The sequence below is a fragment of the Coregonus clupeaformis genome, chromosome 5 (assembly GCF_020615455.1).
Source record: "Coregonus clupeaformis isolate EN_2021a chromosome 5, ASM2061545v1, whole genome shotgun sequence".
NCBI classification, from domain to species: domain Eukaryota; kingdom Metazoa; phylum Chordata; class Actinopteri; order Salmoniformes; family Salmonidae; genus Coregonus; species Coregonus clupeaformis.
Genome location: NC_059196.1, coordinates 26,995,315 through 27,056,262, shown reverse-complemented (window position 1 = coordinate 27,056,262; position 60,948 = coordinate 26,995,315). Strand labels below are relative to the sequence as shown.

At 43.7% G+C, this 60,948-nt stretch overlaps 3 protein-coding genes across 4 annotated transcripts; all 3 read left to right on the top strand.

Moving 5' to 3' along the window:
* The first annotated feature begins 354 nt into the window (after window positions 1–354).
* On the top strand, window positions 355–8,620 carry aifm4 (apoptosis inducing factor mitochondria associated 4). 2 transcript variants are annotated; one of them, XM_041876478.2, is made up of 19 exons: window positions 355–740; window positions 996–1,089; window positions 1,379–1,488; window positions 2,043–2,152; window positions 2,280–2,324; window positions 2,444–2,525; window positions 2,611–2,723; window positions 2,855–2,941; window positions 3,154–3,245; window positions 3,932–4,062; window positions 4,261–4,376; window positions 4,517–4,588; window positions 4,713–4,776; window positions 5,101–5,177; window positions 5,281–5,398; window positions 5,702–5,800; window positions 7,556–7,631; window positions 7,860–7,964; window positions 8,085–8,620. In XM_041876478.2, exons 1-19 carry the CDS (start codon window positions 626–628, stop codon window positions 8,113–8,115), a joined length of 1,737 nt encoding a protein of 578 aa, XP_041732412.2. In that variant the 5' UTR covers window positions 355–625; the 3' UTR covers window positions 8,116–8,620. The 2 variants fall into 2 exon arrangements, with proteins under 2 accessions (XP_041732412.2, XP_041732421.2); XM_041876487.2 differs by lacking the exon at window positions 8,085–8,620 and having other exon boundaries at window positions 7,782–7,860.
* A 3,727-nt stretch (window positions 8,621–12,347) lies between these two features.
* On the top strand, window positions 12,348–47,880 carry LOC121566453 (vacuolar protein sorting-associated protein 53 homolog). Its single transcript, XM_041876492.2, has 22 exons — window positions 12,348–12,478; window positions 12,821–12,901; window positions 20,084–20,133; window positions 20,224–20,290; window positions 25,287–25,373; window positions 26,151–26,266; window positions 26,662–26,781; window positions 28,672–28,750; window positions 28,909–29,052; window positions 31,774–31,916; window positions 32,200–32,341; window positions 32,423–32,518; window positions 32,756–32,850; window positions 33,987–34,229; window positions 35,496–35,643; window positions 35,728–35,810; window positions 35,940–36,018; window positions 36,118–36,266; window positions 36,439–36,508; window positions 36,656–36,793; window positions 46,306–46,410; window positions 46,612–47,880. Exons 1-22 carry the CDS (start codon window positions 12,389–12,391, stop codon window positions 46,780–46,782), a joined length of 2,496 nt encoding a protein of 831 aa, XP_041732426.1. The 5' UTR covers window positions 12,348–12,388; the 3' UTR covers window positions 46,783–47,880.
* Window positions 47,881–50,740: 2,860 nt separating this feature from the next.
* On the top strand, window positions 50,741–55,103 carry LOC121566464 (refilin-B-like). The gene is made up of 3 exons (XM_041876499.2): window positions 50,741–52,847; window positions 53,115–53,209; window positions 53,512–55,103. The coding sequence occupies exons 1-3, from the start codon at window positions 52,650–52,652 to the stop codon at window positions 53,828–53,830; spliced, it is 612 nt and encodes a 203-aa protein (XP_041732433.1). The 5' UTR covers window positions 50,741–52,649; the 3' UTR covers window positions 53,831–55,103.
* Window positions 55,104–60,948: the final 5,845 nt, after the last annotated feature.

Below are 60,948 nucleotides of genomic sequence, written 5' to 3'. Positions count from 1 at the left end.
TGCCTCCCGGGCATGAGCCGGTTGCCCCGTTTTAAAGTCGGTTCAAAGGTGATGTAGGTTAAGCACTTGGAGTAATGAGTAGGATTTTGTGTTTGTGCACATGCAAACGCGATTGCTTTTGATAAAAACGCTTTATCTGCCTTCACAATGAAAACTAGTTTGAACATTCGAACATATTTTCTATGGAAAAGATATGTTGTAGGCTGCATTACGCTGCCTTGTTGACAACATGACCGAGCGGCGCAGATTAGGCTACTACTGTTCGCTTTGAGAGGACGCTCCTCCCTCACTGCTTTTGCCCGTACCTATCACGGGCCATAGCCCAGTGCACCTAATCGAACTCCCTTACTGTGGTTATGGGAATTAGAGAAGTTCGCTGGCGCCGCCACTATCACATTTCTGCTTAGTCACTCTCACTGAACGTTTTGTTTGCACAAGTGGTGACTGTATGGGTTATATAGTTATGTTATTTTATCGCAACCATACTACACCCTTAGGTAAGACGAATTTAGCTTGTTTTGGTTCTTGGTGCTGCTGTGGGTAGAAGACGTCGCCGACGTCTTGGGACCATCTGCGAAGTGACAGATTGCAACATCACCGTAATACCGCGTGACAGTGGCTTGGGATGCTAGCGCGAACGACTCTTTGGTTAAAAAATAAGGCGACCAGCAGTTTTGTACAGAGATACGTTCAACGTTTCCTTTTCTCGGGGACCAGTGCATTGTCTGGCAGGAAAACAGGTGAGCAAAGTTGGTTATTTAGCAAATGAATGGGCTGTTCTAGGAAACTATGTTCGTAATTTTGACAGCGACCGTATAGCCATCAGTTGGAAAACACAGAAGCCCTCGGAGAGAATGGTTCCCCATTTGACAGCATTTAATTTAAAAAAGTGCTTCTTTAACCCATCCTCTTTGCATTATCTTCTTTATGGGAAAAAACTACAGATAACCTTCCTTTTACATTTTCCCTGCGCAATATGATTTTATTCCTTGCAGATATGAGTCAAGGCCAGGGTCAAGCTCCTACAGGTCAGGACCAGGATCAGGTCACTGGGATGGTGTGTCTGGAGTCTGACCTGCAAGATGGACAGTAAGATCTTATCACACACCCATCACACAATCAGATAGCTTATTCATATTATAGTACTTTTGCTGCAAATGTAAGATACAAAATATATTATTCCATAGTAGGCCTAAAGGTAGAGTATTACACACCGACATGCAAGTATTCAAATAACATTGTATTACATTCATGTCATTACCCATGACTGGACCTTAGAGGCAATATGTAAAATACAGTAATACAACTTGAGTTGATCCTTTCCATGTTCTTCTTATATTTGTCAGGTATCTAAATGTGACTCTTTGCTTGTCTATAGGATGAAGGAGGTGGAGGTGGAGGAGCAGAAGATTCTATTGGTCCGTACCCAGGGCCTGTACAGTGCTGTAGGGAGCAAATGTTCCCACTATGGTGCTCCTCTCATCAAAGGTATTATCTACACACACATGCATGCACACACACTTGCAGGAGGGTAAGCAAGTCATGACATGTTCATGGCTGGGCCATGAGTTAGCAGTTATTATTATTTGTTCTAAACCATTGTGTTGAAAATTGGGTCAGCCCATACAGGCTTGTGTGTTTTGGTAGTCTATTCATTCATGTAGAGTGTATTTACATAGAGAACACTATTCAAAACTCTGTCATGAAAAATGTAATCTGGCAGGCTTGTTGACAGTTCCATTGATGCAAATTTACAATAATGGAATTTGTCAAGGTGTGTCATTCACCACGCTCTGTGGCTGCTGGCTATGCCCTTTTCATACGTCTCACATTACAATCTGATTGGGTGCAAATCATTATTCACAATCAGGGATGAAAGTAGGCCGGACCGGTGTCCTTGTAAATAAATCATGGGGGTAATAAACACAGGTATTAGTCACATTGGAGAGTGGAGAGAATATTGTGACCATATCTGTGCCCATGATAGTGTGGCTACTGTAGTGTTTTGAACAATGAATATGTCATGCTCTCTCATGTCACAGGAGCCTTAGTCGGGGACAGAGTGAGATGTCCCTTTCATGGTGCCTGCTTCAACATCAAGACTGGAGATATTGAGGAGTATCCCGGCTTGGACTGTTTGCCTAGTTATAAGGTATTAACTTGCTTTATATTAATAATGGAGTTCAATAACTGAGGAACAATAACTGAAACGATGGATACTGTATGTCTTTGAATGTGTTGATTCTGTCACCCACACTAACTCATCTTTATTTTCAAAGGTCAAAGTTGAAGATGGTAAAGTTTATGTGTCAGTAAACAAAAAGGTCAGCAAGAATGCATGATTTTCTGAACATAGTCTCTCTTTCCTAAATGTACATGTAGCTTACTGAGACATTTGGTGCATAGATGGCCCTTATGACTAAAGTATCCATAATCTCCTCAGTCTCTGAAGCTGTACAAGCGGGTGAAGGACATGAGCTGCAGAGTGCCAGGGGTCAGGCACACCGTCCTGCTGATAGGAGGAGGTGAGGACTGGGCCTGAAATGTCAGGAAAAGAGGAGGCTTCTTCAGGGAGTGGAGACCTCAAAACTAAATTATGTGTGTGTACAGGACCTGCCTCTTTGCTGTGTGCCGAGACTCTGCGACAAAACCGCTACGAAGGTCGAATCGTCATGGTGACCAGGGACACCCTGCCACCCATTGACAAGCCCAAGCTCAGCAAGGTAAGGGTCAAAGGTCATGGGTCAGTTGAAAGCTGGCATGACCACCGCTGTTCTAGAACGCTGTGAAGTTATTTTAGTATCCACAAAGTTTGTAATGCCCCTTCTCTTCCTCTCTTGCTACTCCTCCTCAGGCAATGCATTTGGAGAGTACTAGCCTCCTCCTTCGGACAACTGACTTCTTCCAGCAGCATGACATAGAGCTGTGGACGCAAAAGGAGGTGAGACCAGGGGGAGGAATAATGTGGCAATAATAAACCTGTTGACATAGCCTTCTGGAGTATCTTTTTATGAGTTGTCAGCACACACAATGTATTGAAGCCATAGAGATAATGTAGCATACTGTGTTTGGTCAGCACCTCCATGTGATCTAACTTGTGATCTAAGCCCTGGCATTTTCTAATGTGTGTGTGTTTGCCTGGGGTGTTTGTAGGCAGTATCTGTGAACCCAGTGGAGAAGACAGTGAAGCTGAATGACGGCTCCTTGCAGAACTATGACCAGCTGCTCATATCAACAGGCTGCAGGTCAGTGGCCTGTTACTGTTACCCCTCCCTTATTGAACACCGTTTGGGTCCTTATGTGTCAAAAAGATCCACGTTAAATTACGCTATTTGACGTGTCAAATAACCAAATTCTATTATAGAATGTTGTGTGCGCTGAATTTGCATATGCAGGCCAAGCACCACCACTACAGTCAGTAGCACTGTCAAAGCAGTACAAAAAAAAGTCTGCAAACAAGCACACACACCAGCACCTATTTATGTGTTTACAATACCGCGTTGGTAATAAGACATCATTTGTTCGACTGAATGGGAAAACAGTGTGAACAGCCTTCCATTATCGTCCCTAGAGTGAATACAATACTTGTCAGCACTAAGCAACAGGTGGATATTTTTAGGTCCTTTTGTTGACTACAGTAATCAAATATGGGCACAGTTAAAGAACATTTGATTTGAAACAGCTACACTCTGGTCCCCTGCCTGTCTTGGTATATGCTACCTAGACAATGTCAGAGCCATAGCTATAGTCCTACAGCGTTTGTCACCACATTTTCCATGACAATCACATTCTCATTTGAATTGGTGACCATTTGAATTCTAGATGTCAAACTCTACTGAATCTGTATGCCTATGTATCTATTGCTCTGTCCCATACTAGCATGTTAGTTGTCGTTTTACCCACATCTCCCTCTCTTTTTGCCTCCCTGTAGGGCGAGGCCTCTGAGCTGTCCTGGCTCTGAGCTGGAGGGAGTGAGGATACTGCAGAGCTACGAGGACGCCAAGGAGATCCACCAATCCTGTGTGGGAAAGAAGGCTGTGGTCGTTGGAGCCTCCTTCATAGGTTAACCATAAAGAGTAGAAGTCCTATTTTTTATTTTTTATTTTTATTTATAAATTAAATGTATAAGTAGTTTATAAACTATAGGTTTGTGACTTGGTTGGTTACAGTAAGGTAAGGTTTTTGTATTTGATAAGTAAGACTTTAATTAGATTTTTGTGCCTCAAAACCAAGTTTTCCCTCCTCCATTTTATGTCATAGGTATGGAGGTGGCATCCTACTTGGCAGACAAAGCTGCCAGTGTGGCGATGGTTGGCAACTGCTCATATCCCTTTGAGAGGTCCCTGGGCCCAGAGATTGGGAAGATGACAATGCAGGTCTGAGACAATGGTTATCATATGTAATGTACTTTACCTGATACAACACCCACCACTAGGCTACAAACGTTTATGAATATGTAACTCCCAAGTTTTTATAGTATAAATCTCAACATGTGTGTGTTTCTCATCTGTCGAAGATGTTGGAGGAGAGCAAAGTCAAGTTCTACATGAATGACGGAGTGGTGGAGATCAGAGGCGAGAATGGCAAGGTAAAGTAAATCAATATTCACCCAGCAGTAAACATCACCACAACCCCCTCACTGTAATACATGTAATGGACATTCTCTCAAGACCCATAGAGATGATTAAGATGGAAAATTGTTGTTTGAATAGGTGAAAGAGGTTGTTCTGAAAAGCGGTGCAGTCGTGGAAACGGATGTGGTGATAGCAGGGATCGGTAGGTAATCTGATACTTCTGCATATCCTTAAAGATCCGTAAAAGATATGTTAAGAGTTTCCATCAGCTCACACTTTCCCTGTTTAACCTCTCTACATGGTCTCTGTGGTACTTTCCCATCTTATTTCCACCATTTGTTTGAATTAACCAGACCTGGGTTCAAATAGTATTCGATGTCAGGCAAGTTCAATCAAGTAGAGCTGAAATATTTTAAAGAAAATAAATACTATTAGAACCCAGGTATGATAGATGGTTTTTCACAATGTCTCTAATGTACACTACACTATTGGAGTTATTGAGGTAACCATCATGGTTTCTCCTTAGGTGTCATTCCTAACTCTGACTTCCTGAAGGAAAGCCAGGTGGAGGTGGATTCTAGAAAGGCTGTCCTCATTGATAAGGTAACTATGGAGATGGTTATCATGAACAAACTATAGTTATGTTGAGGTAATAACTGTGGTACTAATGGTTTACACTCCCCAACACATTGCTGCTTCCCTACAGTTCATGAGGACCAACATTCCAGATGTTTTTGGAGCAGGAGACGTGACGTCCTTCCCTCTCACCATACGGAAAGACCAGAGGGTCAACATCGGACATTGGCAGCTGGCATCAGCTCACGGTAAAATCAAATTTGATTTGTCACATGTTTCGTAGACAAAAAGTGTACACAAACGGTGAAATACTTACTTATGGGTCCTTTTCCAACAATGCAGAGTTAAAGATAAGATAAACAAAGTAATAGAAATAGTGACATGAGGAATAAAAACCCAGTGAATAATGAATAGAAATAATGAGTAAAAAGAACATGGCTATATACAGGGAGGAGAAAATAACTATGGAAATGGCAACGAGAGAATGTCAGTTGGTTGGATGTTAGAAATAGAATTGACTAACATTTTTTATGTGTTTGCTTTCTCCTCAGGAAGGGTTGCAGCACTGAATATGTTACAGAAGCAGACTAAGATCGATTCTGTTCCTTTCTTCTGGACAGTGCTGCTAGGGAAGAGTGTCCGCTACACAGGTGATAATCCGAGATGAGATAGTCATACCCCTACACTCTTAGAAAAATTGTTCTAAACGGGTTCTTTGGCTCTCCCCATAGGATAACCCCGGTAGAACCCTTTTGAGTTCCATGTAAAACCCTCTGTGAAAAGGGTTCTACATGGAACCCAAAAGGGTTCTACCTGGAACCAAAAAGGGTTCTTCAAAGGGTTCTCCTATTGGGACAGCCGAAGAACCCTTTCAGGTTCTGGATAGCACCTTTGTTTCTAAGAGTGTAGAATGAAACAGAAACAGTCCCTGTTCAATTAACTTAGTGTATTCGGAAAGTATTCAGATCCCTTGACTTTTTCCACATTTTGTTACGTTACAGCCTTATTCCCTCATCAATCTACACACAATACCCCATAATGACAAAGAAAAAAGTTTTGGGGAAATTTTGCACATTTATAAAAATAAATATCACATTTACGTAAGTATTCAGACCCTTTACTCAGTACTTTGTTGAAGCACCTTTGGCAGCTTGGCACACCTGTATTTGGGGAGTTTCTCCCATTCTTCTCTGCAGATCCTCTCAAGCTCTGTCAGGTTGGATGGGGAGCATCGCTGCACAGCTATTTTCAGGTCTCTCCAGAGATGTTTGATCAGGTTCAAGTCCGGGCTCTTGCTGGGCCACTCAAGGACATTCAGAGACTTATCCCGAAGCCACTCCTGCGTTGTCTTAGCTGTTTGCTTAGGGTCGTTGTCCTGTTGGAAGGTGAACCTTCGCCCCAGTCTGAGGTCCTTAGCACTCTGGAGCAGGTTTTCATCAAGGATCTCTCTGTACTTTGCTCCGTTCATCTTTCCCTCGATCCTGACTAGTCTCTCAGTCCATGCCGCTGAAAAACATCCCCACAGCATGATGCTGCCACCACCATGCTTCACCGTAGGGATGGTGCCAGGTTTCCTCCAGACATGACGCTTGGCATACAGGCCAAATAGTTTAATCTTTGGTTCCAGAGAATCTTGTTTCTCATGGGCTGAGAGTCCTTTAGGTGCCTTTTGGCAAACTCCAAGAGGGCTGTTATGTGCCTTTTCCTGAGGAGTGGCTTCCGTCTGGCCACTCTACCATAAAGGCCTGATTGGTGGAGTGCTGCAGAGATGGTTATCCTTCTGGAAGGTTCTCCCATCTCCACAGAGGAACTCTGGAGCTCTGTCAGAGTGACCATCAGGTTCTTGGTCACCTCCCTGACCAAGGCCCTTCTCCCCTGATTGCTCAGTTTGGCCAGGTGGCCAGCTCTAGGAAGAGTCTTGGTGGTTCCAAACTTCTTCCATTTAGGAATGATGGAGGCCACTGTGTTCTTGGGGATCTTCAATGCTGCAGAAATGTTTTGGTACCCTTCCCCAGATCTGTGCCTCAACATAATGTCTCGGAGCTCTTCGGACAATTCCTTCAACTTCATGGCTTGGTTTTTGTTCTGACATGCACTTTCAACTGTGGGATCTTATATAGACAGGTGTGTGCCTTTCCAAATCATGTCCAATCAATTGAATTTACCACAGGTAGACTCCAATCAAGTTGTAGAAACATCTCATGGAAGATCAATTTAAACAGGATGCACCTGAGCTCAATTTCGAGTCCATAGCAACAGGTCTGAATAGTTATGTACATAAGGTATTTCTAAAAAACTGTTTTCGCATTGTCGTTATGGGGTGTTGTGTGTTGATTGATGAGGAAAATACTTTCCAAATGCACTGTATGTTGTCTTATTTGTCTCTCATACCTATCGTTTCCAAGGCTACGGTGAAGGATACACAGAGATCATATTCAAGGGCATAGTTGAGGAGAGGAAGTTCTTAGCTTTCTATATCAAGTAAGTGGCAATGCATTGCTTTACATTCCCTGTTTTGGTCGGTAGTTTTGTAAATGTCTTATCTATGCCTAAGATGCATCGTGTGTAGTTGGGCACAACGTAGCAAAATGTTATGCAACAGAAATGAAAATGAGTGTTCTTATTGGACAGGACAAGTTCTATTTTAAAATGTTTCCTGAATCCTGCCTACTGAACACAACTCTGAAAGCATACATATGTGATAACCAGGGATGATCAGGTGGTGGCAGCAGCCAGTCTGATGTTTGACCCTGCTGTCGCTCGACTGGCAGAGATGATGTCAAACGGATTAGTCATAACCAAGGCACAGGCACAGTGAGTTACCCACCATTTTATATGTACATAGGTAAGATAAATAGATTAGAGAAAGTTGCAGTGTGTTAATGCCTTAGAATGGCGTTAAGTTAATTAAAATGTTGTATTTCTCTTTTGTAGATCTGATGACCTCAGTTGGTTACAAATGTAAACCTCCCCTTCCTGCAACACTCCGTGGTCAGTGCCTGGTCCGACGGTACCCCCTTTAACCCTCAAATCAAGAGATAAAATATTTGTTGATCTTACTCTTCTCTCGGTTTCCTTATTACTCTTTATTTTTTCCCCTCTCTTGCTAAAGTAGATTTTTCCATTAAAACCAAACCAAAGGCTGTTCAGATCTGTCCAAGGCACCGTTACCATGGTTACATAGTACTTTGATTCCATTAAGTTCCCTGGCCTGTGGGCCCTTTGATGATAACACATAAAATGTGCAAGAACAACTCATTAATAGACAGTGAGTGGGAACAGCATAATACAATTAACTCAAATGGCAACAATTCAGACTGTATTGAAGGCTTTGAGATATAGAGACTATACCTCTGCTGTTACAACAGACTGAGATGGACAATGAATTAAATGGTCTGAATAACTAAGACTGTAATCTGCTAGTTTGTTAAACATTGTACTGTTACTGTACAATAAAAAGCCAAATTATCTGTTTGTCCATTTTTGTTTACACCTTCAAAGATACTGTATGTTCTTTTACTGCTTGCAATGGTATTTAGTTTGATTCATACGGTTTGTTCTTAGCATTCTTACCCATAACTTTTACATGTGTGCAAGAGGATCATCCAAGCAAGATATTATTTGAAATAATACCATCTTATTTCTTATACTTCTTTATCTTTTGTGGTGCACAGTTAGATAGCTCTCTTTTCCGAAAGAACGGACAATATTTTCTATTGTTCAAATTATTTTTTAAACTTCTTTCTGCACACAAAATATTCAAAGTATTGAATAGCCTTTTTCTTCACTTATATTACTGAATGGAAAGACATCCATAGGCCTATACTGTACGTGAACTTTGATGCACAAGGCTTATTTGAATACAGATATTGGGATGCTGTCACGGTTTCGGCCGAGGCTGCCTCTCTTCCTTGCTCGGGCAGGCTTCGGCGGTCGTCGTCTCCGGAGTACTAGCTGCCACCGTTGAATGTTTCTATGTTCGTTTGGTTTTGTCTTTATGTTGTACACCTGTTTTCGTTTAGCGCTAATTAGTGTCCTATAAGTTCTCGTTGTGTTTGTCAGGTGTTGTGTGTGATTGTTTCGCTGTCGTGTTTGTGCGCTACTGTTGCCCGTTTGCTCTTCGTGGTTTTCCTCCTCTGTTTAGGAGGGTAGTTTCGCACATGTTAGTGCGCCTTTTGGTTTACGCCTGTGTGTGTATTTTCTCGCCTCCGGGCTTTTTGGCTCGTGTATTTAGTGTGCTTTCACTAAAGTCTTTTAGACTAATTTTCTGCGTCCTGCGCCTGATTCCTGCACCACACCCACCTACAGCACCCACTGACAGATGCAAAGTTTATTTTTAATGTTGCACTTATCATTATTTTTAATCAGCATATAATTGTGAAAATATTCATACATTTCATTCCTCTAAGCAGCTGATGCCTTGTGCTCAGAATGATGTTACTGAGGTAGTCCTGATTGGTATTCCTCTTACTTGGGTATAGATTAATTTGCCATTTACCTTGTTAACAGTAATAAATATTTTCACAGTGCTGTGTAAATGGTTGGTCTCAGGCATACAGTGGGGAGAACAAGTATTTGATACACTGCCGATTTTGCAGGTTTTCCTACTTACAAAGCATGTAGAGGTCTGTAATTTTTATCATAGGTACACTTCAACTGTGAGAGACGGAATCTAAAACAAAAATCCAGAAAATCACGTTGTATGATTTTTAAGTAAATCATTTGCATTTTATTGCATGACATACGTATTTGATACATCAGAAAAGCAGAACTTAATATTTGGTACAGAAACCTTTGTTTGCAATTACAGAGATCATACGATTCCTGTAGGTCTTGACCAGGTTTGCACACACTGCAGCAGGGATTTTGGCCCACTCCTCCATACAGACCTTCTCCAGATCCTTCAGGTTTCGGGGCTGTCGCTGGGCAATACAGACTTTCAGCTCCCTCCAAAGATGTTCTATTGGGTTCAGGTCTGGAGACTGGCTAGGCCACTCCAGGACCTTGAGATGCTTCTTACGGAGCCACTCCTTAGTTGCCCTGGCTGTGTGTTTCGGGTCGTTGTCATGCTGGAAGACCCAGCCACGACCCATCTTCAATGCTCTTACTGAGGGAAGGAGGTTGTTGGCCAAGATCTCGCGATACATGGCCCCATCCATCCTCCCCTCAATACGGTGCAGTTGTCCTGTCCCCTTAGCAGAAAAGCATCCCCAAAGAATGATGTTACCTCCTCCATGTTTCACGGTTGGGATGGTGTTCTTGGGGTTGTACTCATCCTTCTTCTTCCTCCAAACACGGCGAGTGGAGTTTAGACCAAAAAGCTCTATTTTTGTCTCATCAGACCACATGACCTTCTCCCATTCCTCCTCTGGATCATCCAGATGGTCATTGGCAAACTTCAGACGGGCCTGGACATGCGCTGGTTTGAGCAGGGGGACCTTGCACGCGCTGCAGGATTTTAATCCATGACGGCGTAGTGTGTTACTAATGGTTTTCTTTGAGACTGTGGTCCCAGCTCTCTTCAGGTCATTGACCAGGTCCTGCCGTGTAGTTCTGGGCTGATCCCTCACCTTCCTCATGATCATTGATGCCCCACAAGGTGAGATCTTGCATGGAGCCCCAGACCGAGGGTGATTGACCGTCATCTTGAACTTCTTCCATTTTCTAATAATTGCGCCAACAGTTGTTGCCTTCTCACCAAGCTGCTTGCCTATTGTCCTGTAGCTCATCCCAGCCTTGTGCAGGTCTACAATTTTATCCCTGATGTCCTTACACAGCTCTCTGGTCTTGGCCATTGTGGAGAGGTTGGAGTCTGTTTGATTGAGTGTGTGGACAGGTGTCTTTTATACAGGTAACGAGTTCAAACAGGTGCAGTTAATACAGATAATGAGTGGAGAACAGGAGGGCTTCTTAAAGAAAAACTAACAGGTCTGTGAGAGCCGGAATTCTTACTGGTTGGTAGGTGATCAAATACTTATGTCATGCAATAAAATGCAAATTAATTACTTAAAAATCATACAATGTGATTTTCTGGATTTTTGTCTCTCACAGTTGAAGTGTACCTATGATAAAAATGACAGACCTCTACATGCTTTGTAAGTAGGAAAACCTGCAAAATCGGCAGTGTATCAAATACTTGTTCTCCCCACTGTATATAGTATGAAAAATGTATGCACTCGCTCTGGATAAGAGCGTCTGCTAAATGACTAAAATGTAAATATATGTTCGAAAACTACTGGGTGTTCTGTGTAATCTGTAGCTTTTTGACTCTTAAGAATAAAATGACTATTCTATGACATGTCTTCATTGCCTTTGGAAGTCTTTATGGTAAAGTCATTTGGATTAATGGTAGTCTATAACACATTTGTTCAATACACAATAGACCTATGCCCCATATGCTATGGTTCAGGTGGCCCTGTGTAGCTCAGTTGGTAGAGCATGGCGTTTGCAACGCCAGGGTTGTGGGTTCGATTCCCCCGGGGGGCCAGTATGAAAAAATTTATGCACTCACTAACTGTAAGTTGCTCTGGATAAGAGCGTCTGCTAAATGACTAAAATGTAAAATGTGAGAAATAAGAGTAGCTGCCTAGGCATATGTGGGAGTAGAGGGAAATGAGGATGTGGATGTTATCACCAAGCAGGCTCTTAAACGTCCTAATGTTGAAATGGAATTGTCAATCAGTAAAGCAGAAGCTAAGGGGTTGATAAAAACAGGTTAAAAACAAAAGGAAATATTTGTGGATAAGGGTGGGAAAGGGAAGACACCTGTATAAGATTCAGGAAAAGGTGGGAGCAGCGAGGTCCTCAGGCTGAGAGACAAGGGATGAAAATGTCATCATTAGGCTCAATAGTACATAGAAATTGGTGGGGAAACATCCGACTAGGAGGTGTGATCATTGTCAGGAGGAGATGGAGACAGTGGAACACGTTCTATTTCAGTGCCAGAAATATGGAAGGGAAAGGGAGCGATTGTTATTAGATTTGAGTAATGGGGTTGAAGAGCCAAGATGAAGTGCCCTTCTGGGGAAATCTTCAGGGTATGTAGTATTTCGTTTCCTTAAGGAGACGAGAATATTGGATAGGATTTATATCTTCCCTGTCTCTGGTCCACACTCCAGTCCAGTTGGTGGCGGTAATGCACTTTAAAGTTGGTTGCCAATCGCCATGTAAAATCCACAGAAGAAGACGAAAGTGACTTGGCTCTGCTTTCTGCGGTAGCTAGCTAACGTTAGCTGTTCATGATGATGGAGGAGGAAGAATTGGAATTTGCGGAGGATTTGGAGGCTATTTTGCACCTTACTCCAGAGGTGCAGTTGGCCATCGAGCAGGTAATCGTGCTAAGAAGGATAGTTTCTTATCGACAAGGAAAATGGTAGTCTGTATTCAGGCATGAGCTAGATAGCTAGTTTACCTAACGTTAGCTTGCTACCTATGATAGCTAACGTTAGATGTGTTGTTATCCTAGTTAGCTAGCTAGCTACACTAGGCTTGTCAGCTGTTTTAGTGAACTTTGCGTATAGCTAGATCAGTTATTTTCAATACATTTCAACAGTCATCAAATTGTCTGTGTGAAGTTTTGTATTTCTAGCTATTAACCACTGTATAGGCTAGCTGTTAAGCAAGGAAGAACCAACAACATGTATTTATTGAGTCATATTTATATGCCTTAGGTTTTCCCCAGTCAAGACCCATTGGACAGAGCAGATTTTAATGCTGTGGAATACATCAATACATTGTTTCCCACTGAGCAGGTAAGACTGGAGTCCTTCACTTCACAGAAACTAAAGTCCCTTTATATTACACCAAGGCTCTCGTCTTGGATACTTCTGAGTTCCTAAGCTATATCATTTCATACCTATGTTGTTTAGGGCTGTCCCCGACTAAAACAAATATAGGTCGACCGAGAGTTGCTACTGCCTGTAAACACACAATCCAGTTCAAAGTGAATGATGGCAGGCACTTGTGGCAAATGGCTTATTTGCATATAGGCCTACTGTAGCTCTGATTGGCGATGGCGCACCGGTCTGCATAGACTCCGGTCCTGGACAAGACAAGACCAATGTTTTTATTAGGTTTTATTTACTGCAGTGTCTATTAATTGTCCAAACCCATGGCCGCTTTAGAATGCTATAGAGTTTTCACAAATGCCTTACTATACGTAATTCTCAAACATTCTATGAATTTATGAAAACGTGAAAATGACCATATCCTAGTTCTCCTGGAACAGCACCACGTACTCAGAGAGGTGCTGTCTGATGAACTTCTTGATGATCTCCTGTTTGATGCGGGGGTCCAAGACGTTGGCGTACAATTATAATATACATTACATACATTATATAATGTATAGTCACACATATACAGTGCATTCGGAAAGTATTCAGACCCCTTCACTTTTTTCAACATTTTGTTACGTTACAGCCTTATTCTAAAATTGATTAAATTGTTTTTCCCCCCCTTTTCAACCCACACACAATATCCCATAATGACAAAGTGAAAACTGGTTTTTAGAAATGTTTGCGAATGTATACAAAAATATATATATATGACATTTACATAAATATTCAGACCCTTTGCTATGAGACTCGAAATTGAGCACAAGTGCATCCTGTTTCCATTGATCATCCTTGATGTTTCTACAACTTGATTTTAGTCCACCTGTTATAATTTAAATTGATTGGACATGATTTGGAAAGGCACACACCTGTCTATATAAGGTCCCACAGTTGACGGTGCATGTCAGAGCACAAACCAAGCCATGAGGTCTAAGGAATTGTCCGTAGAGCTCCGAGACAGCATTATGTTGAGGCACAGATCTGGGGAAGGGTACTAAAAAAATTCTGCAGCATTGAAGGTCCCCAAGAACACAGTGGCCTCCATCATTCTTAAATGGAAGAAGTTTGGAACCACCAAGACTTTTCCTAGAGCTGGCCGCCCGGCCAAACTGAGCAATCGGGGGAGAAGAGCCTTGGTCAGGGAGGTCACCAAGAACCCGATGGTCACTCTGACAGAGCTCCAGAGTTCCTCTGTGGAGATGGGAGAACCTTCCAGAAGACAACCATCTCTGCAGCACTCCACCAATCAGGCCTTTATGGTAGAGTGGCCAGACGGAAGCCACTCCTCAGGAAAAGGCACATAACAGCCCTCTTGGAGTTTGCCAAAAGGCACCTAAAGGACTCTCAGACCATGAGAAACAAGATTCTCTGGTCTGATGAAACCAAAATTGAACTCTTTGGCCTGAATGCCAAGCGTCACGTCTGGAGGAAACCTGGCACCATCCCTACGGTGAAGCATGGTGGTGGCAACATCATGCTGTGGGGATGTTTTTCAGCGGCAGGGACTGGGAGGCTAGTGAGGATTGAGGGAAAGATGAACAGAGACATCCTTGATGAAAACCTGCTCCAGAGCGCTCAGGACCTCCGACTGGGGAGAAGGTTCACCTTCCAACAAGACAACAACCCTAAGCACACAGCAGAGACAACGCAGGAGTGGCTTCGGGACAAGTCTCTGAATGTCCTTGAGTGGCCCAGCCAGAGCCCAGACTTGAACCCGATTTAACATCTCTGGATAGACCTTAAAATAGCTCTGCCACAACGCTCCATCCAATCTGACAGAGCTTTAGAGGATCTGCAGAGAAGAATGTGTGCCAGATACAGGCGTACCAAGCTTGTAGCGTTATACCCAAGAAGACTTGAGGCTGTAATCGCTGCCAAAGGAGCTGAATACTTATGTAAATGTAATATTTCCGTTTTTTTTTATTAAATACATTTGCAAAATTTTCTAGAAAATGTTTCTGTTTTTGCTTTGTCATTATGGGGTATTGTTTGTAGATTGATGAGAAAATGTAATCAATTTTTGAATAAGGCTGTAATGTAACAAAGTGGATAAAGTCAAGGGGTCTGAATACTTTCCGAATGCTCTGTAGGCCTACAGCTCAATGGTGGTTATACAAGGCTACTATACAAAGCCTACTAATGATAACTACATTACTTATTATTATAATAATGATCATAGTAATAATTGTAATAATAACAGTAAGAAGGCGATCAAGAAAAAGCAGGGTATAGGAGCAAGTGCTGCGTGCATATTATTTGTGACAAACAGGTGCTGTTACATTACAAAATTATTTTTCTGCCTGTTTGTAAGTGTAAACCACACTAAATAAATTAAGTAATACCAGTCTGTTCTAACGAAAAACTATTGTAAAGCCTTTATTACAGCATAGCAAAGATTAAAAACAGCCAAATCTGTGAAATTGCTTTATCCGACATTTTGCCGTTGCATGAGGCTTGGTGCTCATGGAATCAGTAGGCTATTAAACAAACACTCAAACAGGCAACAGAAGCAATATCTGTCTTATTTCTTTAGATATACAGTACCAGCCAAAAGTTTGGAGACACCTACTCATTCAAGGGTTTTTCTTTATTTTTACTATTTTCTACATTGTAGAATAATAGTGAAGACATCAAAACTATGAAATAACACATATGGAATCATGTAGTAACCAAAAAAGTGTTAAAAAAATCAAAATATATTTTATATTTGAGATTCTTCAAAGTAGCCACCCTTTGCCTTGATGACAGCTTTGCACACTCTTGGCATTCTCTCAACCAGCTTCACCTGGAATGCTATTCCAACGGTCTTGAAGGAGTTCCCACATATGCAGAGCACTTGTTGGCTGCTTTTCCTTCACTCTGCGGTCCAACTCATCACAAACCATCTCAATTGGGTTGAGGTCGGGTGATTGTGGAGGCCAGGTAATCTGATGCAGCACTCCATCACTCTCCTTCTTAGTCAAATAGCCCTTACACAGCCTGGAGGTATGTTGGGTCATTGTCCTGTTGAAAAACAAATGATAGTCACACTAAGTGCAAACCAGATGGGATGGCGTATTGCTGCAAAATGCTGTGGTAGCCATGCTGGTTAAGTGTGCCTTGAATTCTAAATAAATCACAGACAGTGTCACCAACAAAGCACCAGAAACACCACCTCCTCCATGCTTCACGGTGGGAACCACACATGCAGAGTTCATCCGTTCACATACTCTGCATCTCACAAAGACACGGCGGTTGGAACCAAAAATGTCAAATGTGGACTCATCAGACCAAAGGACAGAATTCCACCGGTCTAATGTCCATTGCTCGTGTTTCTTGGCCCAAGCAAGTCTCTTTGCAGCAATTCGACCATGAAGGCCTGATTCACACAGTCTCCTCTGAACAGTTGATGTTGAGATGTGTCTGTTACTTGAACTCTGTGAAGCATTTATTTGGGCTGCAATTTCTGAGGCTGGTAACTCTAATAAACGTATCCTCTGCAGCAGAGGTAACGCTGGGTCTTCTTTCCTGTGGCGGTCCTCGTGAGAGCCAGTTTCATCATAGCGCTTGATGGTTTTTGCGACTGCACTTGAAGAAACTTTCAAAGTTCTTGAAATGTTCCGTATTGACTGACCTTCATGTCTTAAAGTAATGATGTCCAATTTGTAAGTCGCTCTGGATAAGAGCGTCTGCTAAATGACGTAAATGTAAATGTAAATGTAATGATGGACTGTCGTTTCTCTTTGCTTATTTGAGTTGTTCTTGCCATAATATGGACTTGGTCTTTTACCAAATAGGGCTATCTTCTGTATACCAACCCTGCCTTGTCACAACACAACTGATTGGCTCAAACGCATTAAGATAAAATTAACTTTTAAGAATGCACACCTGTTAACTGAAATCCATTCCAGGTGATTACCTCATGAAGCTGGTTGAGAGAATACCAAGTGTGCAAAGCTTTCAAGGCAAAGGGTGGCTACTTTGAAGAATCTAAAATCTAAAATATATTTTGATTTGTTTAACACTGTTTTTGGTTACTACATGATTCCATATGTGTTTGATGTCTTTATTCTACAATGTAGAAAATAGTTTAAAAAATCAAGAAAAACCCTTGAATGAGTAGGTGTGTCCAAACTTTTGACTGGTACTGTATATGGATGATTTATAAAACCAGGCACATTTAACATTTTGGCTATTGATTATAGACCTAATGAAGTTGGGTCTATAATCTCGCTCCTCAATTTTCTTAGACATTTAGGCTAAGCCCTATTCGAACGGGACTAGTATTACTAGAGAACGTTGGTTATGTAATTATGTCGGTTATTCCAGAGGACAATTCAGACGGGATTAGTTTTTATTTTTTACAAACTGCCCCCGTCACTCTTTTTATTTTTTATTTTTTATAAATTGACAGTTATGACAGAAGCCTTTAGGTTGTTTTCTAGGCGTGTTTTCTAGATATTTCAACAACTCCAGGCGATAACAGGGCTACACTGATAACTCGAGCTTGGTTCCGAAGTTTCTAAACCATACCAAACCATCTTTGGTATAGTGTCACCATAATATTTGAATTGAGGAAGTGTGATCATAATCATTAAGATATTTTAGTGATCCGCACTAGACTGCCTAAATGCCCCACAGCCTTCAGATGTACTTGCACTTTGGATGCGAAAGTGATCTTATCATTTCCAAACGTTTAGGTCAGTTGTATGCTGCTTTGCGATCTTTTAACAGCAAGGGTTACATTAAATAGGCACAATATGTTTTACTGATGCATTTGGCAATATTCAGTTAATATGTACAAAACATATTAACAAAAGCATTCACTGTGAAAGATGATACATGTAGGTCCTTCATATATAGGCTATGCGCAGCACTTTGTTCAATTTATCGAATCAGCTATTGTTTTCTTGCTCAAACCGTGAGCAACACCTGTAAAACTCAGACATTTCGCACAAAACACAGGAATGTCGATTCGCACAGGACTAGTATTATCAGAGAACCTTGGGGTTTGCCAAAATACAGTAGGTTATTCTGGCTGGAATTGTTACTCTCCTGCCATGTACAAATTACTGACATGGCAGATTCGGACTGGACTAAAATGACAGATGTGGTGTTTTGTGCTTGTGCACATAATTACATTACCCGATCACCCCCAGTAAAACTAATCCCGTTCGAATAGGGTTCCGCTGCATTGTTCTCAATCCCAATATATGCTGGTTGCTATTAGCACATAGAAACATAGGGAAAGGCACCAATTATACAGCGCATTGAAGATTGTTTCAGAACCGCGGACAGCGACCGTATCCAACGCGGGAGATGCACATTTGTTATAGAATAATATTCGATTTATTACTGTTGCTCAATTATTTGTACATAATACAACCATATACAATTTAAGTATCACATGTCTTAGAATGATGGACTGTGCCATCCCCGTGGCCTTTGCAATGGATCAGACCACAGAGACAGGCGGGAATCAGACCGGTGTCTTGTGCACCATGAAAAAAAGAAATACATTGGGACTGCTCGACTAAAGAACTCTCGGTCGACCAACAGCCTATCGACCAAACAATTGACCGGTCAACTAAATGGGGTCAGCCCTAATGTTGTTACATGGTGAGAAAGAGTTATAGTCTAGCAGCTGGCTGACATCAAACTCTTCCTGACTGCAGTCTGGAAAGGAACTCCCTAAAAACCGGAAGTGACTTTTCGTTGCAGGTTAGGAGAGCATTTTCACTAACACTAAACCTTTTCCTAACATTGACCTAATTCTCCTAACCTGCTGCATAAGTTCTCCTAACCTGCTACGAAAAAGTCACTTATGGTCATAGTTGTATCGAAGTGGTGTGTTCATAGGGAATCTCGTCTGGAAAAGCTCCTTGATGTTGTAGGCATGATGCGTTGATTTACTGATTGAGGGTATTTGTTTAAGCTGCCCTCTGTTGAACCGGGTCGCTGAGGGAGGCGCGCCTTGCTCGTATGTTGTCAACAAGGCAGCATGATGCGTCGTTAAGAAACATACATCTTATTTCCATACAAATAATGTTCACATTTTCGACCTATTTTTCATTGGTAAGGCAGGTAAAGCATTTTTATCAAAAGCAATGGCTTTTGCATGTGAAAACACTTAATTCTTCTCATTACTCCACGTGCTTAACCTATGTAATTTTTTATTTGAGCCGACTTCGCCGTTGGCTAGAATGGGGGGCGGCTCACGCCCAGGAGGCAGCCCGGTTCAAGCCGATTGCAGTCAACACTAACCCGGGTCACCCATGGCATGCCCGTGGCATTAATCAAATTCCCTCATTGGTTCTCTGTGTCTTTCTCACTAAAACACCCATGGACAGCCACACACAGCCCTGAGCGCCAACCCCTTCCAATAAAACTGTTGAATTTTCTAGTCCAAACAATGAGAGGTTAATTCAAATAAATAAAAAATGTCACATAGGTGCAGTGAAATGTGTTGTTTTCAACCCCCCAGAGAAAATCCCCCAGGTCTCAACCCCCCAGGGGGGAAATAAAAGTTTGAGAGAACCAATCAAAGCTCAAGACAATTTTTGCGCAAATATGGCACCGACAAACGGACTCCTGTGAACAGACCAGTGTCACGCCTCTCCCTCACTGTTTACCACTTGAGTCTCGTCAGCCAGGCAAAAAAAAGTAAGGCCATACGAATGTGAAAATGTGCACGATCATAGCAAAAATAATGTACTCAAGCTTCCAATAAAGAGATGCACAACTTCCTCTCGGATTATGGCTGAACAATCTCTTTTAGCCTTCCCAAGATGCTAAAATCTCTTGATTAGGTCGCTAGGTGTCGAAATAAAGATGCTATAGTATTTTTAAAAGTGTGTACTTATTTTTATTTTTTCACTCGCTCGCCTCACTTTTCAATAAAATTTTATGAAATGTGTATGGCCTAGCGAAACAAAGGTCTGATTGACCAAGTAGAAAGTAATAATCATGTTGACATGCCCACTAGATGGTGCCTGATGCCTGTGTACCTTTGTAACATTAGAAAAGGGTCCTTCATCCTCCAAATCAGTCCATACAACTTGGTTTTGTGTGGGGAGTAGATTTTGGTCAATTCATAATCATGATACCCCTGTGTTTCCACAGTCACTGGCTAATATAGATGATGTGGTCAACAAGATCCGTCTGAAGATTCGGTGAGTGACCGACATTAATGTTTACAATTTTTTATTTGTTTGACAGAATATTATTGATTGAGTGTGTGTGTGTGTGTGTGTGTGTTTCAGTCGTCTGGATGACAACATCAGGACGGTGGTGAGAGGCCAGACCAACGTGGGCCAGGATGGCAGACAGGTGAGTGAGCGGACAGTCTGGGATTACTCTTCAGTGTGTGGCTACCTGTTGTTCTTGGATCATGCCCCTGACTGACTGTGTGCAGGTGTCACACACACACACACACTTCATCCCTCCAACAGACTGGTGAACTGAGATGATGTTTTGCAACCTTTTCCCCAAGGATTACTCCTCCTAACCCAGACAAATATGTTGGTGCTCCTTTTTCTGTTTCTCTGTCCTCACTAACGCCATGGAAAAGGACAGGATGAGTCAGAACCATCCCGTTCCCTACTGTTAGAACTACTGCTGTCCTACATGGAAAGATTCCCCTCCATTATTCAGGGGTTACATTTGGACCTGTGTTTTGGTGTCCCGCCGTTTCTCATCTGAGAACGTCGGAAAAACCATTGATTTAACGCAGACCCTCGCTCTGTCAGGGAACTGTGATTTTGTGGGAAATGTGACACCTGATGGGGGAGCTGTTTCAGTGTGTGTGTGTTGTTGTTGCGTGTTTCTGGGATGGTGGTCCGGTCCTGCTCTGTTACCACTGGATTATTGGAAATGTTCTGGACAGAATCCACTAACCCATGGGGTTGGTAGGCACGGCAAGCATGGCACTGTACTGTTGGGTTTCTGGTCTGTTGGTCTCGTAATCCTTTCTGCAGATGGAAAGATGGAGAGGTGTTCATTACAGCCAGAGATGGAGAGAGAGAGCAAGAACAGGAGAGGAGAAAAGGACTTAAAAAGTCGTTGGGTTGGGTGCACTAGTTTGGCAGAGCTTGTCCCAAGGTGCCAAATCCACCTACTTAATTGAGCGCTCCTAATGACAAAGGTTGAGAAAAGTTGAGAAAGGATGGAGGGAAGAACAAAGAATGGAGGTGGAGAAGGGCTGGAAAGATTTCCCTTGTATTTAGTCTGTAGGGGCAGCAGACTGGCAGCGATCAGCAGAGCAGGATGGAGATGTCTGCTTTAGATGCCCAGGCCCAGTCCCCAGGGAAGGGGTAGATGGAATCAGAATGCCAGGGATATTTGGAGCAGGTGGGAGAATTTGGGTGTATGTGGGTGTGGGTGCATATGAGAGTCGCGCACACACACACAGGAAATTCATTCCATTCAGTCTTCTCTTGTCTAAGCAGTTCTGACTGGTTTGTTGTCGTTGCCAGCTCTTTTACTAAGCAGCTGTCAAAAGCAGCTACAAGTGTTTTGTCTGGCCAGCCCATCGTCATGGTAACAGAAGGCCAAACATGTCTCACTGGTTCACTGCAGTTTAAACTGCCCAAATCCCATTTAAGTCAAATCTAGTTGCTTGTCTTTACAATCTCACAGTAAACAATTTATAAGTGATTAATAAGTCGCTCTCAGACATACTATTGTTCTCCTGATTATTGATTATGAAACTTTGCAGACAAAATAAAAAGGGAAACTATTTATTCCCTGAGGAAGTTGATTGATTGTTCTCAACAAGTTTATTGTTGGTGCATGGAGTCAGTATGGGACAGTGAGTGGCGGAGGCTCGGTGTTGGGGGGAGGGTGGGGCATTATGGGAGTGGGAGAGAGGCTTATTAAGAAACCAAACATTTGTTATCAATTACGCGTAGCCTAGCCATTCATGCCAGAAAATGTTAACAGCATTGAGCTTGCATAGCTCAGTCACCATAGCCATTATTCAGCTATGCACCGTACTTTTCCCATGCGCAGCTGGATGTCCCCTAATGGTCAGGTCAGCTGTGGGGCTTTATGGTCGTCAATGAGGCAGCGGGTGGGGATCCGGCCGGCCGGCATGAGGATGGGTTATGGTTATTGTGTGTGTGCTCGTGCCTTCGGATGTCGTGAGTGTGTGCATGTCTTACGTGTGTGTGTGTTTGTGTGTTTTGCAGATGTCTTACTGTAGCTCTTGGCATCTGGATGTACTTATTAGGAACACTGAGACGGAATGAGAACCTCCTTGAGAAGCAAACATAACATAAATATTTAATCTAAACTCAGGAAGGGTAGTTTACTGCTTCAAGTTGGGTTCTATGCTCTTTCATCTGCTGTGTATCCCTTCCTGTCTTTTCTTTGTCTCTCACTTTATTGTCCATTTACATGGAAATTCATTTTGTGACCTCAGCATACAAACACAACAACAATATATTATATGCAGTACGGAAAACTCTCGGTCACTCTCTTCCGCTGTCATTCATCTCTCTCTTTCTTTCCCTCTCTCATTCTCTGATGTTCATTTCTGTTGATGTGTTGCTGTTGCCTTTTCCCCAAAACAATATGAACATATCCTTTAACACTGAGATAATGTGATGGTTACCATGTAATTTGGACACACGAGTGACCCACCCAACCACAGAAATAGAATGACTAGAGTGGACATGCCCATACAAATCAATGCTCGTTCTATTTCTATGGACCAAGCATCCAGCTCTTTATACTGGATTCTCAATGGCTTTGCCCTCTCCTGTAATATACCTTAACATATTTCTATCCCTGTTATTATGGAGTACGTCGTGCAGAGAATAGGCTACTTATTGTAGCCTCACCTGTTTGCTTTATAAACAAATGTGTGTGTTTTGTCTGATAAGAGCTTGGTACATATGAAGAATGCCTTGTATACTGTTTATTGAATGTTGAAAAGGTCTTCATTTACTATGTACGACCTAGGGTAAACTACAGGGTCTATGGATAGGAGGAATGCGTGACTTGTCATTGTGGGGGACATCCACATCTCTTCATATCTGTCAGTGGAAGAAACTCCTCTCTAACCGCCCCCTGCCTTCCCCTCCTCAAAAAATCTCCAAATAGAGTCCACTTGTGTGGCAGGCAGTGCTCTATTTCTGCAGGGTTGAAATGTGGCCTCTCCCCTGTCTGGGACTGGGTTGGAACAGGGGATGGATGGGGGCGTAGTAGAGATGGCGATCTCAGCCCGGCAGACGTGTGCTGGGCTGTGGTCTACCCACTCCCTTGCTCAGACACTTGGGCGATAAGGCTAAACACAGGAAATGAACGTTAGGAGGAGAGAGGCCAGGAAAGCTGGCTCACTGAGTGGCTTCTCAGTCCAACTCTTTATCAGGGTCTTCAGACTATGGGCTCTACTCAGCGTGTGTGTAGGTTGTGTGTGTGTGTTTTTGGTATTGGTTGTTTGGGCCTCAGGCTGTTATGGAATTAGTATTCTGGTGGGTTCTTAAGGTGGTTAGATGTCGTTCGTCTCTAGGGGCCTGTTTGAATCAAAATATCATCCTTCCTCCCTGAGGTAATCACAGATCTGAGAGAGTTGGGTTGGTGAAAGCAGTTATGGTTGAGACCTTGCTTTCACTTATTCAATCAGGTATAGATCAGTCAATGGTAAGCTCAAGGAAGTGAGGCGGAAAGGAGACATTTTGTAAAGTATTCAAAGTATGTTGATGGTCTTGGCCATGACCAACCAAGGTTCTCAGCTTCCTGACTTTCCTTGCTTTTTCCTGGTACAGATAGTAACCATGTAGTTTATCAGAGCCTGCCCTGCGTGCCTGCTGGTTTACCTGAGGGGTCTACCAGTGTGTATGTGTCCACACCCAGGGAGTCTGGCTCTGTGACCCTGTCATCATGCTAGGCCGCTAAACAGAATAGATGCTGCTTCCTGCAGAGACTAAAAGGAATCCACTGCTGTCAACAACACAGATTGTGTGTGAGAGTGTATGAGTAAGAGAGAGAATGTGTGTGTTTGCCTCGTCCGTCCACTTTTGAAGAGCCTTGTAAAAGTGGTACATTCCTTAGGCAGCTGGTGCCGGCTGTTAGGATTCCATCTTTGTGAGAAGGAGAGGAGAGCCCCACACACACACACACACACACACACACCACGCTGGGCCAGTGTTAGGCTAGCTACCCCCAATTACCCTGGCGTCAGATGGAAGTGCCAAAGCCCAGCTCAGACTATCAAAGCCCAGCTGCGTGGCCTAAAAGGGAAACATTAGATAGTAATTAGTTTACTTCTCAGTGAAAAAAGCACCACTCTGTTGAGATACTGTACATATTTTGACCAGAGTTGCATTTTATTTGACACCCCTCTCTGAGCGATGTGATAACGCATGTCATGAGCAGGTCCTCTATTCCACTAGCCAGTCAGTCTATAACATGGGTTGTTGGGGTTCAAATACATGGCTATGGGGTTGGGAATGGGTAGTAGGATATCTCTCTCTGTGTGCAGCTGCTGGCAGGAGGGAGAGACCGCTCTTCTTACCGACTGGAATGTGAGAGCAAAGTGTGGGAGAGGTTTCTCATCCCCACGCCGTTCCTTCTGGTTTCTCATCCCCACGCCGTTCCTTCTGGTTTCTCATCCCCACGCCGTTCCTTCTGGTTTCTCACCCCCACGCCGTTCCTTCTGGTTTCTCATCCCCACGCCGTTCCTTCTGGTTTCTCACCCCCACGCCGTTCCTTCTGGTTTCTCATCCCCACGCCGTTCCTTCTGGTTTCTCATCCCCACGCCGTTCCTTCTGGTTTCTCATCCCCACGCCGTTCCTTCTGGTTTCTCATCCCCACGCCGTTCCTTCTGGTTTCTCATCACGCCATTTTGTTTGGTGTTCCATCCCCCTGCTGGGGCGCCTATAAATATGACCTGACGAGGAAGAGAGGAGAATAGCATGACTCCAGAATGTCCCTGGTGCTTCCTACTAAACAAGATATAGTGATGGGGTTGATTAGCCTGTAATCTTGAAACCCAGAGCCAAATTCTTACATGAACACTAGCCTCTGGCCTGCTGTAAGGAGAGACTAAATAGCCTGGTCCCAGATCTGTTTTGCTGTCTTGCCAACTCCTATGGCCCATTGTCACGCCAAACAAACAGATCCGGGACAAGGCTAAGGGGATGATAGAGAAATGTAAAATAATCCCTCTTGGCCTTAGTGCTAGATGTCAGCTACATCCCACTCAATGTCTAAAGAGATGTCTACCAGAAAGTAAACTTGTTTAGAGAGTGCTGGTACTTACATTACCTCTTTCAAACCTGTCTCTCTCTCTCCTTTCTTTCTTTATCTCTCTCCCTCCCAGGCACTGGAGGAGGCTCAGGTAGCCATCGGCCAGCTCTTCGGCAAAATCAAAGAGATTAAGGACAAGGCTGAGAAATCTGAGCAAATGGTGAGTAAACAAACAAAACACAGCCAGACTCCTCCACAGGAGCCATCTTGTCTACCCTGTCTAAAGCCCCTGTTTGTGTAGGTGTGTGTGTGTGTTGCTGTGTGTGTGTATGACTGAGGGTGCCCCCTGGAGACTCTGACATTCTGTAGAGACATACACTGTAGTGTTATTATAAGTGGAGGTAATGCTCCTGCTGTGTGTGGGTTGGTTCTTCCTCTCCTTGTGCGGACCTAAAATCCCCCAAATTCCCCATAAGGATAGTAAAAGAAGGAAGATTCTCCCCGTGGGGACATTTCACACGTCCCCATGAGGACAAAGGCTATTTTAAGCTTAGGGGTTAGGTTCAGGGTTAGGGTTACAATTAGGGTTAGTGGTTAGGCATTTGGGTTTAAGGTTAGGGTTATGGTAAGGGTTAGGGAAATTATGATTTTGAATGGAAATTAATTTTAGGTCCCCACAAGGATAGAAGAACATAACATAACGTGTGTGTGTGGGGAGGGGGGGGTCACAGGAAGGCCGCTGGGCTGGGTGGGTAAAGAGGAACAATGGAGAGGAACCCCTCCCTCAATGGGTATGTTGTAGGAATTATGTCTCAACTCAAACAGATGTCTTATTACTCTCTCTCTGCACCTTGTCTCTGTCTGTCTTCCCTCCCCCCTTCTATCTCCTCTCCACTCCTCTACCTCTATCCCCTCCTCTTCCCCTCTATCGCTTCCCTATACACTTTTCTCCACCCACCCCTCCCTCCCTCCCTCCCCCCCTCTCGCTATCTCTCAGGTCAAGGAGATAACGCGGGACATCAAACAGCTGGACCATGCTAAGCGTCACCTGACCACCTCCATCACCACCCTCAACCACCTGCACATGCTGGCCGGGGGCGTGGACTCTCTAGAGTGGGTACTCACAGTGCCACCTATGGGCGTGGAGGGGAGGGCCAACTGTGGGCCGCGACCCATAGGTTGAAAAGCACCGATCTAGAAGTTACACAGGGATGAATCCTAAGTTAAATATTTGTGGGTGACTCTTGTAATACATGCATTGATGTCAATGGAAGATTTGTGTGAAAATGTAGCTCTGTATGTGCATCTCGAGTTAGGAGTTGGCAAATAGAAAGGAATACAAAAGATCATTGGAAACCATTGTGCACTGTTACTGCCTCAAGCCAAGGTGCACATATAGTTTGGCACATATATCATTGACTAAATGTTGAAGTGGCTGCTTGTATGTGTAGGCACTAGCCAGAACTCCAAATTAGAACTGTCAGTGATGTGTTCTGTGTGTGTCCCAGGGCCATGACGAGGAAGAGGCAGTATGGAGAGGTGGCTAACCTGCTACAGGGGGTGGTCAACGTGCTGGAACACTTCCACAAATACATGGGCATCCCTCAGATCAGACAGCTCTCAGAGAGGTAACCATACACGCACGCACATGCACTCACACACGCATGTACGCACACACCCCCGCACATGCACACACACGCCATGCTCAAACACGGGCAACACATTCCCTTTCTTAACTGACCATAACACCGTACCAGTAATACTGTACGGAAACACTCAGTATTTCAAACAAACACAGCTCAAACTTGCAAACCAACCACTGCATGCATGCATCATACTGTATTTCCCAGTCAGTCAATTTTCCTGACATTATTGTATTCCTAACTCCAGTTTTTTTTTCTTGGTGCTCTCCCAAACTGTAGAGGCTGCAGCCAGCCCAGGCCAGGCCTGTAGAGCCCAGAGGTATTCTGTTGTGCTCATCAGAATCAGATCCTGTTTTATATTTACTGAGGAGAGGAGGCTGCGGGCTGCTGAAATACACAGGAAGGAAATGCACTGAATAGAACTCCTTTATGCATAAATTTTTTCCACTGAGGGCTTGGGCTGTGCTTTCCTCTGGCTGGGTGTGTTTGAGAGTGTCTTTGTTTGAGAGAGTGTCTTTGTGTGTGTGTGTGCCAGAGAGGAAAAGTGTGTTTGAGAGAGCGAGAGTGTTTCTTTGTGTGATCTTGTGTGTGTGATTGAAAGATTTGGCCTTTTTCCTCTCTTCTTTCTCCTCCACAGGAACAGTTCTGGGGTGTGTTAAGCACTAGTCCAGACCCCATACCAGGTCACTACAGAGTAAGGTCTGTGTTCAGCCCTCAACCCAGCTAGTCCCTATGTCCCTTTGGCCGGGGGAGCTAGCTGTGCTATCTGCTCTGTTTGCCTTCGAGTGGATGATAAAAACATGAATTTAGGAGAGTAAGGAAGTGTGTTTGTGTGTGTGGGAGGGAGGTGTCGTTTAATGTTTTTTTCTTCCATACACTTTGTATTTATCCGGAGTTGTGTGTCTGTGTGTCCAATGCTCATCAAAGCCACCCACACACTCTCTGACCACCACTGCTTTGTTATCTGGAAAGGGGTAAATGGGAAATACAGAACTGAGTCTTCAGAAGAAATTGGCAAACATATTGAGGGATGACCAGACAGAGGGACAGCTGTAGCGTGGGTCTGACTGATTGTCAGGGGCATTACATTTACGTTTTAGTCATTTAGCAGACGCTCTTATCCAGAGCGACTTACAGTTAGTGAGTGCATTCATTATTTTTTTAAATATATTTTTTTCATACTGGCCCCCAGTGGGAATCGAACCCACAACCCTGGCGTTGCAAACGCCATGCTCTACCAACTGAGCTACATCCCTGCCGGCCATTCCCTCCCCTACCCTGGACGACGCTGGGCCAATTGTGCGCCGTCGCATGGGTCTCCCGGTCGCGGCCGGCTACGACAGAGCCTGGATTCTAACCAGGTTCTCTAGTGGCACAGCTAGCACTGCGATGCAGTGCCTTAGACCACTGCGCCACCACTGCCCGCCCTGTGGCATGGCATCCATCTTGTTTATTCTGGAAGGTTCTTCTTGTTGCTCTAGGATTGGACTCTAAATGCCACACCAGATTCACTCTTCATATTAGGCCAGTGGTTCTAGTTCTCACCATGGTTGTGTGTCCTCTCCTGTTAAGCCAGTGGTTCTGGTTCCCACCATGGAACTATGTGCTGTACTGTGTGACCCAATAAACACTTCTGGAATTTCTCTGACCCAATGAGTAAACAAAACCACTGGCCCAAGTCATGCCAGTTTTGCCACGGCCCGAAAGCTGTCAGTCACAACTTACCAGTGGGTCACTCCCAACCTAGCTACCATCTGGGAAACCGTTTCATTCTGAAAATATCTACAGTTATGCTACACCAGCTCTAAACCCAGCTCCAGCTTTCATGATGGCAATGTTTTCTCAATGTTTCTCCACGGTTTGTGTCATCCACAGGGTGAAAGCGGCCCAAAGCGAGCTGGGGACTCAGATCCTGGCAGACTTTGAAGAGGCCTTCCCCGCTCAGGGGTCAAAGGTGAAATATTTGTGTACTATGAATGCCTTGTGTGTTATCATATGTGCTTAATTAAACAATTGTATGTGTGACTATACATTATATAATGAATGTAATGTATATTATAATTGTATGTGTGTTAACCCAAGGTATTTTGTGTGTGTATTCTATATCCCCAGAGAGCAGGGGGACCCAGTAATGTTCTGAGGGATGCCTGTCTGGTGGCCAACGTCTTGGACCCCCGCATCAAACAGGAGATCATCAAGAAGTTCATCAGACAGCACCTCTCTGAGTACATGGTGCTGTTCCAGGAGAACCAAGATGTGAGTTTGTTTATTGTACTGCTAAGCATTAAAGTGGAACTGACAGCATTTTAGCAACATTAAATATGATTAAAATCTGTTCATATACACCCCCAGGAATATGATATGATTCTGATAAGCGAGCACTTATCAGAACTGGTCATTTTCAAGTTTAAAAAAATTCATAGAATGTTTGAGAATTACGTATAGTAAGGCATTTGTCAAAATTCTATAGCAATATAGAGTGGGAAAGCGGCCTTGCTTTTGGACAATTAATAGACACTGCAGTAAATAACACCTAAAAAAAACATGGACTTGTGCAGGACTGGAGTCTATGCAGACCTGTGCCATAGCCAATCAGAGCTATAGTAGGCCTATATGCAAATAAGCTATTTGCTACACGTGCCTGCCATCATTCCCTTCGAACTGGATTGTGTGTTTACAGGCAGTAGCAACAGCTTAACTTTAGATCATTAGAACCCATTCACCAAAATCCACCTGAATGGATTTCTGCAAATGTGTAAATACTATGGGAGTCCTCTTACATTTGTGAACTTCAGTCCTATTCATCAAACAACCACGAAAAGGTAGGCTATCTCTACCTTAGTTGCCTATGCACATCAACAACTAATGCTAGCCTGAGCGAGATTAGCTCAAATCTAACGAGGGAACATTAGGTAAACCCTCTCAAACGTTTTAGCTTGTTGGCCATCAAAATTGCACTGATAAATGATGGTGAATACATTTTACATTTTCGTCATTTAGCAAACGCTCTTATCCAGAGCGACTTACAAATGGAATGGTACCCTAATCGTCGTGCTGCAGCTTGCCTGCCAATGCATGCTTTTCCCAACTGATTTTTTGACAACTGAATGGGAACTTGCCTGCCCGCCCATTTGATCAATGCCAAATACATTTGATTGACAACTAAGATATGCTAACTGTGGATAACAGTGGTTCAAGTTCAGCATAGCTAGCTAGCAAAGCGATTCACATTTCTTGCTAGCTAACCAAATGACACCTGTATCTATAGCTGTAGCCAACGAAAAACGACATGGGGGGGGGGAAAGTCGATCACTGACTCACTCATCCAATGACATGACATCCTCCCTGCAGCTAGCTAGCTAACGTTAGGCTTTGTGTTTTTAGCTTGCTAAATAAATAGCTAGCTCCATAAATCGATACGCTAGACAGTGGCGTCAAACCCAATCAGTGCACAGGCCATATTTTAAAAAACAAATAATTCACGGGCCAGACATAGCCAATTTGTTTTTACAAAAAAAGTGCAACTGCAACCCAAATAGGCAATTCTTTTATTTGAAAAAAATACGGCCCTTTATAATGTCAAATTATGTACATAGGATGCTGTATATAGCGTTAACATAAAATTAAAAAAAAATATATACAATAAAAAAAAAATGGTCCAGCCTTTGCTGCTATGCTTGCAGATGTGCATAATATGCTGCGACCCTAATCAAAAAGTATTTAACTCCAATAATAACGTAGCTATAGGTTGTAACATTTAAACTTAAAAACGTGTTTACATTTTGTTTTGTACCGCATGGATCACCGGTGCGGTTGAATGCAGCATTGCTGTATGGTGCACTCAAAATGTATTGTAGTTGAGTAGCCAGCCTAGGCTACTGCTCAAATGTTGCTATAATAGGCCTGCATGTTTCTCCTTTGCGGGGTGTTTTGTTGCATGTTTAGTTTTGGTTATTCATTGTGAAGCTTTAAAAACCGAAGCCAGACTGCAACATTTTAGTTGCCTTGCTAGGACTGTGGCATGTGTTTGTACACTTACCCTCCGCTGAGTGCTGTAAACGCGACACACGAAAGCAGCGCAATTGACGTTGAATTCACTGATGCCAGCGCATCAGGCTTTAATCTCATGAAGTAGATGACTCAACTGTTGACTCATTTATACTCGCTTGTGTGTTTTATTCGGCCCGCGGGCCTTGTTTGACACGTGCGCTAGCCTATTAGCCACTTTATGACTGACATGTTATCATTGCCCTTGCTAGTTTGATTTTATTGACATTCCTAGCCTTAGTTACAGTCTTCCGTTTTTGTTCTAAATATTGAGTCATTGAAACTAAAACGGTGCGTCCCGAATGGGTGCGATGAAATGTATTGGTGAATTATATTAATCATGCATTGAACTGCATGTAAGTTCCAGACAGACTGATAAGCACTAAATGCTCCAGTGATCCAATACTAGGGTCCGACGCGAGACAGACAAGCCCCAGAACAGTGCCTTGTTTCTGGGGAGACCCCACATCTGAGGAGGGGTGGAAGGAGGGAGGGAGAGGAAAGATTCTGCCAACAATGCCTTACTCTACGTCACGGAATTTTGAGTAAAATATAACCTCTTTTTAAAACCTCTTATAAAGTTGGTTTTGAAGCATAAACTGGGAATTTGATATTTTTTTTTACTGATATTATGATTTCACATCTGCAAAGTAGTTAAAACGCTGTCAGTTCCACTTTAAACTAAGGCGGCCATTTTGGGTCCATTACACGAGGGATTTTGGGTAGGTACAAATGGGGATAAGCGACCATAAAAAAATACTGTAGTTTATGGTCCAAACATTTATTTTATATCCCAGTATTTCTTCCTTTGTAGATCATGTGAATCATAGTTGAGATGTACATTGACTGATCTTTAATAATGCTAGTGTTGTGACAGTGAGTCTGTGGACCTTCCACCTGAAAGTGTGTTTGTCCACTGACCTGACTCAGGTAGCTTGGCTGGATAAGATTGACCGGCGCTATGCCTGGATTAAGCGTCAGCTGGTGGACTATGAGGAGAAGTACGGACGCATGTTCCCTGAAGAGTGGTGTATGACCGAACGCATCACTGTGGAGTTCTGCCACATCACCAGGTACCCACACACACACACGTTGCTGTAGAATTCTGCCACATCACCACACACACCCTGTGCTGGAAACTGTTGAGACAGCCAGTGCCTCACTGTCAACACATTCTATCAACTGTTGTAATAGTTGTGCTCCTCTATCATCCCAACACTATTCAGTAGACAGTTGATTTAGTGTTCGTTAGCAGGTCAGTGCTCATGTAGGCTATCACAATAATTGATGCCGCAATTTGACGTGTTAACGACCCTCTGTGTCTGTCTGTTTTTCTGTGTCGTGTGTGTCATCCAGGACGGAGCTGGCCAAAGTGATGCGGACGCGGGCCAAAGAGATTGAGGTCAAGCTGCTTCTGTTTGCCATTCAGAGGACCACCAACTTCGAGGGGCTGCTCGCCAAGCGCTTCTCTGGGTGCACCCTCACCGACGGGCCCGGGGTTAGATACACATATATAATAAACACACACACACACACACCATCATTGGGCCATTGTTGCTGACTGTAGTGTTGTTTTCAGGTGAAGAAGCCTGAGACACCACTGGAGTCCACCAACCCTTTCCTGGAGGACGAGGTTGGAGAGGATGGGTCAGAGATGGACGAGGGTCTGGATAGGGTAAGACATGTTTGAGATGACCCTTTGACCCTGTCTGAACTTCGACCTTGATAGGCATAGGCTGACCTTCTGAGGTCATTTCCTGTGTCATGGTGACTCATGATGGGAATATCTCTAGGAGGATCTCGATAGGAGCTTTTAAGGGCTCACTTTGGAGAAAAAAAATACTCATCCCCAAAGAGAAAAATCATGAGTAGTAATTACATCCTACATTGTTGACCATTTTCTGCTCCCCAGCTCAAGAAGCCCAAGGCTCCTGACAACCCATTCCATGGCATCATTTCCAAGTGCTTCGAGCCTCACCTCTATGTCTACATCGAGTCTCAGGACAAGTGAGTGATGTGATGTGGTGTAGTGTGTGTGAGTGGTGTAGTGTGTGTGTATGTGGTGTGAGCGTGTGCGTGCGTGTGATTGGAGATCTGGCACAGATTTGTGTGCCCAGAACTTTTCCTTTCTCCCTCATCAGCCCCCCCCCCCCACCCCCTTACTCTTTCTCTCTTTCGTTCCCTCTCTTGTTTCTGTGTGTTTCTTTCTCTCTCTCTGCTGAGGCAGAAATGGTTCCTATTAGCTGCATGACCACAGACGCTGAGAAAGAGGGATTGAAAATGTATTCTGCAGCAGATTGTTCTTCTCCTTTTCTTCCTCCCTCTCTTTACTACTCCTCTCTCTCTCTTCCACTCTCTATTTCTCTCTCACTCTCTTTCCTCTCCCCCCACAAGGCACTGTTCTGGGGCTTGTCTGTCTCGCGTCGGACCCTAGTATTGGATCACTGGAGCATTTAGTGCTTATCAGTCTGTCTGGAACTTACATGATCTGGCTATGGCCTCCTTTCACAACAGACATGGCCAGATGATTCTACATCAGGCATTTCCAAAGCAGCTCGTCTCAATGGAATACAACTGGAGAGATAATAGTGACCTAATTGTTCATACAAAGTGGATTTAGTTTTTTGTCCTTGGCTTCATTTCATAGTAACAGTGGGTGGGCAGGGGGTAAAGTACTAGACATTAACAGCCGTTTAGACATTGAAATTAAAGGACAGTGAAGACAGCCGCAATAGAGGTAGAATCTCTAACCCTGTCTGTCTGACTCTTCCATTGTATCATCACTGAACTGTGTGTGTGTGTGTGTGTGGGGCAGGTTGGCGTTTGTCATGAATCTTGCTCTGGAGGCAGCTCTGCAGAGTGGTCGCTAGCTGGCACAGCCACAAAGCCATACAATCTGATTTTAAACCTAACCCTAGCCACACTGCTAACCCTAATGCCAAACCTTAAATTAAGACCAAAAAGCTAATTTTAGTTTTCATGAATCTTTATAATAAAGCCAATTTTGACTTTCCAGCTGGCCCATCTAGTGTAATCGCTCAGCTGCCTCCAGGGCAAGATTCATGGCAATAAAACGTCAACCTGCGTGTGTGTGTGCTGGTGTCTGGGGGTCATCACTGAGCTGTGTGTGTTACTATTCTCAGGAACCTGGGGGAGATGATTGACCGTTTCGTGTCAGACTTCCGGGCGCAGGGCCCCCCCAAGGCGGGCACGGAGGACGGTGGAGCGGTGCTGCCCAGCTGTGCTGACCTGTTTGTCTACTATAAGAAGTGCATGGTGCAGTGCTCTCAGCTTAGCACAGGGGAACCTATGATCGCCCTCACCACCATCTTCCAGAAGTACCTCAGAGAGTATGCCTGGAAGATACTGTCTGGAAACCTGCCCAAGTAATTTACTACAGCCTAGCCTAATGATATGATGATCAGATTTATTTGTGATGATGTAGGTCTAGTAATTATTTAGTAAGCGCTTTTTATTCATGCTGCTCACAAACTGTGTTCTGGAAGGCCACTGTGTGCTCTGGTTTTCATTCAAACCATTTTCTGGATGGTTTCTGGCTTTGCTAGGAAAATATTCTGACACAGGTGGAACTATTACATTTACTACTCATCAAAGCCACCCACACACTCTCTGACCACCACTGCTTTGTTATCTGGAAAGGGGTAAATGGGAAATAAAGAACTGAGTCTTCAGAAGAAATTGGCAAACATATTGAGGGATGACCAGACAGAGGGACAGCTGTAGCGTGGGTCTGACTGATTGTCAGGGGCATTACATTTACATTTTAGTCATTTAGCAGACGCTCTTATCCAGAGCGACTTACAGTTACATGTGCATACATTATTATTATTTTTATTTTATTTTTTACATACCCCCCGTGGGAATCGAACCCACAACCCTGGCGTTGCAAACGCCATGCTCTACCAACTGAGCTACATCCCTATGACAACCAGTATAAACTGTGGCCTACTAGGAGCTGGACTGGGACAAATGCTTCTGTCAAAGCAAGATAAAAATTATTATGGATGATATATGCTGTCATCTGCTTCAATTCCCTTTTGATGAAGGAATCTGCCAAAGTTAGAGTTCGTTCATTCAGAAGAGTGATCCGTCATTCTCAGGGGTTTGTTTGATAGTTCAGTAGTGTTTAGTTGTCGCTGTGTTTGATTGCCTGGGTTTGCATGTCATGTGGTGCTGGAGGTGTGTTTACATCGAGGTGTGTTTACATCGAGGTGAGGCCTAATACTTCATGAGCAAAAACATATTTCGCTCACTGGCCACATTATAAGACCTCTTGTGTGGTGTGTGTGTATTGTTTTGTGGAGTTTTAAAGGTGACCCTTCTGGGGGTTGGAGCTGTGTTGTGGTTTACCCAGAATTCTCGGCTGTGGCGTTTATTAATGAGAGGGAGGTGGTTTAGCCACGTTGCCATGGTAACCCTGCCCCTCTGGCTATGTCTCAATTATCCAAACCTTGCTTTGAATTATAACCTATAACTAGAGACAGGAGTTTCTCCTTGTCAGTTCACACTAGGTCCCAGAGTTTTCCCTTCATGTGAGCAGACTTCTGTCCCTAATTCACGAGAAAAGGAAGCTAGTTAAAACTATTGAGACTCTTTCTCTCAATCTCTCTCTCTCGCTCTCTGTCTTTCAGGACTAGCAGTAATAGTGGAGGACTGACCATCAAGAGTCTGCTGCAGGAGAAGGAGGGTTCAGAGGCTGCGAAGTTCACTGTAGAGGAGCTGTGTCTCATCTGTAGCATCCTCAGTACTGCAGAGTACTGTCTGGCCACCACACAGCAGGTTAGAACACACACACACACACACACACACACACACACACACACACACTTAACGTTAAACCTATTCTGTGTCTGTGTGTGTCAGTTGGAGGAGAAGCTGAAGGAGAAGGTGGATAAGACCCTGGTGGAGAGAATCAACCTGACTGGAGAGATGGACACCTTCAGCAAGTACGCGCCAAATCCTAACCTTCACTATTAGGGGCAACTTCTGCCAACTCAAAATGAACAATAGTTTATGAGATAAAGTGGAATAATTGGATGTGAAGTCCATGAATGTAAACTCTCTGTGTCTATCAGTGTGATCTCCAACAGTATCCAGTTGCTTGTTCAGGACCTGGACACTGCCTGTGACCCTGCTCTCACTGCCATGAGCAAGGTGCGACACCCACTACATTCCTCTCCTCCTTACACTGTCATATTCTATTTTCACTTTCAACCATTCTCTCACTGTCTCTCTTGGTCTCACTCCCTCTAGATGCCATGGCAGAGTGTAGAGCATGTAGGTGACCAGAGTCCATACGTGACGTCAGTCATCATGCACATCAAACAGAATGTCCCCATCATCAGAGATAACCTGGCCTCCACACGAAAATACTTCACCCAGTTCTGCATCAAGTTCACCAAGTGAGTTACTTCCCTCCTCACTGTTCGTCAATGTGTGTGAGGAAGACTTGGTACTCCCATTGACAAGACAATTGATTTCGAGATTTTAAAAGAAATTGTCAGTTTTCAGAAATGCTAAATTCTCTTGTTTTCAATGAATTGATATTCTATCTTGTCTTTTTTTCCCCCTCAGCTCTTTCATTCCTAAATTCATCAACCACTTGTTCAGGTGTAAGCCTATCAGCATGGTGGGGGCTGAACAGGTAAACATACTTACCCTTTTATTTCATTAGCCTTTACCTTAGTAGAATTACGCTTACGGTCTCCAAAACAATACAAATGTTTTGACAATCGTTTGTTTGCTGCCTGTAGCTGATAATTTAGCTAGTTTTTTTTGCTTTGTTCTTCAGCTCCTCCTGGACACCCACTCCCTGAAGACGGTGTTGTTGGATCTGCCTTCTATAGGGTCTCAGGTGGTCCGCAAGGCCCCAGCCAGCTACACCAAGATAGTCGTGAAGGGGATGACCCGCGCTGAGATGATCCTCAAGGTGAGCCCTGTGATTCTAAAGCGTAATTCAGAGTCCACAGACGCCGGCGTCCCATTGTGACATAGATACACGGCTCTAAGACCACCAGCCCGAATACGCGCCTCCCCAAAATTCCCAACCAACGCAGCTCCGCAGCTCCTCTATTCATTTGAATGTGTTGACAGCTGGAGAAGTTGCATAAGCCGCACTGAGAATTCGAAAAGTATGAAAGCCAACGGTCTAATATTCTAGAACACTGCTGCGTGTACGTGTACATGACTTTGATAGGTGCTTAACACAACCATGCAACAATGTTACACTACAACCATGCTACAATGTTTCTCTTCAACCATGCTACAACGTTTCTGTACAACCACGCAGCAAAGTTTCACGACAGCCCCACACACACAGCGTGTCGACCAGCTGGAGCCAAGAGAGGTGTGAATGGTTAGGGAATGCAGGCATCCACGCATATACTCATGCCAGCAAACACACACACACACACACACACACTTTCGGGAATGCTCACATGCATCAGACACATCTATCCATGGCTTGTCTCTTTTACAGAGTAAACACAGTCTGTGATTGGTTGCCCTTGCCCCAGGGTTAGCCAATAAAATGCAGAAAGACAATGGCACGCACCTGTCTTCTCAGACAAACCCCACCCTGCCCTAGAGCCTATCCCCTCACCTTGCCCTAGTCCAGTTACCCAGCCCCCAAGGCTTGTGACCCGATCCCAAAGGACATTTCCCTCACCCTCTTGTCTCCCTCTCTCTCTGCACGCCACACACACACACACACACACACACACACACACACACACACACACACTTAACTGCCTGCCTTAAAGGAATGCAGCCTTGATGTCTGTCTAAAAAGCTTAATGCACTGTTTTAATGGTCAGCCTGGGACCTGCTCTAATGGTCAGCCTGATCTGTCTTAATGGTCAGCCTGGGACCTGCTCTAATGGTCAGCCTGATCTGTCTTAATGGTCAGCCTGGGACCTGCTCTAATGGTCAGCCTGATCTGTCTTAATGGTCAACCTGGGACCTGCTCTAATGGTCAGGGCTGATCTGTTTTATTGGTCAGCCTGGGACCTGCTCAAATAGTCAGGCTGATCTGTGTTAATGGTCAACCTGGGGTCTGCGCTAATGGTCAGGGCTGATCTGTCTTAATGGTCAACCTGGGTGAGACCTGCTCTAATGGTCAAGCTGATCTGTTTTATTGGTCAGCCTGGGACCTGCTCTAATCATGCTACATCAGCCATCAGAGCCATTAGGACCTAATCTAGTCTGAGCACAACCATTAGGACTACTGAAGATACAAGCATAGCCTAGTCTCCCTTTCTGTGTTTCTTGTCAAGGTTATATATCAAATGCTTTTGTACAAATCAACTTCTAGTTACCAGATATTCAGTATATGTGGCCCTTCTTTCCTGCTCCTATGATAAACATGCCAATCCACAAAGCAATAATTTGCCCACACATTTCTTCTATCAACCGTTACAGACAATGCTTTAACATGTCTACCTGCCCGCCCATAGCGCTTTGAAACAACTTCAGACAGTCAAAACTGTTAAGTGGCTTCTCCTCAGTGTCGTCACCTCTGGAGTGTCGACACCCGGGACGTGTATGGATGATTCCACATGTGAAACACACAAGGCTGTTAGTCCATAGAGGAATACCTTGAATGTGTTTACATACAGTAATGGGCGGCAGACAAAGGGGAATGTGTTTCTGTGTGGAAGGCCTAGAACAGACATACAAGGTGTGTGGAGTTGTTCTCTTCAACCTGGTGAGCATTTCATCCCTGGACGTTGCGTGGTACCTAGGTGCCTCTCAGGGAATTGTTTCCATGTTGGGCCAGGCAGGGCCTACAGATGCTGAAAGTCATAGGCTGTGTCCCAAACGTTACCCTATTTCCTATGTAGTGCACTACTTTTGAACAGAGCCCTTATCAATCCAAACACATAGGTCAGTGTGGGGCCTCAGACCTGTACGGATGGACTGTTCCTGGTTGAATGTTTGTAAGATATCCATGGATGATCAAAGTAGGGCTGACCCCATTTAGTCGACTGGTCAATTGTTTGGTTGATAGGCTGTTGGTCGACCAAGATTTCATTAATCGAGCAGTGGTAATAAAATAAATCTATACATACAGTACCAGTCAAAAGTTTGGAAACACCTACTCATTCAAGGGTTTTTCTTGATTTTTTAAACTATTTTCTACATTGTAGAATAATAGTGAAGCCATCAAAACTATTAAATAACACATGGAATCATGTAGTAACCAAAAAAGTGTTAAACAAATCAAAATATATTTTATATGAGATTCTTCAAATAGCCACCCTTTGCCTTGATGACAGCTTTGCACACTCTTGGCATTCTCTCAACCAGCTTCACCTGGAATGCTTTTCCAACAGTCTTGAAGGAGTTCCCACATATGCTAAGCACTTGTTGGCTGCTTTTCCTTCACTCTGCGGTCCAACTTATCCCAAACCATCTCAATTGGGTTGAGGTTGGGTGATTGTGGAGGCCAGGTCATTTGATGCAGCACTCAATCACTCTCCTTCTTGGTCAAATAGCCCTTACATAGCCTGGAGGTGTGTCTTGGTCATTGTCCTGTTGAAAAACAAATGATAGTCCCACTAAGTGAACCAGATGGGATGGCGTATCGCTGCAGAATGCTGTGGTAGCCATGCTGGTTAAGTGTGCCTTGAATTCTAAATAAATCAGACAGTGTCAATAGCAAAGCACCCCACACCATAACACCTCCTCCTCCATGCTTCAGAGTAGAGATCATCCGTTCATCTACTCTGTGTCTCACAAATACACAGCGGTTTGTGACTCATCTACTGTCCACTGCTCGTGTCTCTTGGCCCAAGCAAGTCTTTTCTCCTTATTGGTGTCCTTTAGTAGTGGTTTCTTTGCAGCAATTCGACCTTGAAGGCCTGATTCACACAGTCTCCTCTGAACAGTTGATGTTGAGATGTGTCTGTTACTTGAACTCTGTGAAGCATTTATTTGGGCTGCAATTTCTGAAGCTGGTAACTCTAATGCACTTATCCTCTGCAGCAGAGGTAACTCTGGGTCTTCCATTCCTGTGGCGGTCCTCATGAGAGCCAGTTTCATCATAGCGCTTGATGGTTTTTGCGACTGCACTTGAAGAAACTTTCAAAGTTCTTGAAATGTTCCGTATTGACTGACCTTCATGTCTTAAAGTAATGATGGACTGTCGTTTCTCTTTGCTTATTTGAGCTGTTCTTGCCATAATATGGACTTGGTCTTTTACCAAATAGGGCTATCTTCTGTATACCACCCGTACCTTGTCACAACACAACTGATGGGCTCAAACGCATTAAATTAACTTTTAACAAGGCACATTATTCCAGATGACTACTTCATGAAGCTGGTTGAGAGAATGCCAAGAGTGTGCAAAGCTGTCATCAAGGCAAAGGGTGGCTACTTTGAAGAATCTAAAATATATTTGGATTTGTTTAACACTTTTTTGGTTACTACATGATTCCATATGTGTTATTTCATAGTTTTGATGTCTTCTCTATTATTCTACAATGTAGAAAATAGTAAAAATAAAGAAAAACCCTGGAATGAGTAGGTGTGTCTAAACTTTTGACTGGTACTGTATATCATGGTGTACAAAGACACCTGTCTGAGTGGACTGATCCATTGTGGAGGCCATGGGGATGGCACAGTCCATCAGTCTAAGACATGTGCTACTGAAATTGTATATGGTTATATTACATAAGAACAATGGTGCAACACTAATAAAAATAATATTTTTTTATAACATGCGCTTTCTCCCGCATTGGATAGTGGTCGCTGTCCGCGGTTCTGAAACACATCAGTGCGCTGTTGAACTGGCACCTTTTCCTAGACCATGTTGCTATGTGCATAATAGCAAAGTTAACCAGCATATTGGTGTTGAGAACAATGCGGCGGAGGCAGCCCTTGCCTTATTGTCTAAGAAAAGTGAGGAGAGCGGAAACCCCAACTTAATTAAGTCTATAATCAATAGCCTAACTGTTAAATGTGCCTGGCTTTATAAATCATCAATATATCCACAGAAATAAGACATCCTGCTTCTGTTGCCTGTTTGAGTGTTTGTTTAATAGCCTACTGATTCCGTGAGCACCAAGCCTCACGCAACGACATGTCAAGTAAACAATTTCACAAATTCAGCTATTTTTTTATATTTGCTTTGCTGTAATAAAGGCTTTACACGTTTTTTCCCGTTAGAACAACCTTCTGGTATTATTTATAATTTATTTAGTGTTGTTTACTCTGTTCCAAATTGTCCGAAAAATGATATTTATAATAACGCTCCTTTTTCTTAATCTTCTTTTATTGTTAATATTGCTATTATTATTATGATCATAAGTAATGTCATTATCATTAGTAGGATTAGTATAGCAGCCTTGTATAACCACCATTGAGCTGTAGGCCTAAGAGCGCATCCTGTTTACTCATAATACCGTAACTTACTTAGGCCTCTATTTCAATACTTACAGTTGAAGTTGGAAGTTTACATACACCTTAGCCAAATACATTTAAACTCAGTTTTTCACAATTCCTGACATTTAATCCTAGTAAAAATGCCCTGTCTTAGGTCAGTTAGGATCACCACTTTATTTTAAGAATGTGAAATGTCAGAATAATAGTAGAGAGAGTGATTTATTTCAGCTTTTATTTCTTTCATCAAATTCCCAGTGGGTCAGAAGTTTACATACACTCAATTAGTATTTGGTAGCATTGGCTTTTAAATTGTTTAACTTGGGTCAAACGTTTCGGGTAGCCTTCCACAAGCTTCCCACAATAAGTTGGGTGAATTTTGGCCCATTCCTCCTGACAGAGCTGGTTCAACTGAGTCAGGTTTGTAGGCCTCCTTGCTCGCACAAGCTTTTTCAGTTCTGCCCACACATTTTCTATAGGATTGAGGTCAGGGCTTTGTGATGGCCACTCCAATACCTTGACTTTGTTGTCCTTAAGCCATTTTGCCCCAACTTTGGAAGTATGGTTGGGGTCATTGTCCATTTGGAAGACCCATTTGCAACCAAGCTTTAACTTCCTGACTGATGTCTTGAGATGTTGCTTCAATATATCCACATAATTTTCCTTCCTCATGAAGCCATCTATTTTGTGAAGTGCACCAGTCCCTCCTGCAGCAAAGCACCCCCACAGCATGATGCTGCCACCCCCGTGCTTCACGGTTGGGATGATGTTCTTCGGCTTGCAAGCAACCCCCTTTTTCCTCCAAACATAACGATGGTCATTATGGCCGTTCTATTTTTGTTTCATCAGACCAGAGGACATTTCTCCAAAAAGTACGATCTTGTCCCCATGTGCAATTGCAAACCGTAGTCTGGCTTTTTTATGGCGCTTTTGGAGCAGTGGCTTCTTCCTTGCTGAGCGGCCTTTCAGGTTATGTCGATATAGGACTAGTTTTTACTATGGATATAGATCATTTTGTACCTGTTTCCTTCAGCATCTTCACAAGGTCCTTTGCTGTTGTTCTGGGATTGATTTGCACTTTTCGCACCAAAGTACGTTCATCTCTAGGAGACAGAACGCGTCTCCTTCCTGAGCGGGATGCCGGCTGCGTGGTCCCATGGTGTTTATTCTTGCGTACTATTGTTTGTACAGATGAACGTGGTACCTTCAGGCGTTTGGAAATTGCTCCCAAGGATGAACCAGACTTGTGGAGGTCTTGGCTGATTTCTTTTGATTTTCCCATGATGTCAAGCAAAGAGGCACTGAGTTTGAAGGTAGGCGTTGAAATACATCCACAGGTACACCTCCAATTGACTCAAATGATGTAAATTAGCCTATCAGAAGCTTCTAAAGCCATGACATCATTTTCTGGAATTTTCCAAGCTGTTTAAAGGCACAGTCAACTTAGTGTATGTAAACTTCAGACCCACTGGAATTGTGATACAGTGAATTATAAGTGAAATAATCTGTCTGTAAACAATTGTTGGAAAAATTACTTGTGTCATGCACAAAGTAGATGTCCTAACTGACTTGCCAAAACTATAGTTTGTTAACAAGAAATTTGTGGAGTGGTTGAAAAACAAGTTTTAATGACTCCAACCTAACTGTATGTAAACTTCCGACTTCAACTGTGTATAGGCTTACTGTATCAATCATTAATTAGTTCATGTCATCACACAGCATATGAGTCATTCATGATTTGAAATGCAATCAAGCATTTTAGTTTAAAAATAAAATAAAGCAGCCTTGAATAATTATCTTAAACAATAAATAAACCGTTCCATTTTGGAAATTGCATTCACGAATGAATGTGACTGTTTTTAGTCTTTGCTGTAATAAAAGCTTACAACAGACTTTCTGGTACAGTTATAATTTATTTAGTGTTGTTTACATTGTTCCAAACCGTCAGACAAATTATATTGCAGTCTATACAGCACCTGTTTGACACATAATGTGAATGCAGCGCTTTTTGCTTACCTTCTTTTTGTTGATCTCCAGTATTTTCCACAACAAGTCAAAATGTATTCTACACATCTGACTTTACCTTTTACCTCCTGAGCAACCAGTAAACATTCCCCTGTTTCGAGTTTGTCACATCCTCTGCATCCATTTTGCTGTTACGTGTTCAGAGTTTGTTATAACCAATTTATTGATGTGATATGCTATTGTTCAGGCCCTATTGTGCCGTATTCGGACTGGATTAGTTTTACTGGGGGAGGTCGGTTAATGTAATTATGTTCACAAGCACAAAACACCACATCTGTAATTTTAGTCCCGTTCGAATCTGCCATGTCAGTAATTTTTACATGGCAGGAGAGTAACAATTCCAGGCAGAATAACCTACTGTTTTTTTGGCGAACTCCAAGGTCCACTGATAATACTAGTCCAGTGCGAATCGACATCCCTGTTTATTGAGAGAAATGTGTTGAGTTTGACGGGTTGCTTGCAGTTTGTGAAAACAATAACTGATTCGATAAATTGAAGTAAGTGCTGCGCATAAGCTATGTATGAATGGCCTACATCTATCAACTTTCACAGTGAATTATTTTGTTTAAATATTTTGTGTGTATTAATTGAATATTGCCAAATGCATCAGTAAAACATATTGAGCCTATTTAATGCAACCCTTGCTGTTAATAGATCGCAAAGCAGCATTCAACTGACCGAAATGTTTGGAAATGATAAGTTCACTTTGGCATCCATAGCCGTAAAACGCATCTCAAGTGCAATTGCACTGTTTAGCTTACATCTGAAGGTTGGGGGGCATTTGGAACGTACTGCCGATCGCTAAAATATCGTAACGATGATGATCACACTTCCTCAATTCAAATATTATGGCGACACTATACTAAAGATGGCTTGGTATGGTTTAGAAATGTGGGTTATCAGTGTGGCCCTGTCACCTGGACATGTTGAAATAATGTATCTTCACGCGTAGAATAAAAACCTCAAGGCTTCCGTCATAACTGTCAATTTATAAAAAATAAAAAAAGAATTGCAGGGGGCAGCTTGGGGGAAAAAATAATTCCGGCTGAATCGTCCTCTAGAATAGCAGACATTCTGGAGTAATAATTACATAACCAACGTTCTCTAGTAGTACTAGTCCCGTGCGAAAAGGTCTTTGGTCACATGCATGCGATGCATACATGTGTTACGTAAAGAGAGCAAGGGTTGAGGGAATAGGGAATGTTTTTCCTAAACAAATTAGGGATTTCGGTAACACTATTTTTCAGTCAGAAATGGCTGTAATTATGTTGCAGCTTCAGCAAGACGGGCAGCGCGATAAACACTTTGATGTTATGTAGTGGTCACTGCAGCAGGGAGGAGAGAGAGACAACGGGTGCTAGTCACACAGTCACTCGCTGTCTTTAAAAACATTTTTTACACAGTCTGAGCCTGGCCCGGCACAATCAAATCAGTTGCTAGTTGGACTCCCTCTAGTCATTTGTGTGTCTTTTAATTATTTAATCAAAGAGTGTGCTTAAAGCATCAGACAAGCTCAGTGAATATAGTTGATTTGATTAAAACACATAGGATGTGTCAATATATGGAAAAATACACGTTTAACAATGTCTACCAATCGGTCAAAAGAACAGATGACTCTTGGTCAACCAAGATTTTTTTTGTCGGGGACAGCCCTAGATCAAAGTAAAGGTTATGGTGATAATGACTATGTAATAATGTAGGTTAGGCTGTCTGAGTATAATAGTCTCCAAGTGTAGACCTGTTCTGGTGAGTCTGTCTGTAGCTGGTTTCTGTCTCAGGCAGCCCTCCTTGGCCTGTGAGACGTGGCTGTTTTCCACGCTCTCCAGCCCTCTATCCACCCACCCCACCCCACCCCGGCCCTCTCCCCCACCACCAGAGCGCTCTTCTGGGGAGGGAGTGGAAAACACCCCTCCACCCCACCTCCTTTTAGCCTGGATTCTCTCTCTCTCTCTCTCGTTTTTTACGAGCTAACTACAACACAGTTCCTCCATGCTTTCCCTGGGCCTCCCTCCAGGACAGTTGCTAAATAAATCACTCAGACCAGAGGGGAAGGAACCTCAAGAATTCCAGACAATCCACAGCGTTGCATGTCCCGTCTCTCCTCTCTGTTTCTCCCTCTCTGGTTTCACTCTCTTATATGTATTCTGGCCCACACCCCTTAGGCACAGAGAGAGGACAGGAGGGGTTGGATGTTGGTGTGTGGGTGAGGGAGGGAGAAATGTTTTGGGTGGAGGAAAGGAGCGTTGGAGGGGGTGCAATTCCCGATTTCTATTTATTATAATTTTTTTCTGTGGAACCTGTCAACCATGTTTGTCTGCCCGCTCTGTAGAAAGCAACTACGATCAGTCTCAATGCTATCGGATCCAGCTTTTCCTCTCTCCCTCATTTCTCTCCCTCTTTCTTGAAAGCAAAAAATATATCCATCCTATTTCACCTTTTTTTTCTTGCTCGTTCTTGACTACTCCCCATTGCGATTTGCACAAACTCTCAATCTCTCATTATAGCCCCAAATAATGACCGGTGAGGCTAATTCCCATCCACCCATGCGTGGAGTAATTGGTGTGTAAAAAGAAGAGGGGTCGGGTCTCCTAAATATAGCCTTTCAGTAATATAGCCCAACAGTGCAGTCAGTAGGTGTGTCTGAAATGCCACCCTATTCCCTATAAAGTGCACTACATTTGACCAAAGCCCATAGGGCTCTTGTCAAAAGTAGTGCACTATATAGGGAATAGAATGCCATTTTGGATGCAGTCAGTGTAAAGTTGGGGCTTTGTTTGCACCTTTAACCACTTACCCATGTCTGGTCTGATAGTCGACTGACTCAGGGGCCTGTTTGTTCTTATGGGCTGCACACACACACACTTACCACGCACATGCACACACACAGAGTTTATGAATCAGTTTATGAGTCTGCTCGGACTTGGTCGTCCCATCATGGCTCTTGGGAACAGGGGGGATATAAAAACCCCACGCTGCACTTCAGTATTGAGATGTGAATGTATAAGCAACACTGATGTCTCTATCCCCCCTCTACAGGTGGTAATGGCCCCCCATGAACCCTCCGTGGTGTTTGTGGATAACTACATCAAGCTCCTCGCTGACGGGAACCCAGAGACCTTCCAGAAAACTCTGGATATGAAGGTAAGGGCCACTTCGATTGGGTCCACTTGTTTTGTCTCTCTCAATGATGTCACCTGTTTTCAACGGTTATCTCCTACTTCCTCTGTTGTTGTCTTGTTCTCTCTTGTTGTTTCCTCTTGCAATAACTGATGTTCTCTTGGTGTGTGTGTGTGTGTGTGTGTGTGTGTGTGTGTGTGTGTGTGTGTGTGTGTGTGTGTGTAGGGGTTGAAGCGCAGTGAGCAGAGCAGCATGTTGGAGCTCTTCAGACAGAGGTTACCCACTCCACCCTCAGGGGCCGACGGAGGCCCCTCCCTCTCCTTCAGCACCCCCACCCCCGAGCAGGAGAACTCGCGCATACGCAGACTGGAGAAGCTCATCAAGAAGAGACTCTGAGCGTACACACACACACACACACACTTGTACTCACACACATCACCATAACACACACAAATTATTCCAGTAATTTATCTCAAATACTTTTTCCTGCTCTGTTTAATCATTACAGAGAATTGCAGGCAGAGTAAAGACATGATTGTCTCATTTTTGGTAGGAGCATTAATATGAACCTCATGATTTCAAAGTCAACTGTCTGATTATGAAGAAATGTCCTCAGCTGCAGTAAGCTGTTGGCATGTACGACTCATTTACTGCTGTATTTCATTTCTGCTTCTCTTTTTATGACACTAAATACCCAAGCTTTGTAAATGTCGTTAAATGTAGACTACTATATCATACACACTCAATGCATTTTAGCAAAATGTGTTTGCACTTAAAAAGACAAAATCAAGAGCTACTAATTAAAAACGGCTTTAGGAGCAATTTGCTGCCGCTTTGGCACCTATCCTCCCAGACTGAGAACAAGAAACTTTAATGTAATTGAAGCTAACGTTTTCAGAATGTTCTCCTGTTTTCAGAATGTTCTCCTAGTGTTTTCAGAATGTTATTGTTCTCCAGTCCGGTGTCTTTTAGTGTATTTCTCTTGGTTCCCTGTTCAAGGAGAGGATGCAGTTAGTCAGGAGTTTGGGTATATTTCCAGTGTCCCTTCACAACGGGAACACCCTCGGGTGGATGGACCGCATCCCACCATGCATTGCTGTTTCCAGGTTCAGTGGTTAAGCCCCCAGGTTTGGGACAGAGAGGATCTTGGGATTTCCTGTCTCCTCAATTAGACATGAGACAGTCTCTGTGCTTTTTGAAATTCCCCCAAGGTTGGCCTGGAAATGAGAACCAGTCCAAGCCTTTTAACTCTGACCCTCCACCAGGAAGTGTGTGTGTGTGTGTTCGCGAGAGATGTTAAGCGTGTTCATTTATTTAACCTCTATTGCCCTATTTAATTACCTGCTGTAGAGCCCTCTGAGCATTTTATGTCAGTCTGAATAGATTGTAGATTTGATGACAGTGAGGGAGAGTCACAGTACTTTATAACAAAGGAACTCATGTGTTCACTGTTGTATAAGGATATATTGTACAAAATTATATTGTCTAAACCTTTTTTCTTTCCTGTTCTGTTATTCCAGGCCCCTGTGTTTGACACTGACAGTCCTAGATTACCTGTCAATCATAATGACAACTTGCCAGAAGATACTGACCCTACCGTTATGCTTGTTTACACTGAGCTGCACTGGGGTTGGAATGCAATGATGGTTACATTAAGACACCATGGTGCTGGCGCAAGATATGGGTCGGAAAACGTACCTCAATGCAGGGATGGGATATGCCACTGTACTCCAAATTTTACCTTTAGCCACACTGCTCCATTGAAAAGATTGAAGTGCTGCTAGTTTTCCCAGAAATGTTTTGTCCTCATACTAGATAACAGTAGCCACTGCAGTCATTTTGGAATGGCACGTCACGTTGAACAACAAAGGAGCTAATTGGCTGACACTGCCATTCCAAAATGGCTGCGGTGTACAGTGGTTTGGACCATGATAGTTCGTTGGTGATGTGGACACCAAGGAACTTGAAGCTCTCAACCTGTTCCACTACAGCCCCGTCGATGAGAATGGGGGTGTGCTCGGTCCTCTTTTTTTCCCTGTAGTCCACAATATAATCTCCTTTGTCTTGATCACGTTGAGGGAGAGGTTGTTATCCTGGCACCACACGGCCAGGTCTCTGACCTCCTCCCTATAGGCGGTCTCATCGTTGTCTGTGATCAGGCCTACCACTGTTGTGTTGTCAGCAAACTTAATGATGGTGTTGGAGTCGTGCCTGGCCATGCAGTCATGGGTGAACAGGGAGTACAGGAGGGGACTGAGCACGCACCCCTGAGGGGCCCCCGTGTTGAGGATCAGTGTGGCAGATGTGTTGTTACCTACCCTTACCACCTAGGGGCGGCCCGTCAGGAAGTCCAGGATCCAGTTGCAGAGGGAGGTGTTTAGTCCAAGGATCCTTAGCTTATTGATGAGCTTTGAGGGCACTATGGTGTTGAACGCTGAGCTGTAGTCAATGAATAGCATTCTCACGTAGGTGTTCCTCTTGTCCAGGTGGGAAAGGGCAGTGGGGAGTGCAATAGAGATTGCATCATCTGTGGATCTGTTGGGGTGGTATGCAAATTAGAGTGGGTCTAGGGTTTCTGGGATAATGGTGTTGATGTGAGCCATGACCAGCCTTTCAAAGCACTTAATGGCTACAGACGTGAGTGCTACGGGTCGGTAGTCATTTAGGCAGGTTATCTTAGTGTCCTTGGGCACAGGCACTATGGTGGTCTGCTTGAAACATGTTGGTATTACAGACTCAGTCAGGGACATGTTGAAAATGTCAGTGAAGACACTTGCCAGTTGGTCAGCACATGCTCGGAGTACACGTCCTGGTAATCTGTCTGGCCCTGCGGCCTTGTGAATGTTGACCTGCTTAAAAGTCTTACTCACATCGGCTACCGAGAGCGTGATCACATAGTCATCCGGAACATCTGGTGCTCTCATGCATGCTTCAGTGTTGCTTGCCTCGACGCAAGCATAGAAGTGATTTAGCTCGTCTGGTAGGCTTGTGTCACTGGGCAGCTCGTGGCTGTGCTTCCCTTTGTAGTCTGTAATAGTTTTCAAGCCCTGCCACATCCTACGAGCATCAGAGCCGGTGTAGTACGATTCAATCTTAGTCCGGTATTGACTCTGCCTGTTTGATGGTTCGTCGGAGGGCATAGCGGAATTTCTTATAAGCATCCTGGTTGGAGTCCCGCTCCTTGAAAGCGGCAGCTCTACCCTTTAGCTCAGTGCGGATGTTGCCTATAATCCATGGCTTCTGGTTGGGGTATGTACGTACGGTCACTGTGGGGACGACGTCATCGATGCACTTATTGATGAAGCAGGGACTGATGTGGTGTACTCCTCAATTCTATCTGAAGAATCCCGGAACATATTCCAGTCTGTGCTAGCAAAACAGTCCTGTAACTTAGCATCTGCGTCATCTGACCACTTTTTTATTAACCGAGTCACTGGTGCTTCCTGCATTAGTTTTTGCTTATAAGCAGGAATCAGGAGGATAGAGTTATGGTCAGATTTGCCAAATGGAGGGCGAGGGAGAGCTTTGTATGCGTCTCTGTATGTGGAGTAAAGGTGGTCTAGAGATTTTTTTCCCTCTGGTTGCACATTTAACGTGCTGGTAGAAATTAGGTAGATCGGATTTATGTTTCCCTGCATTAAAGTCCCCGGCCACTAGGAGTGGATGAGCGTTTTCCTGTTTACTTATGGCCTTATACAGCTCATTGAGTGCAATCTTAATGCCAGCATCGGTTTGTGGTGGTAGATAGACAGCTACGAAAAATATAGATGAAAAGTCTCTTGGTAAATAGTGTGGTCTACAGCTTATCATGAGATACTCTACCTCAGGCGAGCAAAACCTCGAGACTTCCTTAGTATTGGATTTTGTGCACCAGCTGTTGTTTACAAATATACACAGACCGCCACCCCTTGTCTTACCGGAGTCAGCCGTTCTATCCTGCCGATGTAGCGTATATCCTGTTAGCTGTATGTTGTCCATGTCGTTGTTCAGCCACGACTCGGTGAAACATAAGATATTACAGTTTTTAATGTCCCGTTGGTAGGATAATCGTAATCGTAGGTCATCCAATTTGTTTTCAAGTGATTGAACATTGACTAATAGGATTGATGGAAGAGGCAGTTTACTCGCTCGCCGTCGGATCCTTACAAGGCACCCCGACCTATGTCCACGATATCTCTGTCTCTTTCTCATGCGAATGACTGGGATTTGGGCCTTTTCGGGTGTCTGTAGGATATCCTTCGCGTCCGACTTGTTGAAGAAAAAATCTTCGTCCAATACGAGGTGAGTAATCGCTGTCCTGATATCCATAAGCTATTTTTGGTCATAAGAGACGGTGGCAGAAACATTATGTACAGAATAAATTACACATAATAGTACAATTGGTTAGAGCGCTGTAAAACGGCAGCCATCTTCTCCGGCGCCATTCTCTAATCTTCTCTCTATCCTAGTCCAGGGGAGTAATCATTAGTCCAAACAAAAACAAGAGTTTATTTTGGACAAATTCAGGTAGATCCCTCCCCGTTTTGTTAAGTTTACTCCCGTTTAAGAAATGTTTTGCAACAGAATCAGCCTAATGAATAGGCACAGTTGAGGTTCAACTTTTACCAGGGTATTGTTTTCCAGGGGGAGGGCAGAAGGAGAGTTCCCATGTTTTGTTGCCTTTCATGTTTCCTCTCCAATCAGCCGTGAGGGGGAGTTTCCTTTCCTCTATTTCACTGCAAAACAATGAAACCCTTTGAAGGGAGAGAAATTGGATCAATCCTCAGTGCCTTCTGTGTTCTTTTAGGGTCGGTATCTTCTGGCAAGTTTTCATTATGATTGACAGGTAATCTAGGCCTGTCAGTGTCAAACACAGGGGCCGGAATAACAACAGAAAATAAAAAAGGTTTAGATAATAGATCTTAAACAGAAAACAGTATAATTTTGTACAATATATCCTTGAAAAACAGTGAACATATGAGTTCCTCTGTTAGACAGGGAATTACACTGAGAAGTTAGCACAATGATGCTAGTGGAGAACAATAATTTATTATCGTAAGGAACACATAGTTCCTTTAAATACTGTCATTGATCTAATTATTTCTACTGTTACCTGCTTCAGATAAAGTAGTTATTGCATGTACAAGCAAATACTCTGGATCAGTGTTCCTTTTAATTGGTTCAAATGTATTTGGTGGTATAGCACAAGAGAACAAGGATGGGGTCTGAAGAATGTGTGTATGGTCAAGTATCTATTCTAAATCATTGTGGTTGGGGCATGAACGATTGGTGTTGGATTTCGTCCTTGGAAAGCCTTATTATCCCCTCTCGAAAGTACTACAAATTGATAAATGTATGTATTAATGCTATAATGCTTTTGATGTACACATTCCTGCTTTCAGTTCATAAGAAGAAAAACATGTTACTTTGTATTGTCAGAGTAATAGGCTACTGTAATGGCAACTGGTGAAAAACACTAATACAAGTTTGTCATGTTTTCCTTGTTTGTCGGGAAATGTAACACACACACACACACACACGTACCTGTTTCTATCCTAGTCCAAGAGTTTATATTGGACAAATTCAGGTCGATCCCTCCGCGTTATGTCCAGTTTGCTCCCGTTTAAGAAACGTTTTGCAACAGAATCGGCCTAATGAATAGGCCCAGTTGAGGTTAAACTTTTACCAGGGGTATTTTTTTCCAGTGGGAGGGCAGAACGAGAGTTCCCATGTTTCGTTGTCTCATTTTTCCTCTCCAATCAGCCGTGAGCGGGCGTTTTAAAAGGCGTTTCCTTTCCTGTATTTCACTGCAAAAAACAATGAAACCCTTTGAAGGGAGAGAAGTTTGAAGACAGACGGGACAATCCTCAGTGCCTTCGCCTGTGTTCTGTAGCTTGAGTTCACAATTTTGTCAACTTCAAAGCCACAACGATTTGTGTTGAATCTCTTATTTCGAATGGAATTGTAGAAATGTTCGTCGACTTATGGAGGATTTAAATAGCATGCAGTAAAATAGTAGGCTATTTTGTTTAGAAACGCTGTGGGTTACCCACAGTCGTAAACTGTAGCCAAGCAAAAGAAGTTGATGCAAGCCAATTGCCGTCGGCGGAGTTGCCTGGTCATTGGGAAACTACCCGACGTAGAGGATCAATTGCATTCAAGGAAAGACACCTGAGTTGGAAAAACATTTTATCTACAGTTCTGCAAACTCATCGCGCAGTAGGCTAAAACCTTGTTTGGCAGCGGGTCGTTTATTTTGTTTTTAAGGACTTTTTTGTAAAGCGATGGTGGGCAGACTAAACTTGCTGAATGTATGTTACGACGACCCATTGGACATGAGCTGCAAAGCCGAGCGGGGACTTGACAGCCCGGACTCCGGACTACCCCCCAGCCCCAGTCCGAGCCACTGGCTGCTGCCTGACTGCGGGGATAAAGGTGCCATAAGCCCTGTGTCTGAAGACGAGAGCAGAGGGTCATCCTTGGTACGTAGGCTGTCGCACGTTTTACTACAATTGTTAAATTTCATTGCGGGATGTTCGCAGTTACTGTAAGGCGACGTCTTTGCTAAGTTAAAACATTGTTTCCGAAGTATATAGCCTCTGAATACGTTTCCCTTCGTAGCCCATATTGAATCTGGGTCATGTCAATAGTAAATCGGGTCAGTAGCCCAAGCCAATCACGTTCGCCACAGCTACCAAGGATTTTCTCCTTATGTGAGTACTGACACTGTTGCCTGACTTTGCTTGCAGGTTCCCATTTTATCGATTGGATCTGTTCCGCAGCTGCACACCTTGTCCTACGGGGAGGGCATAGAACTTGATCCACTACCGCCCAAGAAAATACGGTATACTGTTTTGAATTACTGCATGTAGGCTATGAGTGTGTGATTTGAAATTGTCTTAGCACTGTCCACTGGTTGCTGCAGATGCCTCACTATTTGTATAAATACCATTTAACAAATGTGGTGGACCACAGATCAAATGTTGCAATTTTGTACTTCTATCTGTAAGCCTGTGTAGGCCTACTGTAGCCAAGTGTATTTCTTGGAGGTTTGCAGTGCTTGAGACCTCCCGGATATAATTTCTAAAACTATATCAAGCTGAACATGCAGTGAAATGAAACTTGCCCAAACGTTGTCATTCGTAGATACACGTCGTCTATCCACTATGACTCAGAACGTCACTTTATCCACGACATGGCCATGCAGCCCAGAGGCCTGGGTCTGGAGAACTGCAGCCAGATGGTCCTGGCTGTCCCTCACAGCACCTGGAGACACTACAAGACCCAGCTGGACCTCCAGCCTCGGCAACGGGCCCAGCGCTTCCAGAGCACCACTATCGTGTACCCCAAGCACGCTCGCACCATCTACACCACAGAGCTGAGCTACGACAGCCGCCGGCTAGCCAGGAGATTCATGTCGAGCGTGGAGCTGGAGGCTGCTGACCGGAGTAGGCTAACCCAGTGAGGTTAGGGGAAGGCTGTGCACGGCCTGGGGGAGAAGTCCCAGGGCCCTGTGGGGCCCAACCATCCAACAGGCTGACGCCACCCGTGGACCCAAGTTACAGACAGTCGTCTATTAGTTTAGATTGGAAAGCATCGTAGCCCATGTTTGAGTACCAGGAAGATGGAAGCCATATCTGGAGTATCAAACAAATAGCAGGGACATCTGAGTAAGGCTGCCATCTACCAAAGGGTTTATCCATTAGTAGCTAGTAAAGAGTTTTCTCTGGTATGTCAAAGTTGGATTCATTTTAATGCCGAGTGTTGAACTGTGGACTGAGACCGGTGATTGTGTATACTATCGCCATGGAGAAACGTATAAACCAGATTTGGAAGTGAAGGATTGTAAGGGAAGTGTAGTCGGGACCATCACTGTCAAAACATTGTGTTTAGGCATAACCATCGCAGTGGGGCTCAATGAACAATGAGCCTACATTATAAGATTCTAAGGCAATAGTGGAGTTTCCATGTGGTTTTTGTAAGCATTCACATTTGTAGGCACACAGGGAGTTGTCAAATTACTGTATATGACTGGGCTTTAAAATGTCTCTTCAAATCACAGGGTATTATAGGGTATTTGTTGCACAATGTTACTTACCACAAGCAGAATATCCTTGCCTGGATAGTGTAACACTGAGCCATGTATAGAGATGTATGATCCTGGTGTAACACCAAACCCCATCTTAGTCTTGCCTAAACAAACACATTGTCATCTACTGTAAGTATGGTCATGGAGCAGAAAGCCACAGCTTATTTTCATATTGTGTAAAAGGGTTGCAAATTACAGCAAGTTCTGTGTTGAACGTTGGGACATTTCTTATTTCCACAGAGATCGTTGCAAATTGAGGAAGTTGGTAATGAGTAGCGAGAGATTATCCAATGTGGCATTATTGTTCTCAGTTATAAAGCTTTAGCATTTTCCTGATGGTGAAGTATTGTTTTTACTAACACCTTGTGAACTGTCCCTCAACGGTTCATTCTCTTCACCTATCCCCTTATGGTTGCTTCCACAGGTTTTGTTTTGTTATGTATTTATTTGATGCTCATCAACTCCTTTTGGTAGCCTAATAGTAATACACGGGTATCTTCCCTCAAGGTCCTACAAGGATACACATCTAGAGAACCTGAACTATCTTGTGAGATACCCAAAGTGCCTTATTGAAGTAAAATGGTATTGCTTTTAAGCTCTGTTTTTAGTGTCTGTTTGAAATAAAGACAAACTGTCTTTTTATATCAGATTTGAGAAGTGTTACAATTATTTGATGTTATGTACTCAATGCCATACTGACAACACACCAATTCAAAATATAGTATCAGGATTTTATGTTTTGGTTATCAATTAGGGATGTTCATTTTTAAGTAGCCACTAGATGAGTAGAGCTACAACTTCAGCTCAATTACAATGTTCCACCAACTCAGATTGAGACCGCTATGCTATCTGCAGGATAGAGAAGGTGCTGCACGTAACTAGATTTATTAGTGTGAAAACAGCCCCACCTAGATGTGGTGGTGTGTAATGGCACCACTGTGCCAAGTGTCCCTTGAACAGCCCCAAGCAGTCCATTACCCCTTGCTGTGAGGCCAGGTAGCGTTTCCTCCGGTTGGCCTTGTACACCTCTATCCTCTCCGCCTCGGCCACCGGGTCCTCCAGAATGCCCTCCCACCTCAGGATCTCCCTGGCTGGGCCGTTCAGGTCGGTGGGGCTTGGTGGGTACCAGCATCTCGCCCTGTCAAGTGTTTCCTCCTTGTGTTTCATTGTCTCTCGCTGGGATTTATTGGGGTGGAGGCTTGTCAGACTCCTGGCCTTGGTCTTTTTGCCGTTGTAACCCTTCAGTATGGGGCTCCCGAGTGGCGCAGCGGTCTAAGGCACTGCATCTCAGTGCTTGAGGCGTCACTACAGACCCCCTGGTTCGATTCCAGGCTGTATCACAACCGGCCGTGATTGGGAGTCCCATAGGGCGGCGCACAATTGGCCCAGTGTCGTCCAGGTTTGGCCGGTGTATGCCGTCATTGTAAATAAGAATTTGTTCTTAACTGACTTGCCTAGTTAAATAAAGGTAAAAAAAATAAATGAAGAGCTCAGTGACTTTCAACGTGGCACCGTCATAGGATTCCACCTTACCAACAAGTCAGTTTGTCTAATTTCTGCCCTGCTAGAACTTCCCCGGTCAACTGTACGTGCTGTTATTGTGAAGTGGAAATGTCTAGGAGCAACAACGGCTCAGCCGCGAAGTGGTAGGCCACACAAGTTCACAGAACGGGACCACTGAGTGCTGAAACGTGGAAAAATCGCCTGTCCTCGGTTGCAACACACAGTATCGAGTTCCAAATGCCAAGCATCGGCTGGAGTGATGTAAAGCCGCCATTGGACTCTAGAGCAGTGGAAACGCGTTCCTTGAATGATGAATCACGCTTTAGCATCTGGTAGTCCAACAGACTAATTTGGGTTTGGGGGATGCCAGGAGAACGCTACTTGCCCCAATGCATAGTGCCAACTAAAGTTTGGTGGAGGAGGAATAATGGTCTGCGGCACCACCTTCCTGTTCAAGTGAGCACAGCACAACAACGTGAGTCCAAAAATGTATTGTATGCTGCTGCATGAACTATGTAATATGCCAGGGAGATGTGTATACTGCAGCTAAGAAAGTAATACTACGTGTATGTTGTGTAGTAAGCTGTTAGTAGCCCATGTGCCTCACCCTAATAATTTGGTCCCTTTTCCCCTCAGAATTTAGCCTACTGTTCTGACTTGGTAGTGCACATGTAGCCTATAGCCTGTTTTAGAGAAATGTCACCATCAAATATTGTAAGAGCTTTCATCGTCTACTTATATGCCCCCTTTATTTATCTTATGATTCTGACTTGGTGTACAGGGAGAATACTGTAAGAACGGCCCATGTTCTGAATTCTGTTGCTCTACATTTGCGTTGAAGAAATAGTTATATTGACTACGTCCATCCTAGCTCGCTCATTAATGTCTTAATCGAAATTACGGATCGCCTCTTATCCGCTCGCTGTCCCCTTATGCCATAGTTTGTACGTCTCAATTGTCAGTAGAAACCACATTTGTTTTAAGCAAGTCAGCCATATCAGCTATGTTTTTTAAATGGCAGTAAATGAGACTGAATGAACTGTTTCCCTGCCAGACAAGGCTCCGATGATAGCCATGTGTATCGGTGATAAGGTGTTGGGACTGCTGTTGGGACTCTGCTGTTGTGACAGCTTTATGTAGGCCATAACAGTTTGTGCGCACCGTTTGTTACCGTCATAGTCCAATTAATGTATTGTTTAGTGTTGTGTTGTGTAGTGGCTTTGCTGGGTTTGCCCCACCAAGATTTACAGTGGGGGAAAAAAGTATTTAGTCAGCCACCAATTGTGCAAGTTCTCCCACTTAAAAAGATGAGAGAGGCCTGTAATTTTCATCATAGGTACACGTCAACTATGTCAGACAAATTAAGAAAAAAAATCCAAAAAATCACTTTGTAGGATTTTTTAAGAATTTATTTGCAAATTATGGTGGAAAATAAGTATTTGGTCACCTACAAACAAGCAAGATTTCTGGCTCTCACAGACCTGTAACTTCTTCTTTAAGAGGCTCCTCTGTCCTCCACTCGTTACCTGTATTAATGGCACCTGTTTGAACTTGTTATCAGTATAAAAGACACCTGTCCACAACCTCAAACAGTCACACTCCAAACTCCACTATGGCCAAGACCAAAGAGCTGTCAAAGGACACCAGAAACAAAATTGTAGACCTGTACCAGGCTGGGAAGACTGAATCTGCAATAGGTAAGCAGCTTGGTTTGAAGAAATCAACTGTGGGAGCAATTATTAGGAAATGGAAGACATACAAGACCACTGACAATCTCCCTCGATCTGGGGCTCCACGCAAGATCTCACCCCGTGGGGTCAAAATGATCACAAGAACGGTGAGCAAAAATCCCAGAACCATACGGGGGGACCTACTGAATGACCTGCAGAGAGCTGGGACCAAAGTAACAAAGCCTACCATCAGTAACACACTACGCCGCCAGGGACTCAAATCCTGCAGTTCCAGACGTGTCCCCCTGCTTAAGCCAGTACATGTCCAGGCCCGTCTGAAGTTTGCTAGAGTGCATTTGGATGATCCAGAAGAGGATTGGGAGAATGTCATATGGTCAGATGAAACCAAAATATAACTTTTTGGTAAAAACTCAACTCGTTGTGTTTGGAGGACAAAGAATTCTGAGTTGCATCCAAAGAACACCATACCTACTGTGAAGCATGGGGGTGGAAACATCATGCTTTGGGGCTGTTTTTCTGCAAAGGGACCAGGACGACTGATCCGTGTAAAGGACAGAATGAATGGGGCCATGTATCGTGAGATTTTGAGTGAAAACCTCCTTCCATCAGCAAGGGCATTGAAGATGAAACGTGGCTGGGTCTTTCAGCATGACAATGATCCCAAACACACCGCCCGGGCAACGAAGGAGTGGCTTCGTAAGAAGCATTTCAAGGTCCTGGAGTGGCCTAGCCAGTCTCCAGATCTCAACCCCATAGAAAATCTTTGGAGGGAGTTGAAAGTCTGTGTTGCCCAGCGACAGCCCCAAAACATCACTGCTCTAGAGGAGATATGCATGGAGGAATGGGCCAAAATACCAGCAACAGTGTGTGAAAACCTTGTGAAGACTTACAGAAAACGTTTGACCTGTGTCATTGCCAACAACATGATGATGGACGTAAAAAGAAAACCACTGGGGCTGATATGGTTGATCCATTTCTGATTAATTCTCAGCTAAGATCTTTCTTATCTTTGAAATGTATTCTAAATGTACATCAGTCGGGTTTTAGACCAGGTCATAGCACTATCTCTGCTGCATCCCTAGTTATAAATGATGTGGTGAACTACACTGCTCAAAAAAATTAAGGGAACACTTAAACAACACAATGTAACTCCAAGTCAATCACACTTCTGTGAAATCAAACTGTCCACTTAGGAAGCAACACGGATTGACAATACATTTCACATGCTGTTGTGCAAATGGAATAGACAACAGGTGGAAATTATAGGCAATTAGCAAGACACCCCCAATAAAGCACTGGTTCTGCAGGTGGTGACCACAGACCACTTCTCAGTTCCTATGCTTCCTGGCTGATGTTTTGGTCACTTTTGAATGCTGGCAGTGCTTTCACTCTAGTGGTAGCATGAAATGGAGTCTACAACCCACACAATTGGCTCAGGTAGTGCAGCTCATCCAGGATGGCACATCAATGCGAGCTGTGGCAAGAAGGTTTGCTGTGTCTGTCAGCGTAGTGTCCAGAGCATGGAGGCGCTACCAGGAGACAGGCCAGTACATCAGGAGACGTGGAGTAGGCCGTAGGAGGGCAACAACCCAGCAGCAGGACCGCTACCTCCGCCTTTGTGCAAGGAGGAGCAGGAGGAGCACTGCCAGAGCCCTGCAAAATGACCTCCAGCAGGCCACAAATGTGCATGTGTCTGCTCAAACGGTCAGAAACAGACTCCATGAGGGTGGTATGAGGGCCCGACATCCACAGGTGGGGGTTGTGCTTACAGCCCAACACCGTGCAGGACATTTGGCATTTGCCAGAGAACACCAAGATTAGCAAATTCGCCACTGGCGCCCTGTGCTCTTCACAGATGAAAGCAGGTTCACACTGAGCACATGTGACAGACGTGACAGTCTGGAGACGCCGTGGAGAACGTTCTGCTGCCTGCAACATCCTCCAGCATGACTGGTTTGGCGGTGGGTCAGTCATGGTGTGGGGTGGCATTTCTTTGGGGGGCCGCACAGCCCTCCATGTGCTCGCCAGAGGTAGCCTGACTGCCATTAGGTACCGAGATGAGATCCTCAGACCCCTTGTGAGACCATATGCTGGTGCGGTTGGCCCTGGGTTCCTCCTAATGCAAGACAATGCTAGACCTCATGTGGCTGGAGTGTGTCAGCAGTTCCTGCAAGAGGAAGGCATTGATGCTATGGACTGGCCTGCCCGTTCCCAGACCTGAATCCAATTGAGCACATCTGGGACATCATGTCTCGCTCCATCCACCAACGCCACGTTGCACCACAGACTGTCCAGGAGTTGGCGGATGCTTTAGTCCAGGTCTGGGAGGAGATCCCTCAGGAGACCATCCGCCACCTCATCAGGAGCATGCCCAGGCGTTGTAGGGAGGTCATACAGGCACGTGGAGGCCACACACACTACTGAGCCTCATTTTGACTTGTTTTAAGGACATTACATCAAAGTTGGATCAGCCTGTATTGTGGTTTTCCACTTTAATTTTGAGGGTGACTCCAAATCCAGACCTCCATGGGTTGATACATTTGATTTCCATTGATAATTTTTGTGTGATTTTGTTGTCAGCACATTCAACTATGTAAAGAAAAAAGTATTTAATAAGATTATTTCATTCATTCAGATCTAGGATGTGTTATTTTAGTGTTCCCTTAATTGTTTTGAGCAGTGTATATGGATAAAAGGCAACATTGTGCTGCCCTCTTCATTGACCTGTCAAAGGCTTTCGATTCTGTTGATCACTCACTACTAATTCAGAGGCTTTCCTCAATTGGCCTAGACCAGGCTGCATGTAACTGGTTTAAAAAATGCTTGACAGATGGAACTTAATGTGTATCTACTGATGGTGTTAAATCAGGTTTCCTGGTGGATAATGGCCCTCTTCTATGCCATGTAGGTTGATACATTGCTATGTTTCCATTTATAAAGCCCTTTTACAAAAAGTCCCACTGTACCTAACATCTTTACTAAACTTTAGACATATGAGTTACCACACCGGGTCTCAGGGATGGTTAACTCTGGAAATTCCTTTGGTCTCTACTGAGTTAGGTAAATCAGCTTTTAGTTTTCTTGCACATTATTTGTGGAACAATCTTCCAAATGTTCTTAAATATTATGTTTTTGTGACTCTGGGGCAATTCAGAAGGCTGATTGAGGACCTTATTATAAATTATTTTACTGAGGAATGTGTTTTGTATGACCATGTTGTTCTTTCTGTTCGCATTTTGTATTTAGATTGATGTGCTTGTGTATTTTCTGTAATTTATGTAATTCAGGGCTCATCTGTAA

Bases quoted from the DNA above. Each gene is read 5' to 3' on its own strand.
- aifm4 (XM_041876478.2), top strand. From the start codon at position 626: ATGCTAGCGCGAACGACTCTTTGGTTAAAAAATAAGGCGACCAGCAGT. The intron at 4,377-4,516 runs GTCTGAGACAAT...CATCTGTCGAAG, and splicing joins TTGGGAAGATGACAATGCAG to ATGTTGGAGGAGAGCAAAGT. The intron at 5,801-7,555 runs GTGATAATCCGA...ATCGTTTCCAAG, and splicing joins GAAGAGTGTCCGCTACACAG to GCTACGGTGAAGGATACACA.
- LOC121566453 (XM_041876492.2), top strand. From the start codon at position 12,389: ATGATGATGGAGGAGGAAGAATTGGAATTTGCGGAGGATTTGGAGGCT. The intron at 29,053-31,773 runs GTGAGTTTGTTT...GACCTGACTCAG, and splicing joins TGTTCCAGGAGAACCAAGAT to GTAGCTTGGCTGGATAAGAT. The intron at 31,917-32,199 runs GTACCCACACAC...TGTGTCATCCAG, and splicing joins GAGTTCTGCCACATCACCAG to GACGGAGCTGGCCAAAGTGA.
- LOC121566464 (XM_041876499.2), top strand. From the start codon at position 52,650: ATGGTGGGCAGACTAAACTTGCTGAATGTATGTTACGACGACCCATTG. The intron at 52,848-53,114 runs GTACGTAGGCTG...CTTTGCTTGCAG, and splicing joins AGAGCAGAGGGTCATCCTTG to GTTCCCATTTTATCGATTGG. The intron at 53,210-53,511 runs GTATACTGTTTT...TGTCATTCGTAG, and splicing joins CTACCGCCCAAGAAAATACG to ATACACGTCGTCTATCCACT.